Source organism: Arachis ipaensis, chromosome B05 (genome assembly GCF_000816755.2).
Source record: "Arachis ipaensis cultivar K30076 chromosome B05, Araip1.1, whole genome shotgun sequence".
In the NCBI taxonomy this organism is placed as follows: Eukaryota; Viridiplantae; Streptophyta; class Magnoliopsida; order Fabales; family Fabaceae; genus Arachis; species Arachis ipaensis.
Window position 1 is genome coordinate 4217374 of NC_029789.2, and position 71298 is coordinate 4288671.

The following is a 71298-nucleotide window of genomic DNA, read 5'->3' on the forward strand; positions in this document are numbered from 1 at the left end:
TTCTTTTTATAATAGAAAAAATTCACTTAAAAAAAAATCATGAACAATGCTCATATTTTCTACAAATTTAGTAACAATATTCGTTCATAAAAAAAAAATCCAAATCTAAATTATATACTAATAAACAAGTTTCTGAATTCTCATCCATTCATTCATTCAAATATATGAAAAAGGTGTTCATGAGTTCCATTACTATTTATAGATAAATTTGCATTTTCCTGTTATGAACAATGACAAATGAACCATACAGATGTCAGGATCCTCAAAGATATTCTCTCTCACTCACTCACTCCACTTCAATCAGTGTGTCTTTAACAAACATAGAATTCTTTTGAAGGGTAAGAAACAACCTGAACAAGAAAGTGAAAAATGCATGCAGAGACATGTCATTAACCACTAGCACTAATATACCATTTTCTGCTCTCATAGTACATCTATATTTATATATGAATGAAGGAAATCAAATGATAAAAATCTCAGAACACCTATAGTTTAGTGCCTATATATATAAAGATTTCCTTTTTAAGTTTGAGGATATATTGGTAATCAGATTCTCATCATAACAGCTATGAAGATGCTTTTTCCTTTATAGACATTGGATATTGTTATTAGGTCTGGTTTTTCACATTAGTCTTGTTTAGGCTCAACTTTACATTAATCTTAATTACATCTTAAGATCAATTATTATTGGACAGAGAGAATATATCAGCTTCCAAAAGAAAATGGAAAGATAACCTCCAGAAATGGTTAAACTAAGAACTAAGAAGGTTTAACAATGATAGATATGTAGAAAGATATATGTTTATATATATATACGCTCTGCATGTTTTGTATTCTTGTTAACATGGTGTTAAATAAGAAAGGCATTATGGTGAGTGACCCTGCAGTTTTACATTATTCAAATAGTGCTTTCTGTTTTCTCACATGCCTACGACATAGTATGAACAATGCATTAATAATCAAACCTCAAAAATTAAAGTAGAAGAAATCTAACATCAGAAAGCTCAAAATCTCTCTCTCTCTCTCTCTCTCTCTCAGGTGTATATCACTAGCTAGGCATGTTCATAAAGAGACCACTTTCTTATATCAATTATGGTAATGTGGGCATAGACATTAATAGGTGCATTGCTGCTACCACTAATTTTTATTGTCAGATCAGGTAGTACTAGCATTCTCTTTTTATAGGTTTCAAATCAAATCTTACATGCCATATTAAATCTATCTATCTATCTGTATTGCATAAAATACAAAACAAAAATCATATGATGCTGTTTTACCATTTCCTTTCTTCTTGTCTACTTGTGCCATTTCTAGTCTTTGTTTTCTTTGTACCTTGAATTTTGAACCTACCCTTTTGGATTTTAAAATATAAGTGGAAGTGGAGGTTGGTTTTAATTTGCATCAAATTACTGTTTATATTATTTGGTCTGCATGTAATAACATTATTGTAATAAGCATTATGGTTATTAGCATTCTAATTTTAATGTCTATGAGTTGCATATGTCAATTTTAAACAGTCTTACTAAAAAAGTAGCAGATGATTAAGAGAAAACAGTGATGTCACCATTAAAGTTAAGATCTCACAAACCTAAATGTAGTGTTAATAAAAAAAAAAAAAGCAGAATTTCTAGAGGTTTTGGGGTGAGAGCTTGGTCATGATAAAGAATAATGTGAGGTAAATAAATAAATAAAGGTGGGATTCCACAATCCAAAGGAAGGCCTAAAATACTGTATTTGAACACAGTGAAGATCCTAAGCCTGTGCTATATATTTATGTGCTTTCTTTCTCCTCACATAACACATTGACAAGAAGTTAAAAGGAACTTCTTAACTTCTCTCAAAACCCCTCCATTATATTTCATCATTCACCACCATAAATCTCTATCATATCATCACCTTCTTTTATATTCTTTAACCATCATTAGCCATGCCACAAAACTGCATAGCACCAAAACCAGAATACAACACTAGTAGTAGTAGTCACTCTATGGAAGCAGCCTTAGAGAATAATAATACCAATGAACAACAATCCATACAAAAACTCACTATGTTCCCCATAACTTTGAAGGTAACACACTAATATAAATACTAGTTATTGTTACTCATTCATGGCATGTATATCAGTGTTGCAAAGTTACTTTGTGTTTTTTGGTTGATTTTTCAGTTTGAGGAATTGGTGTACAAAGTGAAACTAGAACAGAAAGGAGGATGTTGGGGAAGCAACAAATGGAGCTGCAAAGAGAAAACAATTCTGAATGGAATCAGTGGTTGTGTTTGCCCTGGTGAGATTCTTGCCATGCTTGGCCCTTCAGGGAGTGGCAAAACCACACTCCTTACAGCTCTCGGAGGCCGTCTCACCGGAAAACTCTCCTGGCAAGATAACATACAACAACAATCCATTCTCAGGTTCAATCAAGAGAAGAACAGGTTTTGTAGCACAAGATGATGTTCTATATCCTCACCTAACTGTTACTGAAACACTATTCTTCACTGCACTTCTAAGGCTTCCAAAGACTTTAACAAGAGATGAGAAGGTTCATCATGTTGAGAGAGTGATCAGTGAATTGGGATTAACAAGGTGTAGGAGCAGCATGATTGGAGGACCTTTGTTCAGAGGAATTTCCGGTGGAGAAAAGCAGAGAGTTAGTATTGGACAAGAAATGCTTATTAATCCTAGCTTGTTGCTTCTTGATGAGCCTACTTCTGGTTTGGATTCCACAACTGCTCAGAGGATCTTGAACACTATTAAGAGACTCGCCGGCGGCGGAAGAACCGTTATAACCACCATTCACCAGCCATCTAGCAGGCTATACTACATGTTTGACAAGGTTGTGTTGCTCTCTGAAGGCTCTCCTATTTACTATGGTCCTGCTTCCACTGCTTTGGACTATTTCTCTTCACTTGGATTCTCTACTTCTGTCACTGTTAATCCTTCTGATCTCTTGCTTGATCTTGCCAATGGTAATTAATCAATATTTTCATATATATATATACTAAGTTTAAGAATAACAATAATGTGATGATAACAATGGAAAACTTTGATTCAGGGATTGCTCCAGATTCAAAGCATGCAAGTGAACAAAGTGAGGGATTAGAACAAGAAAGGAAGCAAGTTAGAGAAGCACTAATATCAGCTTATGATAAGAACATAGCAACAAAGCTGAAAGCTGAGCTGTGCAGTGTTGAGGTGAACAACTACAACAACATGATGATCAAAGATGCTTGTGCAAGTAGGTCTTTCTATTCCAACTACCCTTTTTTAGTTTTCAGTGAAAAAGATATTGCTCATCAATGGTCTTAATCCTTCTTTCTGTTGATGAAAATTTGATGCAGGGAATCAGATAAATCAGGAGCAATGGTGCACAAGTTGGTGGCATCAGTTTAAAGTACTATTGCAGAGGGGAGTGAGGGAGAGAAGGTTTGAAGCATTCAATAGGCTGAGAATATTCCAAGTCATAAGTGTTGCTTTTCTTGGTGGACTCTTGTGGTGGCATACCCCAGAATCACACATTGAAGATCGGGTAAGAAAATTTTTGCATTCAGTTATCAAGTTTATCTTCTTTTCTACTTTTGTTATATCTGATAATAACATCATTTAACTTTAAACAGAAAAAAAGGTTATGGAATGTAATTGACCTTTAAAATATGAATGAAATTTATTTTCTTTTCCTTTTCAATTTCCCTTGTCAAACATCACATCTTGAAATATCTAAAATTCTGAAACTAATCAAGATTAGTATTGATTGATTGAACCACATTTACTTTGTTATCTCAAAATTGATATTTGAACGCTTTAAAAGTTGTTAATCTAGTTTTATACTTTTCAAAAGGTATCAACTTTGTAAATCAAAGTTATAAACTAGAAGTAAGTTATTAGGTGTAGACAACCATAGTAAAAAGTACTTAAATTTCTATGCAGTTTCTGTGATATGGATTAGAAACAGTCCAAGAAATCTAAAGTTTGAAACTTTGACTATGTTGTTTTAAAGCCCTTAAGAGGGGATAACATGGGGTTATTGTGTGGTGAAAATGCAGGTAGCATTGCTGTTTTTCTTCTCAGTTTTCTGGGGATTCTACCCTCTATACAATGCAGTATTCACATTCCCACAAGAGAGGAGAATGCTGATAAAGGAAAGATCTTCAGGAATGTACAGGCTCTCTTCCTACTTCTTAGCAAGAACAATAGGAGACTTGCCATTGGAGCTTGCACTTCTGACTGCATTTGTGTTCATAATCTATTGGATGGGAGGACTCAAACCTGATCCTGTTACATTCATCCTTTCTCTTCTTGTTGTTCTCTACAGTGTCCTTGTTTCTCAAAGCTTAGGCTTAGCATTTGGTGCTATATTAATGGAGATCAAACAAGCAACCACTCTAGCTTCTGTCACAACCCTTGTGTTCCTCATTGCTGGTGGATACTATGTTCAACAGATTCCACCTTTTATAGTGTGGCTAAAGTACTTGAGCTATAGCTACTACTGTTACAAGCTTCTTCTTGGTGTTCAATACACTCAAGATGATTACTATGAATGCTCAAAGAGTGTGATGTGCAAGGTTGCTGATTTTCCACCAATCAAATCAATGGGATTGAATCATCTTTGGGTTGATGTTTGCATTATGGCACTTATGTTGGTTGGTTATAGACTAATTGCTTATTTAGCACTCAATAGAGTAAGGTAGATTCATACACATAGCAAGGAGAAGAAGAATTTCAAGAAAGGTTTTTGTACTAATTCAAACTGAGCAATAATATTACTACTAATAATAACTAGAATTATATTAGGCTTTTCATGTTACTTCATGTAATCAAATCAAATATAAATATATATGTATCAAAATCTCCCTCAAGGATTGAGAGATAAGTAGCAAGATTTTTCTATAATACTACCAAGGTGTTGTTACTTTAGAATGAGTTTCATTCATGTGCCTAAACATAAGGGATATGCCACTTGATAAGAAGTAATGATAATAATATCACACACAAAATCTAATATGTAAGAGAGAAAGAAAAAAGGTCAAATATATCAGCAAGATGTTAAGTCTCTCAAGAGTGTCTTCATCTGAAAAAATAACTCTCCTGTGGACCATTTTTGAGGCCTTAAAAGCCATAATTTACTCGTTTCATGTTTTCCTGCATAATTTGTGACTAGAGAGATTACATTTGTGGCTCGGTAAGAAGATGTTTAGTTGGGAGGACAGAGGGAATTGGCTTTGGTTTTAGCATTAACATGTCTCGGAAAAACACAAATTCTTGGCCTGGCTATGTCTTCGGGAGACTTTTTCTACTGCTGCATTTCGTTTTAGGCGGGGCATTTCGCACATGGATAGCTATCCATGATGTTTTTCAGGTCAGGAATCGGTTTTACATTGCATTCAGAATTGTCCAAAAGTCCAGTTAGTTTGGCAAGCTTTGGAGATCTCAGATCAACCTGATTTGATGAGTTGGTTCTTACATAATAGCAAATAGCGATATTATATGTGAGACAGACTGTGTGGAGGCCTTTATTATTGTTAATAATTTACAAAATTGATCTGGTTTTATTGATTCTTTAGTGTTGAAAATCCGAAATATCATATCTTAAAAATGACGTGCTAATTTTCGGTTGGTCTTGAGAGATACAAATACAGTAGCAGATATCATGACAAAAACTGCAATGAAGACCCTTTCTCGCCAAGTGAAACTTTCTATTGCCTTGGAAACAGTTTTTTGTTTATTTTTTCTTTTTTAGTTGTTGTTTGTTTTCTTTTCTGTCACAAAAAAAATTGAATTCTCCAAAAGACATGAGTAATGTTATAACAAGAAGTTTTTAATATTAGCAAGGTTCTGAATATCAAACCGATCAATGAATTGGTGAAATTATACATTCAAAGGTTTAACCAAAATTAAATTAAATATAACAAAATAATATATTTATGTATAAAGTATATACTTTTAAAAAAAAATTAATGTCTTTTGTAATTTACTATTTTAAATCGGTTTGAGTGATTAATTCGTTTTTTGACTGATTTTTTTTATTTTTTAACTAATTTGTTGCCAAGAGGTTTTTATCTTGAACCAAATCGATTAGTGACCGATTTAGTTGACTGGGTCAAACCAGTAAATTGATATGGTTCTCAGAACCATGATATTTGGTTATCCGATTGACTGAAGAATATCATCACAAACTTTGGTTGAATTTTCACTTATGATATTTTAATTAGAATGGGCATTATTAACACTTGAAGCAACCAAGTCACATCCATCATCAAATAATGCCAAGATGATGGCAGTTGGAATAAGCTAAGCTTAATTAACCCAAAAATAATGAAGAAATAGCACTAAAATAATTGGTGATAGAAAGTGGTGGGTGGATATAGCAATGTGTTTTCTGTGTACCCTTTTAAGACCAATGAAATCATAATGTTGATAATTGATGTAAAATAAGAAATGACATATAAAAGATCCGTGTCACACTCTACTTCAGCATAGTGCTTTATCCACTCTAAATCACTTTGAATTTGAGAGAAAAGGACTATAACCACAGTAACATTTCAAACAGGGAACATTATCAATATCAGAGTAAAATAAAGATGAAAATTTCAAACATGTAGTATATGGTTTACTCTTATGAGATCAATAAGGAAGTAGTAAAGAATCATTACTACAGAAAAGTAGTTAAAAAGAAGAGTGACTTCATAAATTAAAACATGATTATGAACTTGACATTGCTCATTTTTCTACTATCTTTATGCAAACTTATTATCAAACTATTACTCTTTTCAAATTATTTACCTATGTGTCATTGTTTTTATAATGGTGGCATTTGAAAAAAAAAAAATTTGCATCACACAAGTGTCATTAGATGAAAAAAGCGCATTTAACTTAGAAGGTACTGAAGCATTTGGCAATTTCAGTATAATAATGCTAAAATAAAAAAAAAAAAAAATTACTGGATGGTTAAGTACCTTCTGAGTCAAATGTATTTTTTCATTTAACAACTCCTGCGAAACAAGAAAAAAAAAAAAGTGCATTACCCTTGGCATGCTCCTTTGCATTACGGAAATGATTGTATAATTAATTAATTAAAAATGACATTTGTTTTTTAGATGTTAAAGATATAACACATTTATATGTCTCATCATATTTGTTTAAGTTTTTGAGAGAAGTGGTTCTGTGACATTAGAATTATTATATATTATAGTTACTATTCATAAACTCAAATATTAGAAGTGTAAAACCGTTAAAATTATTTCAAAAAGCGATAATTTTTTATAGATAAAATGGTAAAATGTCCTTTAGATACAAAAATACTCTAAATATTAAATATTAAGAAAACGATTGGTTCAAATCAAACGCTTTTTAATTTTCATATTGAGAAAATAGTGGTATTATCCACTGTTATTGGAATTTTGTGTGTTATTCAGGAGTGTGGAAGAACACACAATACCTAGGGTTCGATTTTCGATTTGTCCGGATTTGAATTCACCAAGCCCCAAATCGAACCCTATGTTTTCTCTCCTCCATAATTCTGAGCCTCCGATTTGTGAATTGTTATTTAAAAAAAAATGTCTCCATATCCATTAAAATCACGACAACAATTCATAATAGTGAAAAACATCCCATTACTAAAAAAAATAGCCTCAAATCGATGTTTCATAACAGAAAAGGAACATTCCCTTGTTTTGAATATCATCCATTAGAGGCCTAAAGTTTATTGTACAAACCCCACGTTGAGATGTCCAAACAACCAAATGAATCTTATACTCTTAGGAAGATTAGGTCCTAGAACAATGCATGCCACTGACCTTAGCATACATATTTGACCAAAAATATGAAAAATAAAAAGAAAAAGGGTCATGATGGCAGTAAAATATGCTGTATGTTTCCCAACATTATAACTACAAAGAATAAACTAATTTGAGGAATCTTAACTTATGAAAGAAATGAATCATATCCTTAACAGATGTTGTTTATTAGCATTTAGTTAACCATGAATCCATGATATAGTTCATTGATACTAACACAAGAAATTTTTGTCAAAGTTGATAACAAAAGGATTCCAAAATATTTTTCATAGGAACTAGATACCACTAGGAGAGTTCAACATTTGTAGGCTTTTCTAGATTGATGAAATAAAATCCAGTGGGAAAAACCATGGAATTGAATTTGAAACATTGTAACATGTGAGTGGAATTTTGAGTGGTATGGACTTGTCCATGGCAGTGATGCTATATTCCCAGCACATTGCAAATGTCCAAAGTGCTGCTAGCATAGCATCATTGAATTTCATTCATTCAAAATAAAAGGCCAACATAAAAGTCTTGCTTGCTTCTCCATAAAGAATAAAAGAGAAAAAAAAATCAAGAAAGTCAAATGACATGTACCTAATTTCTACACACCAAACTAACAATATTCTTAATTGTAACTAAACTAACAATATTGACATTCTCTGCTGCTTGTGATAGTTGCCTACTTGGTTTATGAGTTTTGACAATAATTGAAGTTCATAATGAAAGTTTTATTATGTAACAATTGATCTTTGTTTTCCTCTAAATGAAATAATACCCTATTTCCATTACCAAGTATGCTCAAGTAAATTGTTAGTTGTGATTAAATGAGACACCAGGTCTATAATAAAAATAATAGTAAAATTTCATAGTAGTTCACAATAAGAGTGAAATTTACTTGAGGTATAGTCCAAAGTTAAATTGAGAATTTGATATCTAAATTCAGAACTTTTTTTTTTCTTTACAAGTATTGCTTCTCAAATCATGCTCACCAAAACTTAAATTAAATGCAAAGTTGGCCAAAAAATCTGCAACACCATTGCAATGAGTAGGAGAAAAATCTTGGTCTACATGACCACATGTAATATTGTTAGATATCTCCTATTCTTTTGTTTAGTTGTAATTAGTGTATACACATTTGTTACGATGGGTAACCGGAGATTAATGGGTTGGATGGCGTTGGTTGGCCCAAACGTACGAAGGAGGTGGCTTTCGAATGGATCTGCAACTCGGTGCCCTCCGTCCGACTTGTGCGTGTGTAAGAATGGGGGGTGGTACCTGCAAAGACACTCCGATGCCTAAGTTAGCAAGAGCGTGAGCAGGTCTAGAGAGTATTAGGACTTAGAGATACCTGAGTGGTGTCAGTGTATTTATAGTGGTGAACCAATAACCACCGCTGAAGTAGTGCCACCATTTTAGGTGGATAACCGCTCCCATATCTTAGGGAGGTTAAGATATGGCTCTAGGAAGTGGTTAGAGAGATTCTAGGGGCAGTTACTCATTCGAATGAGTGTTATCTGCCAGCTAACCCTCGTATCCGACTTCTTTGGAGCAGGTCGTGTTGAGTACCGACTTCCTAGGATGAAGGTTGGTACTGGGTGAAGGCCAACCCTTTGGGTTGGGCTTCTTTTGCTTGGATCTGGGCCTTTATTATTGGGCCAGGGTATGAACAGTGCCCCTACTCGAGCCCATTTTCTTTTTAAGATTTGGGTTCGAGTATTCTACTCGGGGTCGTAGCCGATTTGTAGGAGGACCGACGTGATGGTTGAAAATCGATGTGACTTTTCGTGACCTTTTGGTTCTGACAGTTACGTCTAATCAAGCGTCGTAGCGCCTTCATTAATGACTGCCCCATTTTTACCATTATGCCCCTAACGTTCTTATAAATACTTTCCCTCTCTTTCATTGTTTCGTTTCTGCGATCTTTCAAATTTTCCTTGCATTTGTTCGTACTGCACTCTTTGCGCTTTCGAAGGCTTTGCTCCCAACCCTCATTTCCAGATAAAGGTTAGTTTTTTAACATGCCTTTGTAGATAAGTTTGATTTGTAGACTTTAGTTTCGCGTCTCCCTCCCTTTAGAGACCGTGTTAGTGATTTTTCTTTTTCCCTTGTAGGTTTTTGTCACCCCTTTTTTTAAAAAAAAGAAATAGCTTCTGTAGATGCTCTCTCTCAATGGGTTGATGTCACGGTCCTAGGGGAGGAACCCTCAGTCGATTCTGAGTTTATCACCCATCTTCGTACTCGCCACAGAATTTGTTCTTCTGAGGAGGATGAGCCGAAGTATGAGTTGGTGGCCCCGGGTCCAGAAGACCGGGTTTGCTTTGGGAGGGCTAGTGAGGCGGCCTCCCATTTTTTCTTTATGTATGAGTGTATGATCACCCGTTTGGGTGTTTTTCTTCCTTTTTCAGACTTTGAGATGTCTGTTTTACGTCATTGCCGAGTCGCTCCTACCCAGCTTCATCCCAACTCTTGGGGTTTTTTGAAAATTTATCAATTCATCAGCCAGGCTTTAGAGTTCCCGACCTCTTTAAAGATTTTTTTCCATCTTTTTCATATGACAAAGCCCTTCAGTGGGCTAAACAATAAACAACAGTGGGTGTCGTTCCGAGCCATACAAGGTCGGAGAATTTTCACCCTTTTTGACGAATCCTTCCACGACTTCAAAAACTATTTTTTCAAAGTGCAAGCTGTAGAGGGTCACCACCCCTTTTTCGTGGATGGTAACTCTTCCCCCCGCTTTCCTTTATACTGGTTGGAGGCCTCCCCTTGTGAAAAGTATGACGACCTGGATGATGTGGAGGCAGCCATTGTAGGGTTCCTCCGAGAAGTTTGGGGGAGGTCTCCATACTTGGACACGAAAAAGTTTCTCCAGTGGTCTCCGAGTTTTGTCCAGGCGCAACTAGGTAGCTTTCATTTGTTTACTTAGTTTTTCTGACTTGTCTGACTAATTCTTCCGACTTGTCTAATCCATCAATTGTTGCTTTTTTCAGAGATGGCAAAAATAAATGCCCAGGAGTCCTTTCAAAGGGTCCAGGAGGCCAAAGCAAGGTCTCGCGCCAGGTCCGGTGGTGCTAGGGCGGTTGCTTCTCCTCCTCCTCCTCCTCGGAATGTTGGGACTCCCTCCCAACCTATGGTGATTTCTTCTTCTGTTTCTTCTTTGCCACCCCCTCCGCTCGACCCACTCCTGAACCGGAGAAGAAGAAGCGCAAGACTTTAGAGTCTGGTGCTTCTGGTGAGGCGGACGCTCTTGCGTTCGTCCGAAAGAACATCTTTCCCCATGCTCGTATAAGCATGGATGATGTTTCTGTTCGGCATTACCTCACTACTGTGGTTGAGGAGAGTCTCAAGACAGCGGGGGTTTGTGGCAAACTCTTGGATATATTTGAGAAGACTCCTCTCAACTCTTTAGGGATGACCTCGAAGGTCGAAGAGCTGGAAGGTAGGCTTCGCATATATCAGGAGCACGAGAGGGAGTTGAAGGGGGAAGTCACCAAGCTGAAGGAGGAGAGGGATAGCCTCCGGGAGAAGGAGAAGAAGTTGCAAGCCCAATGCAACATGGAGGTGGATTTGAGGAAGGCAGCACAAGCCAGCTACAACAGTTTATTTGATGATCTTGTGTCTGTGAAGAATGACTTGCTGAATGCTCGGAAGGCCTATACCGAGTTGGAGGACTCTATTGCTGATGGTGCTGATGAAGCTTGGAGGATCTTTAAGGAGCAGGTCGGAGTCATCGCTCCTGACTTGGACCTTTTTCCTTTGGATCCTGATAAAATTGTCATTGATGGTGCCATCGTGGATCCTCCTGTCCCCGTGGTGGAGTCCGAGTCAGATTTGAAGACTCGGGGGCAGAGGATCATAGAGTCCCCTCCTCGCTCTAAGGACGCTCCGAGTTCTTCTACCATTCCTCCGACTTCCTCTCCAGCTCCTGCTCCTGGCGTTCCTCCTGACTCTGCTGGTGGTGATCCTCCTACTTCTCTTGCTAAAAAGTGACTTTGGCTATTGGGGCCCGACCTGTAGGCCCCTCTTTTTTAAACTCTTTATATTTATTTGATGTTGAAACAATTTTTTGGCCTTTTAAGGCCGTAAACAAAACAATTTATGATACCCTTTTTGATAAGGGTTTAATTTAGCGATTAAATAAATGCCCTTTTTTGGATAAGGGTTTTGAGTTACTTTATGCGCGCATGCTTTTCTGTTTGTAACTCTTTTGAATTTTGATCTTTTCTGAAAAAACTTTTCTTTGGGCTTGTCTGTTTTTCTGAGTCTTTTCGATCTTCAGGACAGCCTTATATCCCTTAGTTTTTCCTATCTCTTTTTGTTATTCCTAGTACTCAATTTTGTTTCATTGAGCCTTTCGGGTCTTAGGCTATTTTTGCGATTCATTTTGGTTTTACTCGGTTTTGCATTCCGATTTATGAGTCGGACTGCTTCCGAGTTCATCATGATCAACTTCTATAGCCTCTTTACACCGACTTGTACCTCGTCGTTTTATCCTGACGACCATCTAGGTCGATTCATGGGATTTTCACATTTTGTCGAGCTTAAGTCGGCGCGTTTCGTAGAAAGAAAGTAAAAAAGGGGAATCTAAAAGAGATATTAAGATGAAAAAGATCTTTATTAATTGAGGAGGTACCTTATTGCTACTAAGGGCTTTTGACAATCTATTTTCCCTTAGCCCCTACTATGATGCCTCGTTAAAAACCCTTCTCCAGAAAAAACCCTTTAATTTTGGGAAAAAATCATGGAGTTGGGAAAAGAGTACATCAGGGAGTAGAGTTCGCTTTTAGCTGTAGTACCTTTTCATATTACAAGCATGCCATGATCTCGGTAACTCGGTGCCGTCAAAGTTGGTCACCCTATAATAGCCCTTTCCTAAGACCTCGTTGATCTTGTATGGTCCTTTCCAATTAGCAGCGAGCTTTCCTTCCCCAGATTTGTTGACTCCAACGTCGTTTCTGATCAAGACCAAGTCGTCTGGGGTAAAACTCCTTCGAATGACTTTTTTGTTGTATCTTGTAGTCATCCTTTGCTTCAACGCTGCCTCTCTTATTTGGGCTTCTTCTCGGACTTCGGGGAGCAAGTCGAGCTCCTCTTTATGCCCCTGTATATTCCCGATCTCGTCATGAAAAATCACTCTTGGGCTTTGCTCATTGACCTCTATTGGGATCATGGCTTCTACGCCATAAACTAGTCGGAAAGGTGTTTCTCCAGTGGCGGTTTGGGGGGTTGTTCTGTACGCCCATAGTACTTGCGGGAGCTCTTCAGCCCAAGCTCCTTTTGCATCTTGTAATCTTTTCTTCAGCCCTGCCAGTATGACTTTGTTGGCTGCCTCGGCTTGCCCATTGGCTTGTGGGTGTTCCACCGAGGTGAACTGGTGTTTGATGTTCATACTGGCTACTAGGCTTCTAAAGGTGGAGTCGGTGAACTGGGTTTCAATATCTGTGGTAATGGAATAAGGTATCCCATACCTTGTGATGATATTTTTGTAGAGGAACCTCCGACTTCTTTGTGCAGTGATGGTGGCCAGTGGTTCTGCTTCTATCCACTTTGTGAAATAATCTATTCCCACTATTAGGTACCTGACTTGTCCTGGCGCCTGAGGAAATGGACCTAACAAATCCATTCCCCACTTTGCAAAGGGCCATGGAGAAGTGATACTAATGAGCTCCTCTGGGGGAGCCACGTGGAAATTTGCATGCATTTGATATGGTTGGCATTTTTTCACAAAGTTTGTGGCATCTTTTTGCAAGGTTGGCCAGTAGAATCCAGCTCGGATCACTTTCCTGGCTAGTGACCTTGCTCCGAGATGGTTCCCGCAGATTCCACTATGTACTTCCTCTAATACCTCGGTGGTTCTGGAGGTCGGTACACATTTTAATAATGGTGTTGATATCCCCCTTCTATAGAGGATATTTCTTACCAAGGTGTAGTGTTGTGCTTCCCTTCGGATTTTCTTGGCCTCTTTTTCCTCCTTGGGGAGGATGTCGAATTTCAGGTATTCGACTAAGGGGTTCATCCATCCGAGGTTTAATCCGACCACTTCGAAGACTTCTTGTTTGTCTTCTGTTTTTGCCACTGAAGGTTCCTGTAGAGTTTCTTGAATCAGGCTTCTGTTATTTCCTCCTGGCTTGGTACTTGCTAACTTGGATAGGGCATCTGCTCTGCTGTTTAGATCCCGAGTTATGTGTTTTACCTCGGTTTCCGTAAAGCGCCCAAGGTGCTCCAAAGTTTTTTCCAAGTACCTCTTCATGTTTGGGTCCTTTGCCTGATATTCTCCACTTATTTGGGAGGTCACCACTTGGGAGTCGCTGTATATCATCACCTTTGTAGCACCGACTTCCTCCGCTAGCTTTAATCCAGCGATTAAGGCTTCATATTCTGCCTGATTATTAGAAGCTGGAAATTCAAACTTGAGAGAAACCTCTATCTGGGTTCCTCTTTCATCTACCAGTATTATGCCTGCACCGCTTCCTGTTTTGTTGGAGGATCCATCTACATAAAGTTCCCATGTAGTTGGTTTTTCCTCTTGATCTCCTGCGTATTCTGCAACGAAGTCGGTGAGGCACTGGGCTTTAATCGCCGTCCGAGTTTCATATCTCAAGTCGAACTCGGAGAGCTCTATTGCCCATTGAACCATTCTCCCTGCAACATCCGTCTTTTGGAGGATTTGCTTCATGGGCTGGTTCGTACGGACTTTTATTGTGTGAGCTTGAAAATAAGGCCGTAGCCTTCGTGAGGCTACCACTAAGGAGTAGGTAAACTTCTCTAGTTTGTGGTACCTTAGCTCAGGGCCCTGTAGAACTTTACTGATGAAATAGACTGGGTGTTGGCCGTTCTCGTCTTCTCTTATCAAAGCTGCTGAAACAGCCTTGTCTGCCACTGATAGATAAAGGACGAGGTCTTCTCCGGCTACCGGTCGGGTCAAAATAGGAGGTTGGCTCAAAAACTTTTTGAACTCCTGGAACGCCTCCTCGCATTCAGGAGTCCATTCAAAGTGGCGTCCCTTTCTCAATAGGGAGAACAGTGGAAGGGATCTTAGTGCTGATCCTGCCAAAAACCTGGAGAGAGCTGCAAGTCGGCTGTTGAGCTGCTGGACCTCTCTCAAACAAGTCGGGCTTTTCATCTCCAGGATAGCTCTACACTTATCGGGATTGGCTTCGATCCCTCTTCGTGTTAGCATAAATCCCAGAAATTTCCCTGCCTCCACCGCGAAGGCGCATTTTGCGGGATTTAGTCTCATCCCATGCAGCCTTATGGTGTCAAAGACTTGTGAGAGGTTTGACAGGAGGTCGACTTCTTTCTTGGTCTTTACTAGCATGTCGTCGACGTATACTTCCATTAGATTCCCGAGGTGGGAGGCGAACACCTTATTCATCAACCTCTGGTATGTGGCTCCTGCATTTTTTAATCCAAATGGCATGACCACGTAGCAAAAGTTGGCTCTGGGCGTGATGAATGATGTCTTCTCTTGGTCCGGCTCGTACATCGGGATTTGGTTATATCCCGAGTAGGCGTCCATGAACGACAAGTACTGATACCCCGAGCTGGAATCTACTAGGGTATCAATGCTTGGGAGCGGATAAGGGTCCTTGGGACATGCCTTATTTAAGTCGGTGTAGTCGACGCACATTCTCCATTTGCCATTGGGTTTTTTGACTAGCACTACATTGGTTAGCCATGTTGGGTATTTGACTTCTCTGATGAAGCCAGCTTCCAGGAGCGCCTGTACTTGCTCTTTCACTACTAGGGCTCGCTCTGGGCCGAGCTTGCGTCTTTTTTGCTGTACAGGTCGGGACCCCGGGTAGACTGAGAACTTGTGGCACATGAGCTCGGGATCTATCCCAGGCATGTCGGAGGCCTTCCAGGCGAAGAGATCGGAGTTATCTCTTAGGAGCTTAGTCAACCCTTGTCTTAGGGTTTCCCCTAGGTTGGCTCCTATGTGAGTGTTTTTTCCTTCCTCTTCGCCGACCTGAACCTCCTCGGTTTTTCCACCGGGCTGTGGTCTCAGCTCTTCTTTAACTCTGGCCCCACCGAGCTCTATTGTGTGGACTTCTTTGCTCTTCCCTCTCAGGTTTAGGCTTTCATTGTAGCATTTTCTTGCCAACTTCTGATCTCCCCTCACCGTTGCTATCCCCGCCGAGGTCGGGAATTTCATGCAGAGGTGAGGAGTGGATACCACCGCTCCGAGCCGATTAAGGGTAGCTCTGCCGATTAGGGCATTATACGCTGACCCTACGTCGATGACTATAAAGTCTATGCTCAGAGTCTTTGATTTTTCCCCTTTTCCAAAGGTGGTGTGGAGGGGCAAAAATCCTAGTGGTTTTATTGGTGTGTCGCCTAATCCGTACAAGGTGTCGGGGTAGGCTCTCAACTCTTTCTCATCCAACCCTAGTTTGTCGAAAGCGGGCTTAAAGAGGATGTCCGCTGAACTTCCTTGTTCTACTAGGGTTCTGTGGAGATGGGCGTTTGCCAGGATCATAGTAATTACCACTGGGTCATCATGCCCAGGGATTATTCTTGCCCATCCTCTTTGGTGAATGAAATGGTAGGGAGGTCGGATGACTCCTCTCCGACCTGGTAAACTCTCTTGAGATGTCTTTTACGAGATGATTTGGTGAGTCCCCCTCCCGCAAACCCTCCTGAGATCATATGGATATGTCTCTCCGGAGTTGGTGGTGGGTCTCTTTTATCCATGTCATCTCGCTTTCTTTTTCCATGAATGTCCGACCTTTCTATGAGATATCTGTCAAGCCGACCTTCTCTAGACAGTTTTTCTATCACATTTTTAAGGTCGTAACAGTCGTTTGTGGAGTGCCCGTATATCTTATGGTACTCGCAGTAATCGCCGCGGCTCCCCCCTTTTTTATTTTTAATGGGCCTGGGAGGTGGCAGCCTTTCAGTATTGCAAATCTCTCTGTATACATCCACTACAGGAACTTTTAGAGGAGTATAAGAGTGATATTTTCTTGGTCTGTCGAGACCGAGTTCTTCCTTCTTCTTGGCTTCCCTCTCCCTCTCTTTTGTTGAGGGGGGGTGACCAGGTCGCCAACTCAGGTCTCTTAGCTTGGCATTTTCTTCCATATTGATGTACTTCTCAGCTCTTTCCTGTACATCACTTAAAGAGACGGGGTGTCTTTTTGATATGGACTGTGAGAAGGGACATTCTCTAAGACCATTGACTAGCCCCATGATGACTGCCTCGGTGGGCAGGTCTTGGATCTCCAAACATGCTTTGTTGAACCTTTCCATATAGGCTCGCAAGGACTCCCCGACCTCCTGTTTTATTCCCAGGAGACTCGGCGCATGTTTTACTTTGTCTTTCTGGATGGAGAACCTCATCAAGAACTTCCTTGAGAGGTCTTCGAAACTGGTAATCGACCTCGGAGGGAGGCTGTCGAACCACTTCATCGCTGCTTTCGATAGAGTGGTCGGGAAGGCTTTGCATCGCGTAGCGTCGGAAGCATCTGCTAGATACATCCGACTTTTAAAGTTGCTTAGGTGATGCTTCGGATCCGTGGTTCCATCATAGAGGTCCATATCGGGGCTTTTGAAGTTCCTTGGAACTTTCGCCCTCATTATGTCCTCACTAAAAGGATCCTCGCCTCCTAGGGGTGGCTCTTCTCTCTCATCGTGGGGGTTCCGACCTTTGAGGGAGGATTCCAACTTTAAGAGTTTTATTTCTAACTCTTTTCGTCGTTCCATCTCCTCTTTTAGGTTCCTTTCGGTCTCCTTTTGTCGTTCCCGCTCTTGTTCTAGCTGCTCGAGGAGGCTGTGGACTAATCCCATGAGCTCAGCCGCATGGGACGGTCCTTCTTTCTCTGATTCGCGTCCTTCCGAAGAATTCACCTTCGGATTCTTTACTCCGGAGGTGCCTTCCCTGTGTTGATCAGCGACTTCTTGGTGAAGGGTTAAGTCCGCATTGTGGTTTCCAGTGTCCAGATTCTCTTGTTTAGAATCTGACCCTATGTGACCATCTTCAGGGGATCTATCCGCCATTACTGGTTGATCTCTCGGGTCCCTGGCAACGGCGCCAATGTTACGATGGGTAACCGGAGATTAATGGGCTGGATGGCGTTGGTTGGCCCAAACGTATGAAGGAGGTGGCTTTCGAGTGGATCTGCGACTCGGTGCCCTCCGTCCGACTTGTGCGTGTGAAAGAATGGGGGGTGGTACCTGCAAAGACACTTCGATGCCTAAGTTAGCAAGAGCGTGAGCAGGTCTAGAGTGTATTGGGACTTAGAGATACCTGAGTGGTGTCAGTGTATTTATAGTGGTGAACCAATAACCACCGCTGAAGTAGTGCCACCTTTTTAGGTGGATAACCGCTCCCATATCTTAGGGAGGTTAAGATATGGCTCTAGGAAGTGGTTAGAGAGATTCTAGGGGCAGTTACTCATTCGAATGAGTGTTATCTGCCAGCTAACCCTCGTATCCGACTTCTTTGGAGCAGGTCGTGTTGAGTACCGACTTCCTGGGATGAAGGTTGGTACTGAGTGAAGGCCAACCCTTTGGGTTGGGCTTCTTTTGCTTGGATCTGGGCCTTTATTATTGGGCCAGGGTATGAACAGTATCTATTGGCAATAGAAAAGACACAACCATTGGTATACGTAACTAATCATAATTGCTACGTGCAATATGTATAAATAAGTCCTTGTCCACTATTTCAAAAATACAAGTACTAAGTGCACATGTTAATCAACTATTAAGAGATTTTCTTTGTTTAAGAGAGTTGAGAATTTCTTACTATTGCTAATTAAGAAATTCTTAGGTTTCATTGTATCTTGGGAGAGTATTGTCATCAACCCTATAGCAACTAAGTGTGGGGACAAATATCTCTCTAAAGAAAGCGATCTAATCGTACCTTGAAACCACTACAAAAATATAAGATTTTACCATCTTCATATACCCAACAATTTTAGAGAGATATTTCTTGAAGATGGCACAAGATCAAAACACCACGTTCAAGGTTATGAATCAAGAGTTTGTCAAGTTAGATCGCTTTGATGGAACAAACTTCAACCGTTGGAAGGACAAGATGATGTTCCTTCTTTCGGTTCTCAATCTTGCATATGTGATTGACCCAAAGACTACACCAATTGCCGATGCCGCTGAAAATGTCACACCGGAAAAGAAAGAAAAGATCGTTCAATTGAAGAAGAAACGTGATGAAGATACTTTCGCATGTCGAGGTCATATTCTCAACACTTTATCCGACCGACTCTATGATCTCTACATGTCAATTCAATCACCATTGGAGATTTGGAAATCTTTGGAAGAAAAGTACAATACCGAACGATAAGGAACAGATAAGTTTATTATGATGAAATATTTTGAATTTATTATGAATGATACTATGCATGTCATAGATCAAATTCATCAAATTATAAATTCTTGTAAGTAGACTTCGTGATCTACAAGTGATGATCCCTGAATCATTACAAGGTGGATAATATTTTTCTAATGAATTTGATAACTTTTATAAATTACATGGTATTGTGCATGAATTTTTCGCTCCATATACTCCGCAACAAAATGGTTTGGCGGAAAGGAAAAATCGTACCTTAGTGGATATGGTTAATTCAATGTTACCAAATGCAAAAATGTCTTATAATTTATGGGGTGAAGCATTATTGACACATGTCATATCCATAATAGGATACCATCAAGACATAGAAAGGTTTCTCCTTATGAAATTTGGAAAGGAAGGAAACCTAATTTAAATTATCTTAAAGTGTGGGGTGTTTAGCCTTTTATCGTGTTCCTGATCAAAAAAGAACCAAATTGGGGCCAAGAGCCATAAAAGACATTTTTATAGGATATGCTCAAAATTCTAAAACATATAGAATATTAGACTTAGTGTCTAATGTAGTTGTTGAATCAAGAGAGGTAGAATTTATTGAAAATAGATTTATCAATGATTCAACTTCTAATTCAGAATATCCCCAAAATGATACTAATATCTCACAAGAAATAAATAATCAAAACAATAAACGTCTAAGCGACAAAAAGTTGATTGAACCAAAAAAGAGCTTGAGAGTAAGAAAAGAAAAGGACTTGGGTCCAAATTTCATTTCTTCTAAGGCTATCACTTTTTTGGTAGAAGGAACTAGGAATTCTGTAACAAACAAGATTCCTATTGTGATGAACATAGAGGGTGATCCTCAAACGTTCAAAGAGGCTATGGTTTCAAGGGATTCTGCTTTTTGGAAAGAAGCAATAAATGATGAAATGAACTCAATATTATCTAACAATACTTGGGTCTTGGTTGATTTGCTTCCATAATCAAAGCCTATAAGATGTAAGTGGGTATTTAGAAGAAAGTATAACACTGATGGTTCATTACAAACCTTTAAAGCAAGGTTAGTGGCCAAAGGGTTTAGACAATAAGAAGGTCTAGACTATTTCGATACATACGCACCTGTGGCAAGAATGACTTCTATTAGGACTCTTATAGCATTGGTGTCCATTCACAAGCTTTATATACATCAATTGGACATTAAAACAGCCTTTCTAAATAGAGATCTTAATGAAGAAATTTATATGGAGCAACCGGAAGGCTATGTGCTACCTGGAAATGAAAAGAAAGTTTGCAAATTAATTAAGTTCTTGTATGGGCTAAAACAAGTGCCTAAACAATGGCATGAGAAGTTTGATTCAATGGTGTTATCAAATGGCTTCTCACATAATAATGCGGATAAATGTATTTACTCAAAATTTACTAAAAATTATGGAGTAATCATTTGTTTATATGTTGATGATATGTTAATCATCGGAACAAATTTAGAAGGAATTCGTATAACGAAGGAGTATCTAACTTCTAAATTCAAGATGAAGGATTTGAATGAAGTTGATACAATATTAGGCATAAAAGTGCATAAGAATGAAGTTGGCTTTACTTTAAGTCAATCTCATTATATCAAAAAGGTATTGGAAAAGTTTGATCATCTCACAATTAAAGAATCTAATACGTCGTATGATCCTAATCTTAAATTAGAAAGAAACATAAGAAGACCTATAGCACAATTAGAATATGCTAGTGTTATAGGAAGTTTAATGTATGCAATGCATTGTACTAGACCTGATATAGCATTTGCTGTATGCAAATTATCAAGGTTTACAGGAAAGCGTAGCAATCAACATTGGAAAGCTATAACAAGAGTTCTTGGTTATCTCAAGAAAACCATAAACTTGGGATTACATTATAGTGATTATCCCGCAGTTTTAGAAGGTTATTCCGACGCAAGTTGGATTACAAATCTTAGTGACAACAAATCCACTTCAGGATGGATTTTCACCATAGGTGGTGGAGCAATAAGTTGGGCCTCAAAGAAACAAACATGTATTACACATTCTACTATGGAGGCTGAGTTTGTAGCTTTATCAGTCGCAGGTAAAGAAGCGGAATGGTTAAGAAATTTGTTATATGATATAAAGTTGTGGCCACAGCAGACGACAGCTATTTCAATCTTCTGTGATAGTGAATCAACCATGTCTCGAGCATATAATAAGGTTTATAATGGAAAGTCCAGACATATAAGTTTGAGATATGAATTTGTGAGGCAACTAATAGATGATGGTGTAATTACCATCACTTATATAAGATTTCAAGAAAATTTAGCAGACCCTTTGACTAAAGGTTTGTCAAGGGATAAAATCAAAGAGACTACTGTTAAAATGGGATTAAAACATATTATTGTTAAATGATGGGAACCCAACCTTATTCTAGTAGACCACTAGTTTCAAGGTTTAATGGGTAATAACAAGTTATTTAGCAATTGGAGCACTAAGGAGTAGGATTTAGTGCTATTTACAATAAATTAGGAGGGTGAGTTTAAACTCTTAATGGAATGATAATATTATCTATCAAAAGATTTCACCTATATGAATATAAAAGTGGTGCCGCTCTAATCGAGAATTTTAGAGGTTTTATTCTCGTAAATATTCATGAAACCAGGATAAGCACAAGGGCATATAAGTGCTTAAAATTTTAAACTCTTGAATTTGGAGGGTATAAGTAATGTGTGTGATTTTTGGTACTAGCATATGGAGTATAGGTTTAATCGATTAGACACCTATTACTTCGTTAGAACTTTAAAATTTACACTAAAAGAATGTTTAATCTTAGTGACACATTCTTTATGCATATACTTGTATATGCATATACTTGTATGACATTTAAATTTTGTAAATAGTGGGGGATTGAAGGGTATTTACAAATTTGATTAATTAATATTATTAATATTATAATTAATATTAATAAACGGTTACTAACCGTTTAGTACCATTTGGTTGAAGGGACACAACCTTTTAAGGATTGTGTATGTTCAAAACATTGTGTCTATTGACTAAACGACACAACTCTTTAAGAATTGTATATGTTCAAAACATTGTATCTATTGGCAATAGAAAAGACAGAACCATTGGTATACGTAACTAATCATAATTGCTACGTGCAATATGTATAAATAAGTCCTTGTCCACTATTTCAAAAATACAAGTACTAAGTGCACATGTTAATCAACTATTAAGAGATTTTCTTTGTTCAAAAGAGTTGAGAATTTCTTACTATTGCTAATTAAAAAATTCTTAGGTTTCATTGTATACTGGGAGAGTATTGTCATCAACCCTATAGCAATTAAGTGTAGGGACAAATATCTCTCTAAAGAAAATGATCTAATCGTACTTTAAAACCACTACAAAAATATAAGATTTTGTCATCTTCTTATACTAATATGCCCAACAATTAGTCCTTAGAGCAAGTATGTTTTTTAATAGCAGTCAATCTTATTCAAACTTCAAGACTTATTTTCTTTTTGGTGTCTAAAAAGAAATAGTGATAGTTGTCATCATTGTGGTTAATCATATACAGTTTGCTTAGGGAACAAATTTTTTATCTTGATCAATAATCAGTAAATAGACAATGATTAAAATTTAAGAGAGAAAAAATTAAAAATTAATTAATTATTAGTTGAAAAACAGTTTGTTTTATAATTTTCTTTACCACATATTAATTCAAGTTAAATTGAAAAAGAATTAAACAATAAAAATTTATTATTATTATTTTTTTAAATTTGTTTTAAACTTAATTATCCATTATTATTCACCAAAAATAATAGAAACAATCAGAAGAAAGAAACGACGCCCGTTCCGCCGAATCAGCTCGTTATTCAATAATCTTGCTCGGAGAGAGAGAGAAGATGGATGGAGAAGAAGGAGGAGGCATAAGGCTGAGCAAGAGGTTCAACGACAACGGCGGCGCCGGCGCCGGCGGCGAGGTCGACTACAAGACCAAATCTGGAACCGCGTGGAGCCACTCTTACCTGAACCAGAAGCCATGGCACCCTCTCTCTTACCCGAACCAGCGCCGCAAGTGGATCGCCGAGCAGACCCACGCCCACCGCCAGCGACGTTCCGAAGAGGTGGCGCGTGAGTACGCTCAGGAGCAAGAGTTCTTCCGCCAGACCAATCTCATCTCCAAGAAAGACAAGGAAAAGGTATAAAGCTCCCTCTTTTATACCTACCCGCTTCCTTTTTCCGTATTTCCTTGATTGGATCGCAATTTTCTCTTCAATTTTGCTAATGGGGTCAATTGGGTTTAGGTGGAGTTGATGCAAGCTGTTAGCTTTATGTATGTTCGTCCTCCTGGTTACAACGCTGAGGCTGCCAAAGCTGCCGAGTTAGCTGATGAGAAGAGAAAAGAGGAATTGAGTAATGGTGCTGGAGGACCCTCATCCTCTTCACTGTAATTCTATTTGTCTACTACTTCTGAATTATTGTTGTTTTTTTTAGTGAATGGGAGGTTAAAAGTTGGATTTTTTTTTTCAGTTATTTGGTGGCTTGATTTGTTTGTTAATTCGTTCCATTGATTTGCTATGCAGGCCACCGAGTTCTTTGCCCGACAAGGATCATTTAGGTGAAGAGAAGAAGAAGAAACCAAGGCCTAAAGATGTTTTTGGTCGCCCTCTGCCAACCGAAGAAGAATTTGAGATTCTGAAAAATGCACCAAAGTATGTATATCCATTAGGTTTATTTATTTTCTGTGTTGTTTTGTCATTAAATATGATTTTGGGAGCTGTGTTAAGTCAACATTCAGATGTTGAAAGTGGTTGAAATCTGTAGTAACAAGTGCTGCCGAGATTAGATTACTTTGTTAGGGGATTGTAAATTTCTGTGTCATTTTCATACATTGCTTTTTACCACACAATTCAGTGTGTTTCATGGTTAAATTGTTTTGCTTCCATGAGTACTGGTACAACATGAATTGTTATTGATTTATTTAGTTGTAATCTTAGTAACTGAATGTTTTTTAGGCTGGAAACAGGAGTTGCTGGTAGGGTGAAACCTTTTGGAGTTGAGGTTCGCAATGTAAAATGTTTAAGATGTGGGAACTACGGCCATCAAAGTGGTGATCGTGAATGTCCCTTGAAGGATGTTATAATGCCTAATGAAGAGAGCAGATTGAAAAGAGATGACCCCTTGAATGCTATCCTTGCGCACACAGACCCTACTGAGGTCAGTTACTCACGTTTAGTATACTATTGTTTTGAGAATTTCACAATTTAGTCTTGACAATGTCAACTGTTTCACTTATGCATCATTTGAGTTTGGCTTATTTAAAATGTTATAAGTTAATTTTTTGACAAATTTGAAATTTGTTTGCATATGAATGTTACTTGCTTTTCTTTTACTTTTTTTTCATCCTTCCATTAAGTAATACATTGTTCAACTCAATCACACCATGATACCACTAAACTGCAATATGTTTGTTACAGCCTTACCAAAAAATAAAAAATAAAAAATAAAAGAAGAAAGAAAGAAAGAAAAAGAAAACAAGCTTATATTGCATTGTGTAAGCGTATATCTGATTTCGAATTGATATTCACATTTGCTGAGAATTGCATTAAGAAAAATGTCAATTGTGCCTGTCCTAAATCTCTAATCCAATTTCTATTTTCTTTGAGATCTAAGGAGCCTAAATTGCATGTATATGGACTTTGCATATTTTTTCTTCTACATGCGCTGATTCAGACGAAAGTCTTGGAAAAGAAAGATCCTTCCCATGTGGATTAGGAATCTTTAAGTCAGGATCCCACCAAATTCCATAATAGTTACACTGGTTTACTGTTGGTTATTGCATTCTTATGTACTTGTAATGCAAATTATTGTCTAGATGCAGTTAAGATGAATATCACTTTCCCCCCATTTATATAAATATATATCTTAATCTTAATTCTGCTGTTTGGCAATGATTCAGCCTCTAAAATGGGAGCTCAAGCAGAAGCCAGGAATCAGTCCTCCTCGAGGAGGGTTCAAACCGGATGATCCCAACCAGCAGATTGTTGCTGAGGAAATATTTGACGAGTATGGAGGTAACTGCTTGCTGCCCTTATTTAATAAAATATTTGGTACACCTTGGAGTCTTGGATGGATAGTATCCCTGATTTTTCCAAGTCCACCATGACCACCATTTTACAGGTTTTCTTGGTATGGATAGTATCCCTGATTTGTTGACCAACTTCTCTAAGAAACCAAAGAAGTCCAAAAAGAGCAAGAGTAAGAATCAGCAACTAAATTCTGGAAGTGAGGGATCTCTAGATGATGGAGAGAAGAGATCAAAGAAGGTAAAGCTAAACAAAAAGAAGAAAAATCATGTGTCAAGTTCGGCAGACACTTCAGATTATGAAAAGGATCGAAGAAAGAGCAGACGCAAGAGTTCTTATTCTTTAGAAGATTCTGACAGGGACAAGTTTGACCATAGCAAAAGGACTAAACATGAGATGCCCAAAGGTTCTTCTCGTCATAGTCATAAGAGTAAACATGACAGACAAAGGCATTCTTATTCAAGTGAAGATTATGACAGTGACAGGGATGACCAAAGTAGAAAGAATATACAAAATCATAATAGGAAACATGGTAGAAAAAGACATTATTATTCATCTGAGGATTCGAAAAATAGTGAGAAGCATTGTTCATCTGATGATTCGGACAGCGACAGAGATGATAAAAGGAGAAAGATTATACAAAAGCATAAGAGAAAACATAGCAGAAAAAGGCATTCTAATTCATCGGAGGACTCTGGTCCTGACGATCATCATGGAAATGACAAGAGTAGGGACAAGAATTCAAACTCCTCGGATGATTCTAATCATAGAAAGTGCAACCATAGGAAGTCTTCAGCAGCCGATCGAGATTCCCAAAAGCACAACAGAAATGATGATTTTGATCCCTACTGCGGAAAACAGAAGAACATATCTAGGAATTCATATTCATCTGAAGATTCAGATGTTGACACAGTTGATCGGAGTAGAAAGATCGAACAAAAGGATCGCTATATACCCGAGGGTTCTGAACATCCTAGGCGCGATGTGAGTAGGGAGAGAAGAAAAAAGGATTACTATTCATCTAAGGATTCTGGTGCTGACAGGTATCACAGATATGAACATTCTTATTCATCTGAATCTGATAGTTATCATCATCAGAGGCATTTGAGAAGGCAAGGTCATAAGCACCGGTAAGATCATTCTGATTCTCAAAAGCATCACAGATTGGTTAAAGTAGATCAGGGATTGGGATGCCAAAATAGTGAAGACGTCTTTATCATCACTATGATGAACGTATTCATTTGTTTGATCCATGTTTAGATGTTCCTTTCCTTTCTTCTCCGATCCTCTTATAACATTTGTGATTTGTGTGCTAGGCCAATGTATATTGTTACTTATAGTTGCCTGCTTTAGTTACGCACGTGAATGCTGAATTCAAGCCTGTTTAACATTTAATCACCTCTTTTTGGAGGGTCTTTAACATATATCTTCTTTTTCACGTCGTGGAGAAAGCTAGCGTTATATGAAATTATGAATGTCCACTAGTGTCGACCAAAATATTAAGCCGAAAGTCCAAAAAGGATAGAACTGAAAAAGTGTGCATGAAACAAACTCGTAAAGCATTCAATATTTCAATGTGGTTCTCCAAATGGTGCTGTGTTTATTGTCCAATGTCCACAGTGCCTCAGTCACATATACACATAGTTTCTTATTTTCCAATGCCTTAGAGTAACTCATAATTTACAAATAACTGGTCACTAGATTTCTTAGAAATCATTATGCATGACGAAGTGTGACACTATGAGGGGTGAATCAACACCTATCCCAAACTGGGAAGTTGAAGAATAAGTCTTAGGAAATTGTGATCTTGCAACTAAACATAATATGAAACATAGGTTACTCAATTTGACGTACTACCACCATTTTGATGCCATGGAGGACATTCTAGGTAACCCAAAGTTAAAAAAGGGAGAAATATTATTTCTTGCACAAAGAACCAAAATCATAGTTCTGTAACCCAAATTGGCCGAACCTATTGCATGCATACATTAATTGATATTCAAATGAATTTGAGATAAAAGGGATATTAGAAGAAACCTGACTGAACAACCATCCTTAAAATAGCATCACGGACCAAAAGGTGACGAAAACACATGGCTTGGAAAATAAAAAGCACATATATGCATAATCTTAAACAATGCGATAGCAAACGTGAAACAAAAGAACATCACGTTGGAAACCCAATTGTCTGAAATTACAAAATCCAAGTTTCTTTAGTGGTTGGTCACAAACCATGCACAAAAAAAAGACATACTTAATGTACTAAAAATCAAGTTACCATCATCATCATCATCATCATCATCAACAACAACAGTCCAACAAAGGTTGAATATCACTAGCCTGATTTTACAAAATGGGTAGCTAGCAATCTTGCAATCTCTGTGAACCCGACCTTGTCTTTCCCATCAAAAATAGTCTTCAACTTGTCATCACAAAAGATCTCCTTCTTATTACTAGGATTCTGCAAAAGAACACAGCCCTGTTATGCCATTGCAGAGACCAGCCAGCAGCCAAAAAGACAGAAAAATGCCACACAACAAGAGAATAGGCTTCCAATCTAAGACTTCTTGAAACAAAAGTTTCCACCAAATCCGTTAGGCCAGCATAAACAGAATAAACAAAATCCGAACAATTATTTCAAGCTTGCAACACTAACACCACAACCGAACCAAAGAATAAACTGTCTCAAAGCTAAGGATCAAACATCAAAACCAAAATCTTGGCACAAAGAAGGCCATCACTATTTGCCTAACAAGCTAAAGTTTTCAATACTGAAGAATCACATTGCAAAAAACATCATAGCTAAGCCTAAGAGTTATTATGCATTTACACAAACCCTAAAATCAAACCAGAACTAACACAAATAAACGTAATTACAACAAAAATGGTAATAAAATCAAACAAAAGCCGTAACTTTAAGCGAGGAAATGAAAGAATCAGTGAACAAAATGGCTGAAAAGCACGAAAAACACAAAGATCACAAATGAAAACACCCTTATTGAACCACAAAAAAAAAAGGAGACGTGAAGGTTCTGCAGCTTGATGTACTCCCACACTCTCTTCACAGCGTGAGTTCGGGACACCTCCGAAGCACCGAGGAAGCTTCCGAGCTCGGAAGACACCGGCACTACCTTCTGTATCCCCACGTCCCACGTCGGCCTGCTCGGCGCCTTCTTCGCCGCCTTAGTCGCGGTGTTGTTGGAATAAAAGTGAAAAACCCTAACAGGGAGTAGTGGTAGAACTAGTGTAGAGTGAACACAATAAACGAGACTACGAGAGTGTGGGTTTTGGGTTCGCTCTTCCTCTTCTAGCTTGCTACATACACGGCCGGAACTTTTCAATGCTTCGTACAAGTGACTCAAATTAGGGATGACGTGGCATGTTTTCAATGGAAGTTGGCCGTGCGGGCCTTGGGTAGACGTTGATGGGCTCCCAAGTTTCTCTGTTTCCCGCTTTTTTTTTTTTTATTGTGTGAATATGAATATTTTTCTTCACAATATATGGGAATGTTTTCGGTGAAGAGTGAAGATTGTAGTTTTTTTATTAGAAAAGTGTGCATTGTACGTTATGTCTATATTTTTTTTCTTCTTTTTTCTATTGTAAAAACTATAATCTCCCCTCTTCACCATAACATTACCCTCTATATATATAAACACGTGTGTGTTAAAAACGGGTTAAGCTTGTGCGGAGTTAGCTAGAAAAGGATTCAGGGAACCTTTTATAGATTTCGACGTTTAAGTCAATGGTAGTCTAAACAGTATGAAAATATTGGAATGACATCCTCTAAAATCAATGTTGTACGAATGAATATTTTTATTGAGATAAAAGATGGAATAAATCTCAGAAACTGTGAGTGCAATTTGGCAAATGAATAGTTTAGTTCAAAAGATAATTGCTAGAGAGCATTATCATTTTGTTATTTGATCTATGCTATTTATTTTTAGTTTTTTACAAACCGTTATTGCTAACTTTTTTTTTTCCTTCATAAAATCCCAAGTGATAGTATTTTCAAACTTCTTTTTTGGTTGTATTGAAGAAGCTAGAAGTCGAGACCTCTCGAGGGGAGGGGGACAATAATGCCACTTCAAGGAAAACTCATTGACTTATTACATTCAAACTTGCAATGATGGACTATTGCATGAAAGATCAAGACCATCAAACTTAATTTTGTGGTGCAACAATGCTATCAGCCCAGTGCAAAAAAGAAAGAAAGAATAGGGACTCTTGGGGTAGGAAGCAGGAACTAGGAACGAAATCAGAAACTAGCGCAATTTCGATAAAACCACGAAATTTTATCCATGATACATAAGTGATAAGACATTGAAGTTTATAATTGCGTTCTCTCACAACCCCAAACCAAACCAGTCAACAAACCAGTAGAGTAGATTCAATAATTTAACTGGAGTTGAACTGTGATTAAATTGATTTAACTAAATATAAAATAAAATTATTAAAAATTTAATATATAATTTTAAATATTTAAATTTAAAAATTTTTAAATTAATAAAAATTAAAATTTTACAATTTTACATAATAACTTATCTATAATTTATTATTAAAAATTTACAAACAAGTTCAAACATCACAGTTTATAACTAAAAAAAAAATCAGAGGATACAAAAATGATAAACACATGTTCCATCGCAAAAAAAAAAAAAATAATAAGTTTTAACTAAACAAAACATACTACTCATCACAATTCATAATCCTCATTAAGTGTTCCAAATTACATGCCAATAACAACACAAATTACATTTTAATTAGATTTTAGATATACTTTGGTTGCATCAACAAATTTGCAGGATGAGGATTAGCAACATCAGTTAGCATGCAACTGATTTTTTTTATATAATAATAACTAATTCACATAAATTTAGGGTAATTGGATTGTTAAAAGAGAGAGAAAAACTCCGTTCTTTTAAAAAAAATATAACGGTGTCGTTTTAAAAAGATTAACACCAAACCAAAACCCCTAAAAAACTGAACCGGTTCACATGATTTACCAGTTAATCGTCAGTTCGACTAGTTCTTTCACTGATTTTTTGCTTTTTCATATCAACCGAATTGGCTAGAAGACCGATTCCCGGTTAATCCAGTGAAATTAGCCGGTCCAGTTTGATTTTCAGAACCATGCTCACAACTATAGGATCGTAATCAAATATTTGTGTCGCTATCATACTAGAATATAAATATATCCAATGTATGAATTATGTCTAAGCAAGAGACCATCTCTTTCAGGCTTAAGACTAATGAACGTACCAAAAGAGCAGCATGAAAGACACAATATTATTTCGAAGGACAAGACTCTTAATAGTAAAACTAGTTTTCTCATATAGAACAACCAAACTAGTTTCAATAGTTAAAACTCTAGTTTTGTCATTGGATTTCTCTAATTATGATAGTGATGCAAACTAAGAAACCACAACTCTTAATATCTAACTTGGGGTCTAAGAGGACAGAAAAACGATATGCGAAAACCTACTTCTTTGATGATTTTCCTTTCTTTTTTGAACCCTTCCCCTTTGTGTTGTCCGTGTGAGAATCCATGTTACTGTCCTTGGTGCTGATTCCACCCTGCTGGCCAAATTCTGGAGACAGAATTCTAGCAACCTCAGGAAAACCAATACTAGCTTTGCCACGTAACAACGTATTCAAATTCTTCTCCCAAATATCATCTTTCTTAATACCAGGACTCTGCAGCGCAACCCATATCATTATAAAGTCACTGGCATAACAACAATAAAATCCAAATGAAGATATAAATGATGGAAAAGAAACAAATGTAAGTCATTACACCAATTTCAACAAAAATCTCATGATAGAATTCTTAAAGATGTCAATCTTAAGATTAATTTTTCAACTAGCAAATGGCCTAGCTATGCTTTACTGCATCCAAAATTGTCTACATTACTACAGAAATCACAAGGATATGCAAAATGCAATCCATTATCTAAGTTCTCCCTCTGAAAGACCGCCTCAAAAGTAGTATCAACAGATCAAACCGACCAAGAACCAGGGTTCAATAACATATAAAAAACACTATATAGAATCTCATAATCATCATAGACTAATCATGGCTCACCAAAAACACCGTTTTCCTTTATCGACATTGGATATTATTATTAGGTTTGGTTTTTCACATTAATCTTGTTTAGGCTCAACTTTACATTAATCTTAATTATAACTTAAGATCAATTATATGCCGGTCATAAGTCTCTTGTTTTTCAATCTTGTTTGTGTCTAAATATATTCCAAAAATGAGAATTATTATTGGAAAGATAGAATATAACAGCTTCCAAAAGAAAATGGAAAGATAACCTCCAGAAATGGTTAAAATAAGAACTAAGAAGGTTAAACAATGATAGATATGTAGAAAGATATATATACACTCTGCATGTTTTGTATTCTTGTTAACATGGTGTTAAAGAAAGGCATTATGGTGAGTGACCCTGCAGTTTTTTTTTTACATTATTCAAATAGTGCTTTCATTTTTTTTTCACATGCCTACAACATAGTGAACAATGCATTAATAATCAAACCTCAAAAATTAAAGTAGAAGATATCACGTAATACTAGCATTCTCTTTTTATAGGTTTCAAATCAAATCTTACATGACATATTAAATCTATCTATCTATCTATCTGTATTGCATAAAATACAAAACAAAAATCATATGATGCTGTTTTACTATTTCCTTTCTTCTTGTCTACTTGTGCCATTACTAGTCTTTGTTTTCTTTGTTCCTTGATTTTGATCTGCCTTGAATTTTGAACCTACCCGTTTGGATTTTAACATATAAGTGGAGGTTGGTTTTAATTTGCATCAAATTACTGTTTATATTATTGGTCTGCATGTAATAACATTATTGCTAGCCACTATTATTGTCTAAAATAGTGTTATTATTTATTTCTATAACTGAAGCATTATGGTTATTAGCATTCCAATTTTAATGTCTATGAGTTGCATATGTCAATTTTAAACAGTTTTACTAACAAAGTAGCAGATGATTAAGAGAAAACAGTGATGTCATCATTGAAGTTAAGATCTCACAAACCTAAATGTAGTGTTAATTAAAAAAAAAAAAAAAACAGTGGCTCAGAATTTCTAGAGGTTTTAGGGTGAGAGCTTGGTCATGATAAAGAATAATGTGAGGTAAATAAATAAATAAAGGTGGGATTCCAAATCCAAAAGACGGCCTAAAATACTGTATTCCAACACAGTGAAGATCCTAAGCCTGTGCTATATATTTATGTGCTTTCTTTCTTTCAACACCATAAATCTCTATCATATCATCACTTTCTTTTATATTCTTTAGCCATCATTAGCCATGCCACAAAACTGCATAGCACCAAAACCAGAATACAACACTAATACTCATCATCACTCTATGGAAGCAGCCTTAGAGAATAATAATACCAATGAACAACAATCCATACAAAAACTCACTATGTTCCTCATAACTTTGAAGGTAACACACTAATATAAATACTAGTTACAGTTACTCATTCACGGCATGTATATTAGTGTTGCAAAGTTAATTTGTGTTTTTCGGTGATTTTTCAGTTTGAGGAATTGGTGTACAAAGTGAAACTAGAAGACGCATATAAAAAACACTATATAGAATCTCATAATCATCATAGACTAAATCATGGCTGACCAAATTAAAGGTTGCAGTATTGCATAATCTAGATCGAGTTAAAAAGTTCAAGATCACAATTAACAAAGCAAATAGCAATGTGTAATAAATTAAGGTATCTTTGAGTGAGAACATTTATCAAACAGTTGGTATGCAGGTCCCAAATAACGAAACAGAGAGCCAAAACGCTGCAATAATAACACGATAATAAATATGAATAGGTTTGAAGATGGAAACCCTGGCATTGTAGAGCTTCATGAACTTAGAGAGGGTCAACGCCATCTCTGAACGAGACTGATGAGGGATGCCGAGGTAGTTGCAGAGTTCGCTCGTAGCTTTGCGATTTTTGCCCTTCTTCCCTTCAATTATTTCTTTCGCTTTTGACACCGTCGACATGTTCCTCCGCCATACTCCTCCCTTTTCCGCCGCCGCAGCCACGGCGGCAGAGGAGATACGGAACCCCACGCGCATCCGATTCATCTTGCAACTTCTACTGCGATTACACCATAGGCCACACTCCCCTAAATTACCGAATTGGGTTTGGATTTAAAAATGGCCCAATTTTAATTGGGCTGAGTTTGAATCAGAGGCCCGTCAACACCCCAAACTTTTATCTCCTCTTCTGATATTATTAGTTAGGATTAAATGTTTTGAATCTAACTCTAGATTGTACCTGATGTAGTTGCATATTTTGTTTTGGTGTACTAAACGGGGCAAGAGCCCAATGTAATTGCATGTTTTTTGGTGTAATGTAGTTGCATATTTGTTGGCATTTCATAATGTTGTTGTGGGTGGGGTTGCCCGGCCCATGAAACTGTCCAAAAAAAATTAAAAAAAGGAAGATCTAAATAAGATTTAGATTTAGATTTAGATTTAGATGATCTGATTTAGATCTTATTTGACCAAAAAAAATAAAAGAAAGATCTAAATCCGAATATGCTAGAGAACCGGACAAAACCCGATTTGCTTTCAAACCGGTAGGGTTAACCCGAAACGCATCCAACCGTTCATTCCGTTTCTCATCTTTCTCCATCTTCATCAAATCCTTCCTCTCTTTATTTCACCTAACCCCCATATTCCGGCCACCGGAGCTAATTTCTCCCGGTTTTCCGACCGGTGACCCGTCTTTCATTCATATTCTCTCCGGTTTCCGTTCCATCTCTCATCGATTCCCTTTTACTTGTGTTTCCGTGACGCCATGACTATTTCCGAAGACAAGGACGAAACCTTAGCTCACTTTCTCGAATCGGAGGTTCTCTCCGAAACCTCTGACCAGGTATTCACTATGTTCGTAAAATTGTTCCCTTTTTGTGTGGTAATTTGTGATATTATCATATCAGATGATCGATTAGGGTTTTGAATTGGGATTTAGGTGAAAGCTTGGGTATTTAGCAGATTTTGTTCGAATTCTAAGGTGTGGAGGATTAAATTGAGTTACTTTGTTGCAGGAGGAGGAGAATCCGGAGGAGCCTGAACCAAAGAGAAAGAGGGTAGATGAGGCGGAGAGTTCTAAGGAAGGTGCCAAACAAAGTTTAAGTTCAAATTCATTGTTGGAGCCGAAGAATTACAGTGTGAATAATGTAGTGGTGCCGAAGAGGATTGAGACCGGTTCTTTCAGCAAAGTCCCACCTGAGCTCTTTCACCATATCCTTAAATTCCTGTCCTCAGAGGTTGCCTCTTTATATATTTTTGTGAAAAAAATAATAATAAGATGAAGGAGAGAAAACCCTTGAATTTTAGGGTCTCTACGTATATAGATTGTTTAGGGTTTATTGGCTAACTACTGTTGTTTTTTGATGGGTGCAGGACCTTATTTCTTGTTCCTTGGTCTGTAGGTTTCTAAATTATGCAGCATCCGATGAAGCATTGTGGCATTGATTGTAAGTAAATGACATCATGTCAAAGTTTTCAGCCTTGCTATTGTTGTTGATAGTTGTTAAATATTTAGCATCTGACGACATGAGCTGACTAATTTGGATTACATGCTCTTAATCCATGATATCTCCTCATTTTGCATCGTCCTTGTAGTTGATGCTGAAGTGATATGAGACCTTGAACTGCCATTTGAAGTGGTGGCTCTCACCTCCTATCTCAACTCCTATCAGATTGGGTTTTAGGAGTGGGTTCTCCTTTACTTCAATAGTTCATGTTGATTATGATTCCTTGTTTCATATGATTTGTGATATTAGGTTTTCATGAATCATGTTTATGTCCATTGTCATGATAAAAATTATTCAGGTACTGTATGCAATGGGGTCTTCTTCCCCCTACAAGAAAGTTAAGGGAATGTCCATGGAAAAAGTTATATATTCAGGTAATTGCTTATTTTGCCCATTTTGTTTGATATCTATTCTTTCAACATTTGTTTTTTATGTATTTATAATAATCATATTTCATCATTTCTCTCATAGAAGCTTGAGTTGAGTTATTCATACATTTTGTTTGTGCATGCATGTTTGTGGATCTTTTCATTTGTCTTATCATTGTGCTGCGTGATGAAGAGGATATGGTTGAACTTGTCAGAAACTGCCAAAATGAGTTTAAGGAGTATTACATTCAAATGCAAGCAGCTAAGCGGAGTCAAGCCCCTCATCCTTCGCAGGTAATGGGAGCCTCCATTAATGTGGAAATATCTACTGATATATTGAGAATGATCTTAGGGAGATAAATAGTTATGGTCCTTGTACCGTTGTTCGTGCTCCCCTGCTGTCCAAGCTATTTGATGAAGGGGAAAGCTGAACTTTATATTGTAATGCCCGTTTGATTTTGCTCTGTGTGTATATAAAACTTAACAGGGATTTGGGATTTCATAACATTATGCAAATGCTAGGCTGCAAAGTGATTTTGTTGTTAATACTTAATACTATAATGTGTTTTGATGTGAATGCTTCTTGCCTCCATAAAAGATGTGCCTCTTAACTGTTTATGACCTCCCCTAATTGTATTCGTTTAACATGTGAAGGTGAAGGACGACAGAATAATCCTTGACAAAACATTAGCTGATCAAGTGTCATCATGGAAAAGCAGCAAGGGACTCAGCGATGCAGTGGTAACTGATCATGCTTGTTCTGGGGAAACATGCTCTTACTATGAAATCGGAGATGTATTTATTTGTGAGAAGACCGGGCAAGTTCATGGTATGAAACCTGTTTTATGGACAATGCTACAGTGTATTTTTACATTGCATAAGTTTAAATCCTTTAGTTTAGACTAAATCTAACAATTCAATGTTTCTTTTTCTTTTTCTAGTTTGTGATGAGACTTGTAGAGAAGTAATCATGGATCCCACCAATGAGCTTTTGGTCTGTACAATATCAGGGCACTGTTTCGATAGATTTCTGTCACCGTCCGAGATGGAGCCGGATACTGTAGGTCAAAGTCTACTTAATATAGCATAAAATTAATTATCAATAGCATCTATTATAATACTGATACATAACCATGTACACAGTATAGCTTGTCCTCGTAACGCTTTCTGTTCTTTCGAAACTTCAGGAACAGCAGCAAGGTGGTGCAACTGATGAGGCAGAACCATTTATGGGGTCGGGCCGTTTTGGTAAACTCATCTCTCCCTGTCTCTGGCTTCTGTTCTTTGTTCATTTTTCGGATCAAATCAAATCTTGCACATCCATCTCATTATGTTGCTACTCTGTAATCTTTAAACAGCAAGAGCTTATTCGCTGGGATACAATTGTGCTGATGAGAAGGAGCTGGCAGCAACTTTAAGGTTTTGCTGATTCCTCACTTTGTTCTCTTCTCGGTGGATGCTCCAATGTCACATTTAGATCCTATTAAAATATTTCAGGTGTTAGATTATAAAACCCATTTTAAATTTCGTGTAATAGTCTTATCAATTATCATATGCCTTAACTATTTGCATTTCGTGTGACAGTCCTATGCGGTAGTGTATAGTTGAATATCATTTGAGGCATTTTTTCATTCTCTCTCTCGTTATTGCAATAATTGTTCATTTATGTTTTTGAAAATTTCTTGGTACTTTTGGAAGAAATAATAAAGGAATTAGATATAAGTAACGTACGAAGAAAGAGAAATGATAGAATAATGATTAGTTTCAATTTTTAGTTTAGCATTAACCAAATGCAATTTGTCAAGGACGTGTTACCTCATCCAGTCCATCAAAATAAAAAATGTGTGGTTGAGTTAGGTGTTGGATCGAAGAAACTGAAGCAATCACTATTTTAATCTTCTTGATTGGTGTTCTAAAACTTTTTTTTGTTAAAAAGAATGTAAAAGAAAAAACGTAATATCGAACAATGCTCACAACGGAGAGTTTATTATTGTTAATCATATTAACAACAAAGTAGCTTTAGTTGTTAATGATAGATGGTTAGTAGTTATGTAAAACATAATAATGTCACTTTTTCACCGATATTGGTCCATTTTTTCAATGGGATTGAAACCAATTGAGGATTGCCATTAGCATACCGGTATAACTCCGTTTTATGTTCTGGACAGTTATATTCGTTAATCAAAAAATATATCGAACTAATTTTTAGTTAGTTAATATTAACTAATATCTTTTTAATGTCTTTTCGAAAAAGAAATTTCTTTGATGTCTATAGAATTTTTGTCTAATTTACCTAAAAGTAGTGCGATAATAAAGTGAGACATTTGTTTTAGTTTTTGAATCCAATAAGTAAAATTTAAGCATCATAATACAAAATTACGTCTTATTTAACAGATAATAGACATGTCACCGTATTTATATCTTGATTTTTGATGGATATGAACAGAACAGAGCAAGGAACACATCTTAGGATCTTACTATTACATCGTGTCTATCAAGTTGCCAATACTTGCCATACTTATTCTCGTAATAATATTCCAGCTAGAATCAGATTCACCTAGGGGTGGTAATATGTACCCTATCCGCAGGTACCCAATCCGACCCCACCCGATCGGGTAGGGTTGCCAACCCGATCCGCAGCGGGTAGGGTAGGGTGCGGGTAGGGTTCTCGTGCGGGTCGGGTAGGGTGCGGGTTAAGTCTTAACCCTACCCGACCAACCCGCACTCTATATATGCTTATGTTATATACTTATAATAAAAATATGTTTTAAGTGGAAGTTGAATCAAAGACCTCTCACTAAATGCAAAAGATCCTTAACTACTAAAAGAAAATCATTAATTGATAATTTAATTTTTTTTTTTACATAAAAATCAGTTCTATTTTAAATTATCATCAAGTTATATAATAATGTTATATATTTTTTTAACCCGCGGGTTAAGAGCGGGTAGGGTTAGGGTTGGGATATTCTCAACCTGCCGGTAGGATATAGTTGAGTTTATATAAAAATCTCAACCCGCGGGTAGGGTAGATTCACCACAACACAAGTTGGGGAGCAAAGAAAAATTGCTCCAGATTCTTTGATCGCAATCATTGCATTAGCTTTGAAAGAAGTTCCTTGTTTAGATGCAATTCTAATTAACTAAGAATTCCTCTTAGAATAATTCAATGAGCATCATAAGTTGGAACTGTCGCGGGTTAGCGGCTCCTGCGACAGTTTCGGAACTACATAGTCTATGTAAACAGATTAAGCCGACAATAATCTTTTAATTGAAACAAGAGCAAAAGAAAAGACTGTAAGTAGAATTAAGAAGAGACTTCATTTTGAAAATGTCTTTTGTGTAGAACCCTGGAGTCTGTCCGGCGGTCTATGTTTGTTTTGGAATGCAATATATAAGGTTGATATTTATTTTTGGTGTGATAACTATATTAAAGCTCGAATTGTGGATAAAGAAGGAAATATGTGGTTATGCAATTTTGTATATGGTAATCCTAATTTTAAAAAAAGACAAGAGCAATGGAGGGAGATCACGGTCAGTTGCAGAAGTGAAGGTGAACCTCAGCTCTTCATAGGAGACTTTAACGACATTTTGAGTCAAGAGGAGAAGGTGGGACTGCATCCGAAGCCGCAAAATCAGGTCAGAGACTTCAGAAATTTTGTAGATTCAAATGCTCTCATAGATTTGGAATTGAAAGGAGGAGGGTTCACATGGTTTAGCAATCCAAGAAATGGATTTGTGACAAGGGAAAGAATAGATAGGGCTTTGGGCAACTGGGAGTGGAGGATGATGTATCCACATGCCTATCTTTCGTCAATGCCTGCTATTAGTTCAGATCATAGTCCTCTAATTTTAGATTTGAACCCTATGCATAATGTTAGAAGGAGTTTTAAGTTCGAAGCTTTTTGGGCAGACCATGAAGATTGTGAGAATGTAGTGAGAAGGGGCTGGAGTAAACGAGAACCTAATGGCTGCGAATGGGGGAGATTAACTAATAAAATCAAGAGTTGTAAGGATGAGTTAAGAAAATGGAGTAAAACTACCTTCAAACGGGCAGACAAAGAGATTCATTATTTGAAGGAGGAACTTAAAAAATTACAAGCCTCTGATTTTTCAGAAGAAAAACAAGAGCAGATGCAGAATATAAAGGAGAAATTGGTTAATTTGTTGAGCTAAGAGGAGAAGTATTGGGGACAAAGAGCAAGGGTAAAATGGCTAAGGCTAGGGGACAAAAACACCTCTTTCTTCCATGCAACCACCATTCAGAGAAGAGATAGAAATAGAATTCAAAAATTGAAGGATGCCTCAGGACAATGGTTGAATAGCAAGGAAGAAATAATGGAACATATTGTTAATCATTTCACGAATTTGTTCACTTCAACAAGAAGACAGAATTTTGATAGCACCATTAGAAAAATCCCTAAGAGGGTTACAGAAGAGATGAATAACGAGCTGTTGATGGAAGTTTCAGATGAAGAAGTTAAAAAAGCAGCATTCAGTATGGGAAGTCTCAAAGCACCCGGGCCTGATGGTTTGAATGGATTGTTTTATCATAAGTACTGGGATGTCATTAGCAAGGAAGTGTGTGAAGCAGTGAGAAGTTTCTTCAAAAATGGATACATACCGGAGTGTATTAGGGAAACTACAGTTGTATTAATACCCAAAATCAAGAACCCCGAAAGTCTTAACCAACTAAGACCCATTAGTTGTTGTAATTTTATTTACAAAATATTGGCAAGGGTCATAGTGTTAAGACTTAAGGGAATAATGGAGAAAATAATATCACCAATACAGAGTGCATTCGTGGGAGGGCGTCTCATTCAAGATAATTTAGTCATTGTGCAGGAAATATATCATAGCCTCAACAAAAAAGGTAGAAATGGATCTCAAGATATGGCGGTTAAATTAGATATGAACAAAGCATATGATAGAGTGGAGTGGGACTTCTTGGAACGGGTCATCACAGCTTTCGGATTTCATGAACGGTGGGTAAGATTAGTGATGGAGTGTGTTAAAAGTGCCAACTACCAGTTCAAAATCAATGGGGACTTGTCAAGGAAAGTGAAACCACAAAGAGGATTACGACAAGGAGATCCGCTTTCGCCCTATCTTTTTATTCTTGCAGTGGAAGTGTTTACTATATTAATGGAGGAAGCACAAAAAGAAGATAGAATTTCAGGCCTAAGAATTGCCCCAACAGCCCCAACAATTACGCATCTTTTATTTGCAGATGATTGCATTATTTTTGCCAAAGCAAAAGAAGAAGAGGCTTATCAGATAATAACAGTCCTTAATGAATATACAGAGGCCTCGGGGCAAAGAATAAATTTAGATAAATCTGGTATTACCTTTGGACATCAAGTCTCAATGCAAATAAGAGTATGCATTGAAGAGATACTAAATATGTCATCGTGGGAATCCCCAGGAAAATATTTAGGACTACCTGCAATTTGGGGAAGATCTTTAAATCGGGCTTTGTCGTGGATAGAAGAGAGAATTTTGAACAAGCTTGAAGGATGGAAAGAGAGGTTACTGAACCAAGCTGGCAAGGAAATTCTGATTAAAGCAGTTGTACAAGCCATACCAGCTTACGCTATGAATGTGATAAAATTTCCCAAGCAGTTTTGCAAGAGAATCAATTCAAGAGTAGCGCGATTTTGGTGGGCGACATCCGGAAAGGATAGAGGTATTCATTGGAAGAATTGGAATATAATAACAAAGAGCAAGATCGAAGGGGAATTGGGCTTCAATGACTTAGAAATGCAGAATATAGCGCATCTTGCAAAACAAGCATGGAGAGCTTTGAAGAATCCTGATGCAATTTGGGTAAAAATTCTACAAGCTGTCTATTACCCAAAGGGCAATTTCTGGGAGGCACAGGTTGGGAAGAATTCTTCGTGGATATGGAAAAGCATTCTGCATGGACGAGAATTGCTAAGGATGAAAGGAAAGTGGAGTGTTGGAAATGGGTCAAAAATTAATATATGGAGGGATAATTGGATAGCTGAAGTAGATAAGGTGCTGGGGAATGGTAGACAAGATAATCAGAAAGTTGAAGAGCTCATTGAAGAGGGAAGGGGTTGGAATGAGAGAAAAATCAGAAGCATGTTTTCGCCAAAAATTTGTGATGCTATTATTAGAACCCCAATTAGTTTTGTGAATAAGGAGGATGATTTATACTGGCCTGCAAGAGATGATGGTATATATACCATAAAGACAGGTTATTTCGCAGCAAAAGGAGAATTTCAATCTCGAGATCATGGGAGCCCATCCACAAGTGATGCTAGGAGGGAGTTATGGAAAGAAATTTGGAAAATGGAAGTTCCCTCTAAAATCAAATCATTTTTGTGGAAGGCAGCCCATGATATCGTGCCGGTAAATTTAAATTTGTTCAAGAAGAGAATTGCTGGGAGTCCTATATGCCAGATTTGTACTAAAGAGGTGGAGACAACAGAGCATGCGTTATTGCTATGTGAGTGGACAAGGGCTGCATGGTTCGGAGCTGATTGTCAGTGTATTCCAACAACAGAAACAGTTACTGAGTTTGGAGACTGGTTTATGACTATCATACAAAAAATCAAATTAGTAGGGGGGAGGAGGAAAATAAAAGAATTAGTAAAATAGGATTTCTGGTGTGGGAGATATGGAAGACTAGAAATCAGAAAGTGTACCAGCAGCAAGAAATTAATTCTTGCTGGACTATAAAGAGGGCTAAACTAATGGAAAATCTGTTTTGGAGAATAGCGAAAAAGAAGATAAATTTAAAAGAAAGACAGGTTCAAAAAGGAACGAGAGAGGTTCGTTGGAGGCCACCCCTGCGGATTGGATCAAAGCAAATGTGGATGCTTCTTTCAAAAAGAATACAGGCAAAGGAGCTATAGCAGTGGTGTATAGAGATAATAAAGGAAAGATTTTATTAGGTTTCACAGGATTAATTCAAGCAAACTCAGTCACAGTAGCAGAAGCTTTAGCAATCAGACAAGCTCTAATCATTGCAAATAATTTGTTCATGGAAAAAGTTCTCATTGAATCAGATAATCTAAAAATCATACAAGCAATTAAATCCAAGAGTCCAAGTGGTGAAGCATGGGCAATTATTCAGGACATTCAGTTGTTATTGGAACAATTACCTGGTAGGGGCATAACTTGGACTCCCAGAGAAGGAAATCTTCTTGCACATAAAGTGGCCAGAGAAGCAGAATTAGGGAACCTTCATTTAAATTGGAGCATGCAACCACCATTAGAAATTCTGCGTATTATGCACAATGAAAGTAAGAATCAATAGAAAGAGTAAGATATGTGAAGAGACGAGCTATATAGAAAACATCACCTGTTCTCATATTTCATCGATAATATAAAAAAGAAATGTCTCTTAGCCAGATCATATGTGATCTGAGGCAAAAGCTCTAAATGTTACCCAGAGTGACTCGGTCCAAGAACAGGATGGCCCATGTTATTATGTCCATGGATGAGAGCTGTATGGTTTGGAGCTCAAATTCAATGGAGCCCCAATACACAAACAGTCTCCTCACTAGGATATTGGATGCTAGAACTTATCAACAGAATGAAAGTGTATGGGAAAGGATTACATATACTACATTAGTAAAGCAGGATTTCTCATGTGGGAGGTGTGGAAAGCAAGAAATCAAATAATTCACCAGAAAATAGAATTAAACCCAAACATGGACATATTCAAGGCTAGATTACTAGAGCATGAGCATGCAGAGAGAGCTGCTGAGAAATTAAATGCAACAACACATACTACAAGAAGAGGAGAAAGAAAAGTTACCTGGCATCCACCACCCAATGATTAGATAAAATGCAGCATTGATACACAGGCAATAGTTTTACATGGATTACAGAAGAAGGACATCGATCAGCTTCACAATCCAATGAATCCTCATAGTTGGTGCTGCATCATTTGAGGGGAAAAAGATATGAAAATGTGTGTGCGCTTCAAAATAGATTGAATGAATTAGGATATTTAGGTTGGGCTGGGATTGGGCTGTGTTGTTCTGTTGGGTAGCTCGGACCTTAATGGCCCATGTCCAAAAAAAAAAACTAGTTTAAATTATATAATTCTTTTTTTTTTTTTGGTTACTAAAAGAAGAATTTAATTCTCATATACGATATAAATAAATTTTTTATACATCCAATTACATATATCACATTAAAAAAACTTCTTTTCAATTATTGCAGTAATAGTCATTAAAAAAATATTTTATATCCTTGATACATCAAAATTACACTCTTAGAAAAACAAAGTTATGTAATTTTTCATTTGACATTTCTCCTTCTAAAAAAATGTTAGAGTGAAAAAGATAAATAAATCATTAATCTCTTAACTCAAAAATAAATAAAATATTAATTAATTAAAATATAAAAATATTTCTTACTTCTTAAGTATGAAAATAAATAAAATCTTTAAAAAAATTTAAAAATCTTGTATTTAAAAAATAAAAAATATATTTCATATTTTTAATTAATTAAAATTTTATGTATTTTTAAGTTAAAAAGTCAGAAAAAATTTTTTTTTGTACTACAAAGATGAAAATCCACAAGAAAGTTGCTTAGATTATAAGTTAGTAGTTAGTGAGGAAGCCAATAAGATTCTGTGCCTAAAATCGAGGAGGGGCAACAATTTCGGAATATCCACGTGTCAACGTGTGAGAGCAGCAAACGCGTACGACGTGCATATCTTATTTCGCGCTCATAACAAATCTAATCAAATTCACTCAATAAATACTTCTTCCTCTATTTCTAAAGATCCTCCAATACCCACTTCTTTCAAAATCCCTAATTCGGTAAGCTCCTTTAATCCCCTTTTTATTTCATTTTGTAAAATTTTCATCCTTGTTTTGGAACTTCTTGTTCACAAAAATTTGATATTGCTATTGGCTTTTGCATGCAACACTAACATTAAGGTATTGTTTGTTTGGACTGAAAATCAAGGGAAAGAAAATAAAAGGAAGAAAGTGAGAGGAAAAACGTTTATTTTTCCCTGTTTGTTTGGAATGAAATTTTGAGTGAAAAACTAAAACAGTTCAAAATTAAGAGTGGGTCCCAATTAAAATTTTTCCTTCCAACTATGGACGGAAAACTGAGGAAAGAGAAACCCAAAAATATTATTCCATATTTGTCCTTTCATAAATCATATACATAAAATTTACCTGACAGGTGTGGTGCACTTGGTTATCTGATTTTGGCAGAAAATGGTCTGTTCTGAGTACCCTCAAGGAACACTTTGAAAGCTGGACAGGTGCTACAGGTAGAAAGGAGGAACATAAGGTGTGGTTTATAAGTTTCTTTGTCATTGTATGGAACGTCTGGCTGGAAAGGAACAGGAGGTTGTTTCAGAATAAAAGTAAAAGTGTCGAAGACATCATCAACATGACGCGATTTAACTACAAGGAGTGGAGGTGTGAAAATCCTTTTTGTTGTTGATGGCAATACTGGAGATAACATTGGGATGCATATATATTCGCTCTGACAAGTTACTAGGTGGATATAACAGACGTTATTTTATTTTATTTTTATTTTGTTATTGTCACTACTTTGTGCTCCATGTTTGTGTTGAGCTTCTTTGTTTCAAAAAAAAAAAACAAAAAGTACCAAACCAGTGATAATATAATAACACTAGTAAAACCACATATTTAATTCATTACTTAATAAATAAGTCAAAAAAATAAAAAAGTTTCATCATCTCTATACTTTAACATGTGGTGATTTCAATGAGTCAATTACAGCAGCGTCAAATAATTCTTGTGGTAGCTTTGGTGGATTGATTATGGCAAAACAGAGGAATTTACAATTTTCTATGTTAAAAGATGATGAATCATTATTTTGCATTTGAAAAAACCAAAATAATGCGTAGAGTTTGGGCTTTTTATATAAATAAACATTGGAAAAACATTAATTCTCGAAATACGCATGGCTTAAATTAATGACTGAAATACGCATGGCTAATTCAACATCGCCGGCCACGAAATGGAGTTCCACACCAAATCGCAAGTGGCGCCCACGAAATGCAGGGAAGAGCAGCAGGCTTTTTCATTTTGTGGCTGGCAGAAAGGAGATGGGGCTTCTTCAAATCTTGCAACGATGTTTGTGGTGGAATTATTATCCACAATGGATCGTCGCAAACGAATGTAATACCTTCTGCTGTATGAGAAATTTCTCCATTAGGATATATAATCATGTAAACATTCTCTGCAGCCATACAAATAGCAGACCAATATTACTACCTGGAAATTTTAAAGAAAGAATGAGGGTGCAGAGGTTGAGGGTTAGTTTGGAGTGTGAGAAGAGAGTAATAATGGTTCCTTTCGCCGTTGATCCACGAGCATTTATATAGGAAAATTACGGTACCAATTCGTGGCCGGTACACCTGAGGTGCACCAATTCGTGCCCGCCCCCCTTAGAATACCCATTTCGTGGGTGCCAGCCACAAAATGGCTGCTCCCCTATTTCGTGCCCGACACAGCTGATATGGCCCCTACTTCACTCTCTTCCATTTCGTGGGCGCCACTTGCGATTTGGTATGGAACTCCATTTCGTGGCCGGCGAGGTTGAGTTGGCCATGCGTATTTCAGTCATTAATTTAAGCCATGCGTATTCCTGGAATTAATTTTTTTTCCATGTTTATTTATATAAAAAAGCCCGTAGAGTTTTAAGAAAAAGGAAGGGGTATGAAAAAAAAAAAAGAAAATTGATAATACTAAATAATGTGAACAATGAACATATCAGATATTTAATTCAATAGGTATACAGATAATTATGTTCATTATTTTTACTGGGATGTTTTTTTTTATTCGATTTACTTATATACAATTAATAATAGCTTGATGTTCAATTCACTAAGTGTATAAATAGTTATTCTCATGTTAAAGTTTAAGAAATAATTTAAAAGGTAGAGTATTTTTTTATTTTGTTAGGTCAACTCTAAAATTTATTATTTAAATTATTTATAAAAATTATTGTTTACCTAAAAAAAATGATCAGAGCAACAAACGCTATAAAAAAATTTAACAAGTGTATGTCAATTTTATCGAATTACCAGGATAATTAAACTTCTATTCATTTCTCATTAGGAACTATATTTTTTATTTTACTGCAAGAATTTGAGTTATATTATTAAAATAATTCGATTAAATGTATGATCCAATTTGACTATAATTCTGTGAGGAAAAAAAAATTCATGTTTCTATTGTGGGAATTGCAATGGTAAAACCTGGAACCAAAGATATTTAGACATATAACAATTTACCAACAATTTATTGTGGCCTTACTAATTTGAGAGATGTCAGCATCAATTTCATTGAGAACTAGTGAAGTTGCACGGGTATGATAAGTATAATGAAAAAAAAATTAAAATATTGTTAGATTAGGTGCTTAATATGGAACTTTTATATTAAATTGAATCATAAAAATAAGAATATATAATTTTACTTTTTAAAAAAATGAAAAATTTTATTAAAAAATTAAAAATATCGTTTAATTATAATAAACACATTATAATATAATTGTATAATAAAATTGTGAACAAAACAATTTAATATTAAGGGGTAAGTACGATTATGGTCCCTTAAGTTTAGTGTCAGAATCGAATTCATCCCTCTTATTATTTTACCATTAAAATCGTCCTTAATGTTTCATTTGTATTTAATTTCGTCATTTGTAATTAAAATTTTTTTAATGACAATTCTACCCTTTTTTTATTTCGCGGGAAATGCTTGATTTCTTTCCTTGGACAAGAAACCCTTAACGTTTCTTATTCATAACGCTTGGTTTCTTATTCACAAGGCTTGGTAAAGGAAATCCAATACGTTGTGCCCTAACCCATGATCGGAGAGGACCGGAGATGTTGATGGACTGAAACCGAAGAGTGGAGGCGAGGACGAGGAAGTGGAAGAAAGGGACGTGAGGATTCGCTGGAGCATTACCGATAGGGTTTGAGTAGGTATGTTTTTGTTCCTTCTTTTCAGTTTGGTAGCTGTCGCTGCAGTGGGTATTCTCGGGTTAGATTACTTAGGGTTTGGGGGTGTGTTTATCGTTGGAATGAGGCCATGTGTGTGGAGAGTAGGGAGTAGGTAGTTCCGTCTGTTTCATGTTCTATGTTAATGTGTATGTGTTGTTGTACTCTATTTCACGATCTAGGGAAAATTCGGTTTCACGATCTATGCTAGGGTTTCACTCAGTATCTTGTTTTTAGTGGATTTAGGTCTGAGAATTGCTCCGCTCTTGCTAATGCTCAACTGTTTGATGATGATGTTGATGTGTTGCGCTTTTACATGCTGCTGTGTTGTTAATTTTAAAGTTTCTCACTGTTTGGTGCTGATTTGAGTTGTCTTATTTTGCTCAATGTTGCCTGAACCATATTGATTGGCTGCTTGTTTTACCTGTTTGATGTATTTTGGATTCATATGAGTTATTTTACTGCTGATTGCTACAGCTCAATCCTGAATTCTAATTCGTTTTTTTCTATTGTGTAGTTCTAGTTTGGAAAATTCGGTTTCACGATCTATGCTAGGGTTTCACTCAGTATCTTGTTTTTAGTGGATTTAGGTTGCTCCGCTCTTGCTAATGCTCAACTGTTTGATGATGATGTTGATGTGTTGCGCTTTTACATGCTGCTGTGTTGTTAATTTTGAAGTTTCTCACTGTAGCAAAGGATTGAGAAATTACAATGAAAAAGTATATCAAAGTATGATTGTTTTGTTGACAATGAACTCGAGACATTAACTTGGGTTTAATGGAATGTACAAAAATGAAAAATTTCAAACAAATTGATTGTAGTAGCTGTTACCGAAAGTCCAAAAGGTTTCACTTTACCAACTACTTTCGATGATTCTCATTGAAGCCTAGGTTCTTTAACACACATATAGCAATATGGTCCACCCAAATTGAAGACTAAAGACACTTGCCTCCTCAACTTTCTCACACACTCTCTTAATCTTCTTACAAGCTTGCACATGCAGCATAATAAATGTTGCGTTTGTTTACGGGAACATGATATTGAGATAGAGACATTGAGATATAAAATTATATTTAATAGATGAGATATTAATAGAGATATTGTATTCAAAGATACTAAATTAATATATGTTGTATCTATTTTAATAAGAAGAACATAGAAACACTTATTTTTTATTTTTTTATTATTTTTGTTAATTTTTTATAATTATATTTTTATTATTATATTTTTTTTCTCAATTTTTTTAATGAAAAAAATAGAATAAATTAGATTTTTATAATTTATTTTATTTTATTACCAAACAGAATACAAAAATACTAAATTTAATGTCTCTGTCTTTTATATCTTATTTTCAGTGTCTTGTCTTATCGTATCCTCGTAAACAAACATAGCCAAATGATTGTTGGGGACCTTGGATAACCCTAGTTAAAATTCTATATGTCAAGAAATTAAAACAAGCGGTTTAGTTTTATTGTTTATACAATTATTTAATCATATTGGTGTTTTTTTTATGACCATTCACGCATATGGTTATTTTTGTGGACATAACATTACATAATTAGAAACACATATTTAAATTTATTTTATGCTAATAATGTATTAAAATAAAATTATTAAATATTTGTTTGGTTTGTGTTCATTTGTTTTTTTTTTTTTTGGAATTACAAAAAGACAAAGAATTAAAATTTAATTTTTCCTAATTTTCTATAAAAGAATCTAAGCACAAAAAATATTAAAAATAAAAATAAAAAAATTGAGTAAAGTATATTTTTGTTTTTGAAATTTATTAAAAATATCCGTAAGTTTGATTTTATTTTAATTTTGTTACAAAATTTTCGATTTGTATCAAATATACACTTAACAGTTAAATTTTTAAAAAATTTAGGACCAATTCAATAATAATACATGACAACTATGTCTGATTTACTTATGTTAAAAATTAATTTTATAAAATTATTATTGAATTGGTTCTAAATTTTTTGAAAAATAACCACTAACAATATATTAAGGATTTAATTTCAATATCCTTAGTGCTGCTTTGATGAAGTCATTGGTACCTTTTTATAGTTCTTATTTTAAATGAATGGCCAAGAAAGCATTAACACAGCAAAGTTATGCACTTTTGGTATTATTAATACTATTATTTATTATTTGGGAGAGCATTTTGAGTGTCTTTTGATTAGGGCTTAAAGGCACTGAAATTGTCTCATTAGATGTTAGATAGGAAAGTGCCCCAATTCGTGGATGCTCCCCCTGTATTGGGCATTTCGCTGGCGCCAGACCTGAGATGCCCCCCTCCCCATTTCGTGTACGTCGACCATGATATGCCACCTGCTGCTGTGAGGTCCATTTCGCGACTGCCGAACCTAAGTTAAAGTGAAACTCCATTTCGTGGACGTTGGATCTGATATGACCCTGCGCATTTTCGGAATATTTTTTACTGGTGCGTATTTTGGTAAATAATATATTTTTAATATTTATTTATATAAAAAAGCCGTATAATTGTATGTTTCCACAAGTTTATGCGCGATTCTGACTACCTTGTCTAAAACTATTAAAAAGAATTATAAAAAAATCTAAAAAAAAAAGAAACATCTGAAACATGAAAAAAAAAACTCAAGAATATATAGAGCTGAAATCTTTGGAGACGAAAACTAAAATTTTACTAATATTTCTTTCTTAAATTACCCTCTATCAAAATTTAAAAATTCAACTCTACCCTTTGATGAAAATTACTTAGGACATTCTCCTACATTCTTTCTCTGTACAGTCACTCTCCTTAAAGCATGACATCATCGTCGCCACCAGGACCAACTCGTCATCGTCATCGGAATCACTGTGACTTCCTTCTTTCTCTCTTTTCCTTCTTCTCTTCCTCATCCTTGCACCGCTAGTGTTTAGTCGCCTCTCAAATCCTTCTTTGTCCTCTTCTTTCCGTATCTTGTCTTAGCTGCCTTGGCTTTATCGTACCTCGTCTGTCTCTGTCTTGTGCTCGTCTGCCTACTTCTTTCATTTTGTCATTGGGTCGAGTCCTCTACAAGATCTGCTCTGCTCTCTATTGTCGATGGCTTGCTCTTTAATGGCGCAACCCGACCCTTACTCGTCACTATGCCGTCGCCGTCGCTCGTCCCTATGCCATTTTTCATCTTTTTCTATGAGTCACTAATTCCTTTGTTAAGGGGATTAGGAGTTTTGTTTTTATTTTCATGGATTATTAATCTAAGTTTTATTTTATTTTGAGGTTATGCATTGATCTATTTTTAAGGTTGAGTTTTCATTCTTCATTCTTTAAAGGATTAGTAATATTGGTAAATATGCTAATTCTGTTTTAAATTCTGTTTATTATTTTAAAAAATTTAATATCGGAATTACAGTTTGAATATTCTTTCTCATTACTTTTTGATTTGACTAGGAATAATATTTTAAAAAGTGTGCGACGTTATTTTTCTTTTAACTCTCAATTGTTTATGACTAGTTTAAATATGTGACACATACAATACTTTTTTATAAAACACCATCTGATATATATATATATATAAAGGCTGTAAAATTAAAATTAAAGTAAAAAAACGACAACATTTAACCCTAAAATTTTCATTTTTTACAAACACAATTACACAACCTCATTAAAGATATTGCAAGAAGAGAAGATTTTTTTTCAAGCTAGCGTTGGTTCAAATAAAATTATCATACTACAAGTTTATAAGAAAAATAATAAGTGACCTACTAAACTTTACAAGAATAATACTTCTTATTCTTTTATGTATAATACTTTTTCTTATTTATTAGTACTAAACTACAATATGTAAATCACTTATTCATATAATCCGCATGCTTTACATTTTTCTTCCTAATTTTGTGCTATGATTGAAAACATGCTTCTTTGCCCTTAAATTTGCTATGTTTAATCATCTCTCATTACCATTCGATACCTTGATATGTGTGTTAAGTGATTTCAGAGATTAATAGGGTAAAGTTGAATTTCGTGGATATTGTTCTGCAGAAGTGGAGAGAGTGAGTTATGGAGTGTGTTAGCACAACTTCTATGTCGGTGTTGATAAATGGGTTGCCAATAAAGCCGTTCAAGATGGAAAGAGATTTGCGACAAGGTGATCCTCTATCTCCATTCTTGTTTGTTCTTGTTGTGGATGTCCTACATAGAATGATTGGAGTGGCAGTCAGGAACGGTCGGATAGCTCCATTACTTGTTGGGAGAGACAATATAGAACTGTCACATCTCCAGTTTGCTGATGATACTGTATTATTCTGTCCACCAGAGGAGGAGACTATTAAAAATTACAAGAGGCTGCTTCGTAGTTTTGAGGTGATGTTGGGGCTAAGTATCAACTTTGACAAATCCAACTTGATCCCAGTCAACTGTGAACAACAGTGGGTTCAAAGTATGTGCAGCTTGTTGGGGGTGCAAAGAGGCTACTCTCCCGGTCAGGTACCTTCGAATCCCCTTAGGAGCTAACCCAAGGTTAGTCAAGACTTGGAAGTCAATTATAGACAAAGTGAAAGAGAAGCTCAGCTTATGGAAATCAAAGACACTCAACAAAGCGGGGAAGCTTGTGCTCATCAAAGCAGTTCTGAATAGCCTCCCGGTATATTATTTAAGTTTATATAAGATGCCGAAGGGTGTTCAGGAGAAACTTATTTCATTACAGCGAAGGTTCTTGTGGAGTAAGGAGGATGGCAAGAAGGGGATGACTTTGGTTAACTGGAAATTGGTCTAAGCTCCAAAAAAGTTAGGTGGGCTAGGAGTTGGTAATGCGATGCTTCGTAACACAGCTCTCCTGTTTAAGTGGTGGTGGTGGTTCTCAAAAGAGGAGGGTCCGTTGTGGAAGAAGGTGGTTTGCTCATGTAATAGTCTCTCTCCTACTAAATTATTATCTTCCCAGACTTTACCTACTAGAGGGGGCCCGTGGAAGGATATCTGTCAGTTACAGATCAGGGAGCAACATATAAGAGACAAGATGATAAATGGCTTGTCTATGGATATTGGCAATGGCAAGAAACTCTTTTTTGGGAAGATGTGTGGCTAAGTGGTGGTCCTCTAAAGGAAAGGTTTCCAAGGCTTTTCTCAGTTTCAGATCAAAAAGAATCTGTCATAGGGAACTATGGTTTCTGGGATGGGTTAGAGTGGATTTGGAACTTCCAGTGGAGGCGTGAGCTTTTCCAATGGGAGTTGGAATTGGTGAATCAACTACATGATGCTTTGAGACCGATTAAACTAGCTTTTGATAGAGAGGATAGAGTTGTCTGGAAGTTTGACAAGCAAGGCATTTTTTCTACTAACTCATTTGTGCAGGTCTTGCAGGTGGAAACATTACTGGAAGAGATAACAAGCTATAGCTTCACGAAGACTATTTGAAAAGGCTTAGTCCCCCCAAGAGTGGAGTTGCTTTCCTGGTTCGCTTTAATAGGCAGGGTGAACACAAAGGAAAGGTTGTGTCGTCTCGAAATTGTTAATCAGGATGAGAATGTGTGCGTATTATGTAATCATGATGTGGAATATATTCACCACTTGTTTCTTGGCTGTAAATTTACCTGACAAGTGTGGTGCACTTGGCTATCTGATTTTGGCAGAAAATGGTCTGTTCCGAGTACCCTCAAGGAACACTTTGAAAGCTGGACAGGTGCTACAGGTAGAAAGGAGGAACATAAGGTGTGGTTTATAAGTTTCTTTGTCGAAGATATTGCAAAAAGAGAAGATTTTTTTTCAAGCTAGCGTTGGTTCAAATAAAATTATCATACTACAAGATTATAAGAAAAATAATAAGTGACTTACTAAACTTTACAAGAATAATACTTCTTATTCTTTTATGTATAATACTTTTTCTTATTTATTAGTACTAAACTACAATATGTAAATCACTTATTCATATAATCCGCATACTTTACATTTTCCTTCCTAATTTTGTGCTATGATTGAAAACATGCTTCTTTGCCCTTAAATTTGCTATGTTTAATCATCTCTCATTACCATTCGATGCCTTGATATGTGTTTTAAGTGATTTCAGAGATTAATAGGGTAAAGTTGAATTTCGTGGATATTGTTCTGCAGAAGTGGAGAGAGTGGGTTATGGAGTGTGTTAGCACAACTTCTATGTCGGTGTTGATAAATGGGTCGCCAATAAAGCCGTTCAAGATGGAAAGAGATTTGCGACAAGGTGATCCTCTATCTCCATTCTTGTTTGTTCTTGTTGGTTTTATTTTATTTTTATTTTGTTATTGTCACTACTTTGTGCTCCATGTTTGTGTTGAGCTTCTTTGTTTCAAAAAAAAAAAAACAAAAAGTACCAAACCAGTGATAATATAATAACACTAGTAAAACCACATATCTAATTCATTACTTAATAAATAAGTCAAAAAAATAAAAAAATTTCATCATCTCTATACTTTAACATGTGGTGATTTCAATGAGTCATTTACAGCAGCGTCAAATAATTCTTGTGGTAGCTTTGGTGGATTGATTATGGCAAAACAGAGGAATTTACAATTTTCTATGTTAAAAGATGATGAATCATTATTTTGCATTTGAAAAAACCAAAATAATGCGTAGATTTGAGGTGATGTTGGGGCTAAGTATCAACTTTGACAAATCCAACTTGATCCCAGTCAACTGTGAACAATAGTGGGTTCAAAGTATGTGCAGCTTGTTGGGGTGCAAAGAGGCTACTCTCCCGATCAGGTACCTTGGAATCCCTTAGGAGCTAACCCAAGGTTAGTCAAGACTTGGAAGTCAATTATAGACAAAGTGAAAGAGAAGCTCAGCTTATGGAAATCAAAGACACTCAACAAAGCGGGGAAGCTTGTGCTCATCAAAGCAGTTCTGAATAGCCTCCCGGTATATTATTTAAGTTTATATAAGATGCCGAAGGGTGTTCAGGAGAAACTTATTTCATTACAGCGAAGGTTCTTGTGGAGTAAGGAGGATGGCAAGAAGGGGATGACTTTGGTTAACTGGTTGAAAAAACCAAAATAATGCGTAGAGTTTGGGCTTTTTATATAAATAAACATTGGAAAAACATTAATTCTCGGAATACGCATGGCTTAAATTAATGACTGAAATACGCATGGTCAATTCAACCTCGCCGGCCACGAAATGGAGTTCCACACCAAATCGCAAGTGGCGCCCACGAAATGCAGGGAAGAGCAGCAGGCTTTTTCATTTTGTGGCTGGCAGAAAGGAGATGGGGCTTCTTCAAATCTTGCAACGATGTTTGTGGTGGAATCATTATCCACAATGGATCGTCGTAAACGAATGTAATACCTTCTGCTGTATGAGAAATTTCTCTATTAGGATATATAATCATGTAAACATTCTCCGCAGCCATACAAATAGCAGACCAATATTACTACCTGGAAATTTTAAAGAAAGAATGAGGGTGCAGAGGTTGAGGGCTAGTTTGGAGTGTGAGAAGAGAGTGATAATGGTTCCTTTCGCCGTTGATCCACGAGCGTTTATATAGAAAAATTACGGTACCAATTCGTGGCCGGTACACCTGAGGTGCACCAATTCGTGCCCGCCCCCCTTGGAATACCCATTTCGTGGGTGCCAGCCACAAAATGGCTGCTCCCCCATTTCGTGCCCGACACAGCTGATATGGTCCCTACTTCACTCTCTTCCATTTCGTGGGCGCCACTTGCGATTTGGTATGGAACTCCATTTCGTGGCCGGCGAGGTTGAGTTGGCCATGCGTATTTCAGTCATTAATTTAAGCCATGCGTATTCCTGGAATTAATGTTTTTTCCATGTTTATTTATATAAAAAAGCCCGTAGAGTTTTAAGAAAAAGGAAGGGGTATGAAAAAAAAAAAGAAAATTGATAATACTAAATAATGTGAACAATGGACATATCAGATATTTAATTCAATAGGTATACAGATAATTATGTTCATTATTTTTACTGGGATGCTTTTTTTTTATTCGATTTACTTATATACAATTAATAATAGCTTGATGTTCAATTCACTAAGTGTATAAATAGTTATTCTCATGTTAAAGTTTAAGAAATGTACAAGATGTCTCTGGTACGGGTTGAGAGATGGATCGAAAACCTGCGGGTCGAGGCGGATGCCGGATCACTTGACTGGAGCGATGGGGGGAGGTACCTGCAAAGACACTCCGATGCTCAAGTCAGAACGGATCTGAGAGGTATAAGGTGTGTGGAATGAATGATTACCTGAAGGGACCTGGGCCCTTTATTTATAGGTGATGATGAATATCTTATCTTATCTTATTTGGCTAAGATAAGGGAGACGTTTGAATTCGAAAGTCGGTTAGGAATCTGAGAGTGCCGTTTTCGGGCCTTCTAGAAGAGGGGAGCGGGTCGGACCCGGGGAACCGGTGTTGGGTTCGGTCTTGGATCCGGAACGGTGGGCCGGATCCGTAACAGTTGCCCCCGCAGCGGGAGAGCGAACAAGGTCGGTCTGTCGTTGAAAGGCGCGATGCTTGACCGTGGGCTTCAGTTTGTCTCGGGAGTTCGTTTGGTTTTTTGGAGGGAGATCGGTGTCTCGGCTCCGATTTCGCTGAAGGCTCGTCTGACCGTTTTTTGGTTTGACGTGACTCCTCCGATTTTGCCGCGTCTGTTGCGTTCTTCGAGGCTTTATTAGCTTCTTTTTTCGAGGGAGGGTCATTAAATGTGAAGGGACGCTTTTCTTCTTCTGTCCCTACTAGCTTTAACTACGCCTAGGGGCAATTGTGTCTTTTCACCCCTCTCTTTGAAACCGTTTTGGGTTTTTATTTCAGTTCCCTCGCTCGTTTTACTTTCTTTTTTCTTTTTCCATTCTCTTCTGAAGAATTTCTATCTGAACAGAAAGTCTCCTCCTTTCTCTATGGTTTTTTGTTTTTTGGTTTTTGCTTGCTACTTCTGCTTTTCGAGCTTTCTCAAGTGTTCCTTCTGCATTACCAGGTTAGCACGTTTTGCTTATTCTTTCCTGTTATTTTGTGAATGCTGCTCTGTCTTTTGCCATGCATTGCTCTGCCTGTTTTTAGTTTTGCGTTGAACTAGTTTCTTTGGGGGGGGGGTAGTTTTTGAGTTTTTGGAGGGGCTGAGCACCGCCGTGTTCATTCGGTGATGGCGGTGTACCGCCGTGTTGGTTTGGTAGTGGTGTGTAGGTTTCTGTCTTGCTTCTGTCTAGGGTTAGCAGGCTAATGGTGGTGCTCCTCCCTGTTTTAGGTATGCAACGGCGGAGAAATGAGGGTGTGGGAGCTCCAGTAGCCCCTTCCAGGGGCGTTCCCAATCGTTATGGTTGGGTGACTAGTGATGTATGGGGCGTTCCGTCGCGGATGACGGAGGACGACCTTCAGCGGCTCCGTGATCAGGGGGCCATCTGTGGTGGTGGTGATGAGGAGGGGCGGTATGAGCTCGTCCTCCCGGATGCCGACGAGCGTGTTTGTTACTTGAATCTGCATTCCCCCACCGTTCCGGATTGGATGTGGGTTTATGAGTCGATGTTCACTCGGCTCGGCGTGCGACTCCCCTTCTCGCCGTTTGTTCAGGATCTGTTGAGTCGGTGCTCCGTGGCGCCGTCTCAACTTCACCCGAATAGTTGGGCTGCTGTGCGGTCGTTTGAGTTGGTGTGCCGGTATCTCGACCTTCCGGCTTCCGTTCCTATTTTTCTTTTTCTTTTCTTATGCACTCTCCCGACTAAGGAGGGGAAGCATAAGAAGGGGTATATGTCTTTCCGTTCTCAGCCTCATCGCCGTATTTTTGGCTTATTTGAGGATTCTTTTCATGGTTTTAAATGGGAGTATTTCAAGGTGCATCCTGTCCAGGGGCACCATCCATTCTGGCTGTCGCCGGAGGGCGTACGTCGGTTTCTGACATACTGGAATTTCCGAGCTGGCCCGTCGATTCTAACTAAATTCACCTACGATGGTTTGTCCCAGGAGGATAAGGACGTTGCCAACGTTTTGTGGCATTTGTTTGGTGAGCGTCCGTTGAATCCTCGGGACGTTATGGGGGATCCCGAGGCTTGTCGGGCGTATATTGGTGTGTGCCTTGTCTTCTTTTCCCGATTTTATATGTTCTATTTTTCCCGTTTTTGTAACTATGTTTGTTGTTTTTGGTTTCTTTCAGTTGAGATGGCTGGTGGGCTGACTTCTCTGGCTAGGTTGAAGGCGGCGATGGGCCGTGAGGAGGGATCTTCGTCTCCTTCTACCCCTGTCTCCAATCCTGCCGTGGAATCTCAACCGGTTTCTCAGGAGGTGATTTCCTTGGCTGCGCGAGCCGAGGTTCAAGTTTCCCCTGGCCCTGCGGACTCTCCTGAGGTTGTGGTGGTGACGGCTGCTGAGGCTTCTCGGAAGAGAAGGAGGCCTGAGGACCCGAGCAGCGAGACTTTTGAGGAGGAGGGTTTGGTGCCTAGTGTGATGGATCGTCGTTTTGATGCCCCGGGTTTCATTGATCAGCACTTGATGCCCGGTACGGAGCCTTATTTTGATGGCTGTGATGTCTCGTTCTAGGCCAAGTCAGTGTATCGTGCTCTCCTCCGCTCTGCTATTGTTGTTCGGAAGGCTGAGCCGGTGATGGCTCAGGTTGGTTTATTGGACAAGAAACTTCGCCAATCTCAGGCTGAGGTGGCTAAGTTGAAGGAGGAACTCGAGGCTGCCGAGATTGCGAGGGAGAAGGCGGTGAAGTCTTCTGAGGAAGCCGGGGCGGAGATTCTCCGGCTTTCCGAGGTTGAGACTTCACTTCTTTCTCAGCTAGGTGAGGAGCGGCGCAAGGCTTCCGATGCGGGTTCCCGGGCTGCCGTACTTCTTGGTGAGACGGAGGCTCTGAATACCGAGGTTGCTGCATTGAAGAGGGAGAAAACGGAACTGCTGGCCGATGCTAAGGATGCGATTGCTGCTACCGAGGAGACGATGAAGGCGCAGGCCCTGGTGCTTGCTCCGGGAGTGGATGTGTCCATAATGGGAGCATTCAAGACCGTTCGTGATGGCCGGATAGTCGACCTCGAGTAGCTTTATCTTTTGTAATTTTGTTCTTCCGCTCTTTTAGACTTGGTTTGTTTTTTGGATACTTTTGGTTTGGCCGTGGGCCGTGTAACCGTGACTCCGTAGCTTTTTGGGTTTTGTTTTAATGACTTTTTCAGCCGTTCGGGCTCTTTTCGTATGTTCCATTTTAAAGCTATTCCGTTTGGTTAATTTCCCATATTTGGGATGAGTGGACCGTCGTGTGGTCGGGTTTATATGGATATCCGTGGGTTGGGCTCGGAGGGTGATCGGTCCTCCAGTTGTAGCCGTGATTTTGTTCCGTATTTGGGACATTGTGTAAAAAAAATAAAGAATTTAGGGATAGCTTTGTAATGGAATTTTATTGATGGGTGGGCCTCGTTAAAACCCTCCGTTGTTGGCGGAAGGGGGGGTGGCGACCTAGGGGGGTTGGGGGACCGATGTCGGGACTTAGGAGTAGTATCGCCGTAAGTTGGTGGCGTTCCACGTTCTCGGGACTTCGTTACCGTTAAGCCGTTCGAGCTTGTACGCTCCTTTCCCGATTGCAGCTTTGATTCTGTATGGTCCCTCCCAGTTGGGGGCGAGTTTCCCTTCTCCCGGGGTTGGGGGACCGATGTCGTTTCGTCGTAGGACGAGGTCGTCTGTTGTGAATTCTCGCCGAATGACTCCGTGGTTGTATCTTAGGCTGATTCTTTGTTTTAGGGCTAGTTCTCTGAGATGGGCTACGCTTCTTATTTCATCAGTGAGGTCTCGTTCTGCTTCTTCGTCGTTGCCTCCGATTGTTCTTCGCGGACTTGGGTCGCCGATTTCAACTGGGATAACAGCTTCCGTGCCGTAGGTTAATCGAAAGGGGGTTTCCCCGGTAGCTGTCTGGGGGGTCGTGCGGTACGACCATAAGACCGATCCGAGTTCGTCCGCCCATAGCCCTTTGGCTTCGTCGAGTCGTTTCTTGAGGACTTTGACTATTATTTTGTTTGCTGATTCCACCTGCCCGTTTGTTTGGGGGTGTTCTACCGAGCTAAAGCGGTGGGATATGCGTAGTCCGCTTAGGAATTCCTTGAATTTTGTGTCGGCGAACTGGGTTCCGTTGTCCGAGATGACGATCTCGGGGATCCCGAACCGGGTGATGATTTGTCGCCAGAGGAATTTTCGACATTGGGTCGCGGTGATAGAGGCTAGTGGCTCGGCCTCGATCCATTTGGTGAAATAGTCTATGGCAACGATGAGATATCGGAGTTGGCCTGGTGCCGTGGGAAAAGGTCCGACAAGGTCGATCCCCCAGGTACCGAATGGCCGTTCTGCCGATATAATGCTGAGCTGGTGCGGGGCGGCTTGGTGGATGTTGGCGTGCCTTTGGCATTTGTCGCAGTTTTTCACTAGTTGCATGGAGTCCCGGATGATCGTGGGCCAGAAGTAGCCGGCGCGGATGACTTTTTGGGCAAGGGTTTTACCTCCGATGTGGTGGCCGCAACAGCCTTCATGGATTTCGCGGAGTATGTATTCCGTGTTCCCGGGCTCGACGCATTTGAGCAGGGGTTGCGAGAGTCCACGTTTGTATAGTTGTCCCGCGACGACCGTATAGCCGGCGGCCTCCCTTTTTATTCGTTTTTCCTCTTTGGGGTCTTCGGGCAGTGTTCTATTGAGGAGGTACTGTAGGATGGGGTAGGTCCATGACTTGTGGTGGGAGTGTGTTAGGTGGGTGTCGGCTGTTAGGGATACAGACGGCGTTTTGACGACCTCCTGAATTAGCGATTTGTTGCCGTGTCCTGGTTTGGTGCTGGCAAGTTTTGAGAGGAGGTCGGCTCTGGCGTTTCTTTCCCTGGGGATGTGCTGTATGGTTACCTGGTCAAATTCTTCTTTTAGTTTGTTGACCTTGGCGAGGTATTGTTGTAACAAGGGATCTCGCGTTTGGTAGTCTCCGTTGATTTGGGAATTGACTACTTGCGAATCCGTGTTGATTTCCAGGACCTTTGCCCCGACTTCGCTGGCTAGGGTTAGGCCTGCCAGGAGGGCCTCGTATTCTGCTTGGTTGTTTGAGACCGGGAAATCGTATCGGACTAATTGTTCGATCACGACGCCGTTTTGGCTTTCCAGAATGACTCCGGCGCCTCCGGAAGTGACGTTTGAGGAGCCGTCGACGTGTAGTTTCCATGACTCGGGAGGGGTGTTTCCCGGTGTCATCTCGGCGATGAAGTCGGCCATGGCCTGTGCTTTGATTGCGTATCGGGGTTCGAACTTGATGTCGAATTGGGATAGTTCGACGGACCATGCTAGCATTCTACCTGCTAGGTCGGGCTTCTGTAGTACCTGTTTAACTGCTTGGTCGGTTCGAACCGTTACGGGGTGGGCTTGGAAATATTGCCGCAGGCGTCGGGACGCCGTGAGGAGGGCGAAGGCTAGTTTTTCTAGGCGCGAGTAGCGGGTCTCTGCGTCTTGTAGGACTTTGCTTGTGAAATATATAGGTTTTTGCTCCTTTTTCTTGTTTTCTCGGATGAGCGCCGCCGCGAGTGCTTCTTCCGTTATGGAGAGGTACAAGTACAGGGTTTCCCCTGTTTGGAGTTTGGCGAGAATTGGTGGTTCTGCCAGGGTTTTCTTGAAGTGTTGGAATGCCGCTTCGCACTCTTCTTTCCACATGAAGGGGGCTCCTTTCTTCATTAGTTTGAAGAAAGGGATTGCTTTTTGGGCTGATGCTCCGAGAAAGCGAGATAGGGCTGTTAGTCGGCCGGTGAGCTTCTGAACGTCGCGTAGGTTTTTTGGGCTCGTCATCTCGAGGATGGCGCGACATTTCTCTGGGTTGGCTTCAACTCCGCGTTCTGTGATCATGAAGCCGAGGAAATTCCCTGCCTCCATTCCGAAGGCGCATTTTGTTGGGTTGAGCCGCATTTGGTGCCTTCTTAGGGTGTCCATTATGACCTTGAGGTCGCTGATGAGTTGTTCGCCGGAGTCAGTTTTGGCGAGCATGTCGTCTATGTAGACTTCTAGTTTTGTTCCGGATAGGTTCTGGAATATTTTGTTGACGAGCCGTTGGTACGTTGCTCCGGCGTTTTTCAAGCCGAAGGGCATGACTGTGTAGCAGTACGTGCCGTCGGGGGTGATGAACGCCGTTTTTTCCTCGTCGGGTCGGTGCATGGGTATCTGATTGTAGCCGGAGTATGCGTCCATAAAGCTGAGGTATCGATGTTCGGATGCGGCGTCCACTAGTCCGTCGATGTTCGGCAAGGGAAAGGCGTCTTTTGGGCAGGCTTTGTTGAGGTCCGTATAGTCGACACACATTCGCCATTTCCCGTTGGATTTCTTTACAAGTACAACGTTTGCTAACCAGGTTGTGTAGGGGAGTTCTCGGATGAAGTTTGCTTCGAGCAGGGCTTGTACTTGTCTCTTGACTTCGGCCGCTCGGTCTGCTGACATTTTTCTCCTTCTTTGTGCTATGGGTTTGGCTTTGGGGTTTACGGCTAGCCGGTGGGACATTAAGTCGGGGTCTATCCCCGGCATGTCGGCTGGCGTGAAAGCGAACAGGTCTTGGTTTTGTTTTAAAAATTGGGAAAGGTCTTCTTTTAGGTCATAGGGGAGGTTCCTGTTGATGAAGGTGTACTCGTCCTTGGTTTGTCCTATTTGCAGTTTCTCCATGTCGCCTTCCGGTTCTGGTCTAGGTTGGCCGTCTTGTCGGGCGTCTAGGTCGGCTAGGAATATCCCTGCAGCGTCGCGGGATTTTTTCCGTAAAGCCAGGCTGGTGTTGTCGCATTCTGCCGCGACTTCCCGATCTCCATGGATGGTCCCAATGGAGTCGTCCTCCGCTACGAACTTCATAAGGAGGTACTTGGTAAAGATGATGGCCGAGAAGTCATTGATTGTCTTTCTTCCGAGGATGACGTTGTAGGCAGTGGAGTCTTTTAGGACCACGAATTCGACTAGGATTGTCCTCCTCTTTGTTGCCGGTTCCTATGGTGAGGGGGAGTGTGATGGAGCCTTCCGGTTTGAGGAAGTTGTCCCCGAGTCCCGTGACACCGTTGCGGTGCGTCTGGAGATTTTCGTCGCGGAGCCCAAGCTTGTCGAAGGCCCCTCGAAAGAGGATGTTGGAATCTGCGCCGGTGTCTACTAGTATTCTTCGGACTAGTCCGGTTCCAATTCTTGCCGAGATTACGAAGGGTGCGTCTTCGGCTGCGGTGCCGTGCTGGCAGTCCTCGGGCAGGAAGGTTATTGCTTTGTTGGTCACGGGAGTTGGGGCTTGGTTTCTGACGGCCATTACCTTGAGGTCTTTTTTTATCGTGGATTTTGACTTGCATGGTGCATCTTTGCCCGTGATGACGTTTACTATGATGGTCGGGTCTTCCTCTGGACTTTCTCTAGGGGGTTGCTTTTGGGTTCTCGGGTTACGTCCTTCTCTCTCCGGTGACCTGTCTCTCTCCGCGCATCTCGGTTCTCTGATGATTTTGGCAAATTCTGGGAGTTTGCCGTCTCGTATGGCTTGTTCAAGGGCGTCTTTAAGGTCGAAACAATCTTGTGTTTTGTGACCGTAACCTCGGTGGTATTCGTAGTAGAGGGTTTTGTTGCCTCCTGTCCTTTCCTTGAGTTGTCGGACTTTCGGAATGATGCCTCGATCTGCTATTTGGTGGTATATCTCGGTAATTGGTGCAGTTAGGGGCGTGTAATTAGAGAATTTGCCTATTCTCGGTAGCCGGCTGGTCGGCCTCGGGTGGTCCCGTTGATTCTCTTTGGGTGTTGGGTTATGGTGAGAAGCCGAATTGCCGCGTTGGGTGTTGCCGTGCTACCGCTTGTTGGCCCCGACGACCTGGCTGACTTCTTCGTCGTCGATGTAGTCTTTGGTGACGTTCTGGATCTCATGCATGGTCCATACCGGTCTGGTGGTGAGGTGTTTGCGAAAATCTTCGTTCATTAGCCCATTGGTCAGGCAAAGGCTTGCGACGGAATCCGTGAGTCCGTCGACCGTTAGGCATTCGTCGTTGAAGCGGTCGAGGTATTTTCTTGTGGATTCGTCTTGTTTTTGTGTGACCCCAAGCAAGCTGATGGGGTGTTTGGCTTTAGTGATCCTAGTAGTGAACTGGGCCATGAATTTTCGTGTAATATCGTGGAAACTGGCTATGGATTCGTTTGGGAGGGCGTTGAACCATTTGATCGCTGGCCCGGTGAGGGTTACCGGGAAGGCTCTGCATCGGACCGCGTCGGCCGCTCCTTCTAGGTTCATTCTGGCTTCAAAGGCCGTTAGGTGTTCCTGGGGATCCTTAGTTCCATCGTACTTCATATCGGTAGGTTTGTCGAAGCCTTTGGGGAGTTTTGCTCTTAGGATTCTTTCTGTAAAGGGTGTAGCGCCCATTATTATATGGTCGTTTCTCGTTCGTTTTGTGTCTCGGTGTCGCCGCTCTTCATCTGAGTCACGCTGGTGGCTTAGGTCTCGGGAAGCGCTACGGTTGTGCCTTTTGCTGTATTGCCGTTCTGGCGATTTCTCCCGTCTGTGGTCGCGCGAGGTGCTGCGACCGTTCCTCGTATCATGTCGCCGAGTCGGCGACCTGCCGTGACGAGATTTTGACCGGGAAGTCGCATGGCTTCCGTGTTCGTTATGGAATCTGTTTTTGGTGGTCAATTTGCCTTCGAGCTCTTGGACCCGGAGGTAGAGATCTTGGATGATTTGAGCTGCTTTGTCTCCCGTGTTCTCGGGGTGTCGCGGTTCCGTAAATATACGGTCGTTTGTGTGGTGGATAGCGCTCATTATCCTAGCTTGGTTTGTGACCTCTTGATGTTCTGGGGTCGGATTTCTTGGTCGAGAGTCCTCCCGACTTGAGGAGGCTTCTTCCGGTATGTCCCCCATTCCGATTTAGTCGGCGCAGGTCCCCACAGACGGCGCCAATGTACAAGATGTCTCTGGTACGGGTTGAGAGATGGATCGGGAACCTGCGGGTCGAGGCGGATGCCGGATCACTTGACTGGAGCGATGGGGGGAGGTACCTGCAAAGACACTCCGATGCTCAAGTCAGAACGGATCTGAGAGGTATAAGGTGTGTGGAATGAATGATTACTTAAAGGGACCTGGGCCCTTTATTTATAGGTGATGATGAATGTCTTATCTTATCTTATTTGGCTAAGATAAGGGAGACGTTTGAATTCGAAAGTCGGTTAGGAATCTGAGAGTGCCGTTTTCGGGCCTTCTAGAAGAGGGGAGCGGGTCGGACCCGGGGAACCGGTGTTGGGTTCGGTCTTGGATCCGGAACGGTGGGCCGGATCCGTAACAAGAAATAATTTAAAAGGTAGAGTATTTTTTTATTTTGTTAGATTAACTCTAAAATTTATTATTTAAATTATTTATAAAAATTATTGTTTACCTAAAAAAAATGATCAGAGCAACAAACGCTATAAAAAAATTTAACAAGTGTATGTCAATTTTATCGAATTACCAGGATAATTAAACTTCTATTCATTTCTCATTAGGAACTATATTTTTTATTTTACTACAAGAATTTGAGTTATATTATTAAAATAATTCGATTAAATGTATGATCCAATTTGACTATAATTTTGTGAGGAAAAAAAAATTCATGTTTCTATTGTGGGAATTGCAATGGTAAAACCTGGAACCAAAGATACTTAGACATATAACAATTTACCAACAATTTATTGTGGCCTTACTAATTTGAGAGATGTCAGCATCAATTTCATTGAGAACTAGTGAAGTTGCACGGTATGATAAGTATAATGAAAAAAAAAAAATTAAAATATTGTTAGATTAGGTGCTTAATATGGATCTTTTATATTAAATTGAATCATAAAAATAAGAATATATAATTTTACTTTTTAAAAAAATGAAAAATTTTATTAAAAAATTAAAAATATCGTTTAATTATAATAAACACATTATAATATAATTGTATAATAAAATTGTGAACAAAACAATTTAATATTAAGGGGTAAGCTTTGAGTGTCTTTTGATTAGGGCTTAAAGGCACTGAAATTGTCTCATTAGATGTTAGATAGGAAAGTGCCCCAATTCGTGGATGCTCCCCCTGTATTGGGCATTTCGCTAGCGCCAGACCTGAGATGCCCCCTCCCCATTTCGTGTACGTCGACCATGATATGCCACCTGCTGCTGTGAGGTCCATTTCGCGGCTGCCGAACCTAAGTTAAAGTGAAACTCCATTTCGTGGACGCTGGATCTGATATGGCCTTGCGCATTTTCGGAATATTTTTTACTGGTGCGTATTTTGGTAAATAATATATTTTTAATATTTATTTATATAAAAAAGCCGTATAATTGTATGTTTCCACAAGTTTATGCGCGATTCTGACTACCTTGTCTAAAACTATTAAAAAGAATTATAAAAAAATCTAAAAAAAAAAGAAACATCTGAAACATGAAAAAAAAAACTCAAAATTTATCAAAAAAATAGTTATAAAACACCATCTGATATATATATATATATAAAGGCTGTAAAATTAAAATTAAAGTAAAAAAACGACAACATTTAACCCTAAAATTTTCATTTTTTACAAACACAATTACACAACCTCATTAAAGATATTGCAAGAAGAGAAGATTTTTTTTCAAGCTAGCGTTGGTTCAAATAAAATTATCATACTACAAGATTATAAGAAAAATAATAAGTGACCTACTAAACTTTACAAGAATAATACTTCTTATTCTTTTATGTATAATACTTTTTCTTATTTATTAGTACTAAACTACAATATGTAAATCACTTATTCATATAATCCGCATGCTTTACATTTTCCTTCCTAATTTTGTGCTATGATTGAAAACATGCTTCTTTGCCCTTAAATTTACTATGTTTAATCCTCTCTCATTACCATTCGATGCCTTGATATGTGTTTTAAGTGATTTCAGAGATTAATAGGGTAAAGTTGAATTTCGTGGATATTGTTCTGCAGAAGTGGAGAGAGTGAGTTATGGAGTGTGTTAGCACAACTTCTATGTCGGTGTTGATAAATGGGTTGCCAATAAAGCCGTTCAAGATGGAAAGAGATTTGCGACAAGGTGATCCTCTATCTCCATTCTTGTTTGTTCTTGTTGTGGATGTCCTACATAGAATGATTGGAGTGGCAGTCAGGAACGGTCGGATAGCTCCATTACTTGTTGGGAGAGACAATATAGAACTGTCACATCTCCAGTTTGCTGATGATACTGTGTTATTCTGTCCACCAGAGGAGGAGACTATTAAAAATTACAAGAGGCTGCTTCGTAGTTTTGAGGTGATGTTGGGGCTAAGTATCAACTTTGACAAATCCAACTTGATCCCAGTCAACTGTGAACAACAGTGGGTTCAAAGTATGTGCAGCTTGTTGGGGTGCAAAGAGGCTACTCTCCCGATCAGGTACCTTGGAATCCCCTTAGGAGCTAACCCAAGGTTAGTCAAGACTTGGAAGTCAATTATAGACAAAGTGAAAGAGAAGCTCAGCTTATGAAAATCAAAGACACTCAACAAAGCGGGGAAGCTTGTGCTCATCAAAGCAGTTCTGAATAGCCTCCCGGTATATTATTTAAGTTTATATAAGATGCCGAAGGGTGTTCAGGAGAAACTTATTTCATTACAGCGAAGGTTCTTGTGGAGTAAGGAGGATGGCAAGAAGGGGATGACTTTGGTTAACTGGAAATTGGTCTAAGCTCCAAAAAAGTTAGGTGGGCTAGGAGTTGGTAATGCGATGCTTCGTAACACAGCTCTCCTGTTTAAGTGGTGGTGGTGGTTCTCAAAAGAGGAGGGTCCGTTGTGGAAGAAGGTGGTTTGCTCATGTAATAGTCTCTCTCCTACTAAATTATTATCTTCCCAGACTTTACCTACTAGAGGGGGCCCGTGGAAGGATATCTGTCAGTTACAGATCAGGGAGCAACATATAAGAGACAAGATGATAAATGGCTTGTCTATGGAGATTGGCAATGGCAGGAAACTCTTCTTTGGGAAGATGTGTGGCTAAGTGGTGGTCCTCTAAAGGAAAGGTTTCCAAGGCTTTTCTCAGTTTCAGATCAAAAAGAATCTGTCATAGGGAACTATGGTTTCTGGGATGGGTTAGAGTGGATTTGGAACTTCCAGTGGAGGTGTGAGCTTTTTCAATGGGAGTTGGAATTGGTGAATCAACTACATGATGCTTTGAGACCGATTAAACTAGCTTTTGATAGAGAGGATAGAGTTGTCTGGAAGTTTGACAAGCAAGGCATTTTTTCTACTAACTCATTTGTGCAGGTCTTGCAGGTGGAAACACTACCGGAAGAGATAACAAGCTATAGCTTCACGAAGACTATTTGAAAAGGCTTAGTCCCCCCAAGAGTGGAGTTGCTTGCCTGGTTTGCTTTAATAGGCAGGGTGAACACAAAGGAAAGGTTGTGTCGTCTCGAAATCGTTAATCAGGATGAGAATGTGTGCGTATTATGTAATCATGATGTGGAATATATTCACCACTTGTTTCTTGGCTGTAAATTTACCTGACAGGTGTGGTGCACTTGGCTATCTGATTTTGGCAGAAAATGGTCTGTTCCGAGTACCCTCAAGGAACACTTTGAAAGCTGGACAGATGCTACAGGTAGAAAGGAGGAACATAAGGTGTGGTTTATAAGTTTCTTTGTCATTGTATGGAACGTCTGGCTGGAAAGGAACAGGAGGTTGTTTCAGAATAAAAGTAAAAGTGTCGAAGACATCATCAACATGACGCGATTTAACTACAAGGAGTGGAGGTGTGAAAATCCTTTTTGTTGTTGATGGCAATACTGGAGATGACATTGGGATGCATATATATTCGCTCTGACAAGTTACTAGGTGGATATAACAGACGTTGTTTTATTTTATTTTTATTTTGTTATTGTCACTACTTTGTGCTCCATGTTTGTGTTGAGCTTCTTTGTTTCAAAAACAAAAAAACAAAAAGTACCAAACCAGTGATAATATAATAACACTAGTAAAACCACATATCTAATTCATTACTTAATAAATAAGTCAAAAAAATAAAAAATTTTCATCATCTCTATACTTTAACATGTGGTGATTTCAATGAGTCAATTACAGCAGCGTCAAATAATTCTTGTGGTAGCTTTGGTGGATTGATTATGGCAAAACAGAGGAATTTATAATTTTCTATGTTAAAAGATGATGAATCATTATTTTGCATTTGAAAAAACCAAAATAATGCGTAGAGTTTGGGCTTTTTATATAAATAAACATTGGAAAAACATTAATTCTCGGAATACGCATGGCTTAAATTAATGACCGAAATACGCATGGCCAATTCAACCTCGCTGGCCACGAAATGGAGTTCCACACCAAATCGCAACTGGCGCCCACGAAATGCAGGGAAGAGCAGCAGGCTTTTTCATTTTGTGGCTGGCAGAAAGGAGATGGGGCTTTTTCAAATCTTGCAACGATGTTTGTGGTGGAATCATTATCCACAATGGATCGTCGCAAACGAATGTAATACCTTCTGCTGTATGAGAAATTTCTCCATTAGGATATATAATCATGTAAACATTCTCCGCAGCCATACAAATAGCAGACCAATATTACTACCTGGAAATTTTAAAGAAAGAATGAGGGTGCAGAGGTTGAGGGCTAGTTTGGAGTGTGAGAAGAGAGTGATAATGGTTCCTTTCGCCGTTGATCCACGAGCGTTTATATAGGAAAATTACGGTACCAATTCGTGGCCGGTACACCTGAGGTGCACCAATTCGTGCCCGCCCCCCTTGGAATACCCATTTCGTGGGTGCCAGCCACAAAATGGCTGCTCTTCCATTTCGTGCCCGACACAGCTGATATGGCCCCTACTTCACTCTCTTCCATTTCGTGGGCGCCACTTGCGATTTGGTATGGAACTCCATTTCGTGTCCGGCGAGATTGAGTTGGCCATGCGTATTTCAGTCATTAATTTAAGCCATGCGTATTCCTGGAATTAATGTTTTTTCCATGTTTATTTATATAAAAAAGCCCGTAGAATTTTAAGAAAAAGGAAGGGGTATGAAAAAAAAAAAAAGAAAAAACGAAAATTGATAATACTAAATAATGTGAACAATGGACATATCGGATATTTAATTCAATAGGTATGCAGATAATTATGTTCATTATTTTTACTGGGATATTTTTTTTTATTCGATTTACTTATATACAATTAATAATAGCTGGATGTTCAATTCACTAAGTGTATAAATAGTTATTCTCATGTTAAAGTTTAAGAAATAATTTAAAGGGTAGAGTATTTTTTATTTTGTTAGGTCAACTCTAAAATTTATTATTTAAATTATTTATAAAAATTATTGTTTACCTAAAAAAAATGATCAGAGCAACAAACGCTATAAAAAAATTTAACAGTGTATGTCAATTTTATCGAATTACCAGGATAATTAGACTTCTATTCATTTCTCATTAGGAACTATATTTTTTTTTTACTACAAGAATTTGAGTTATATTATTAAAATAATTCGATTAAATGTATGATCCAATTTGACTATAATTCTGTGAGGAAAAAAAAAATCCATGTTTCTATTGTGGGAATTGCAATGGTAGAACCTGGAACCAAAGATACTTAGACATATAACAATTTACCAACAATTTATTGTGGCCTTACTAATTTGAGAGATGTCAGCATCAATTTCATTGAGAACTAGTGAAGTTGCACGGGGTATGATAAGTATAATGAAAAAAAAATTAAAATATTATTAGATTAGGTGCTTAATATGGATCTTTTATATTAAATTGAATCATAAAAATAAGAATATATAATTTTACATTTTAAAAAAATGCAATATTTTATTAAAAAATTAAAAATACCGTTTAATTATAATAAACACATTATAATATAATTGTATAATAAAATTGTGAACAAAACAATTTAATATTAAAGTCTGGTAAAAAAATTAACTATAAAATTAAAATTTTAATGAACAAATTATTACCTTAATATAACAAAAAATATTTGTTATGCCATTTACTACAAATTACAAAAAATGATGAAATTCTATTAATAAAAAATTATAATACAATGCAGTATAATTATCACCATATTTAGATAATGAACTTTTAAAAGTTTATATTTGAAGATAAATGATATTATTAATGAAACTAAAATCCATATGACTGGCAAGATTCTCTGCCAAACTAAAATCAATCCCACACTAAGCTGTCAATTAATGAGACACTATGTAATAAGCCAAAAAAAAAAAAATATGACCCGTAAATCAAAACGGACCTGCTATACATACAAGCTTACAAGTTGGCCCAGCCCAAATAGAACTCACGCGCATGAAGAGAGATTACATGGAGCGTCACATTCACGCGCTCAACACTCAAACGGTTACGTATGGCAGACTCTTCCACTTCTTCCACTTCTTCCACTTCTCAAAGCGCTTCGAAAACAAGGAAACCCTTCCATTTTCGAGCGAAAATCAAAGTTCAAAATATACAAGTCATTGTTCGAAACCTCCGTCAAAACACCATCAAACTCTCCATCAAGAATCTGAAGAGAAAACAAAGCAACAATACTCAACGTAAGTTCATTAAGATTCCTGTATATTTTCCATACTACAAACTACGTTTTACTTTCCTTCTATGTCGTTGTTCTAGGGTTTACTGTTATTCTTGCTTCTTTGTTACACTGTTCTTCTACGTTGTTGTTCTAAGTTATCCTGTTATTCTTGTTGTTCTAGATCTTCTGGTAACTGATTTTTGGGGGTTTATTCCGTAGATTGGGGGGTGTATACTACTTGACCTTGTAATGTGGCTTGATATTGAAGCATGTTTGAGTGATATCTGACTGATATATATGGATACTATATCTGAATCATATCTATGGGAGTATCTCACTGTTATCAATGGGTGTATCTGATTCTTACATATGGGTGTATCTTACTGTTATCAATGGGTGTATCTGACTCATATATGCGTGTATCTAACTGTTATTAATGGGTGTATCTGACTCATATATATGGGTGTATCTTACTGATATCTTTGGGTGTATTTTTCGTTTCAGAGAAAATGGCAGCAAGAAACCAAACAAAAGACCTTAAGTGTGCCACACATCTCCTAAGTGATAAGTTCAGAAACATGACCGAGGAGAAGAAGGTGATTGTGAGGGATCTAGGATTCGGTGGGTTGATGCACATCCCACCACTGAGGGTGGATCACCAACTGTTAAGGGAGCTGGCAAACAACTTCAAACTTGGGGAGAACAGACTGAAAACAGGATATGGTTCTTTCCAAATAACACCAAAAACAATAGGTCATGCGCTTGGCATCAATGCAACAGGTAACTAGCTTAAAATTATAGGTGTATATTA

At 38.3% G+C, this 71298-nt stretch overlaps 6 protein-coding genes and 1 pseudogene across 6 annotated transcripts; 6 read left to right on the forward strand and 1 right to left on the reverse strand.

Moving 5' to 3' along the window:
* Positions 1646-4884, forward strand: LOC107642555 (ABC transporter G family member 14-like). The gene is given in 6 exon segments (XM_016345951.2): positions 1646-2068; positions 2165-2371; positions 2373-2961; positions 3048-3230; positions 3334-3521; positions 4036-4884. Coding segments are annotated over 6 exon segments (1953 nt in total). The 5' UTR covers positions 1646-1927; the 3' UTR covers positions 4681-4884.
* LOC107642556 (uncharacterized zinc finger CCHC domain-containing protein At4g19190-like) lies at positions 22893-26508 on the forward strand. Its single transcript, XM_016345952.2, has 6 exons — positions 22893-23261; positions 23367-23509; positions 23646-23774; positions 24078-24279; positions 25022-25136; positions 25243-26508. Exons 1-6 carry the CDS (start codon positions 22965-22967, stop codon positions 26280-26282), a joined length of 1926 nt encoding a protein of 641 aa, XP_016201438.1. The 5' UTR covers positions 22893-22964; the 3' UTR covers positions 26283-26508.
* Positions 27269-28381, forward strand: LOC110271884. Its single transcript, XM_021123524.1, has 3 exons — positions 27269-27334; positions 27514-27610; positions 28173-28381. The coding sequence occupies exons 1-3, from the start codon at positions 27269-27271 to the stop codon at positions 28379-28381; spliced, it is 372 nt and encodes a 123-aa protein (XP_020979183.1).
* LOC107642557 lies at positions 30300-33333 on the reverse strand. The gene is made up of 2 exons (XM_016345953.2): positions 33022-33333; positions 30300-30842 (listed from the first exon to the last, which is right to left on the reverse strand). Exons 1-2 carry the CDS (start codon positions 33262-33264, stop codon positions 30627-30629), a joined length of 459 nt encoding a protein of 152 aa, XP_016201439.1. The 5' UTR covers positions 33265-33333; the 3' UTR covers positions 30300-30626.
* On the forward strand, positions 33748-36726 carry LOC107642558 (annotated as a pseudogene).
* LOC107639987 lies at positions 51085-52437 on the forward strand. The gene is made up of 2 exons (XM_016343539.1): positions 51085-51510; positions 51979-52437. Exons 1-2 carry the CDS (start codon positions 51085-51087, stop codon positions 52435-52437), a joined length of 885 nt encoding a protein of 294 aa, XP_016199025.1.
* Positions 65937-67288, forward strand: LOC107639989. Its single transcript, XM_016343540.1, has 3 exons — positions 65937-66394; positions 66720-66777; positions 66929-67288. The coding sequence occupies exons 1-3, from the start codon at positions 65937-65939 to the stop codon at positions 67286-67288; spliced, it is 876 nt and encodes a 291-aa protein (XP_016199026.1).

What these genes read in the sequence shown, in the direction of transcription:
- LOC107639987 (XM_016343539.1), top strand. Translation starts at nt 51,085, where the DNA reads ATGGAGTGTGTTAGCACAACTTCTATGTCGGTGTTGATAAATGGGTTG. An exon ending in GAGGCTACTCTCCCGGTCAG is followed by an intron (nt 51,511 to 51,978) that starts GTACCTTCGAAT and finishes TTTACCTACTAG; the next exon opens with AGGGGGCCCGTGGAAGGATA.
- LOC107639989 (XM_016343540.1), top strand. Translation starts at nt 65,937, where the DNA reads ATGGAGTGTGTTAGCACAACTTCTATGTCGGTGTTGATAAATGGGTTG. An exon ending in CCCTTAGGAGCTAACCCAAG is followed by an intron (nt 66,395 to 66,719) that starts GTTAGTCAAGAC and finishes CTCCTGTTTAAG; the next exon opens with TGGTGGTGGTGGTTCTCAAA. An exon ending in GAAGAAGGTGGTTTGCTCAT is followed by an intron (nt 66,778 to 66,928) that starts GTAATAGTCTCT and finishes TGGCAATGGCAG; the next exon opens with GAAACTCTTCTTTGGGAAGA.
- LOC107642557 (XM_016345953.2), bottom strand. Translation starts at nt 33,264, where the DNA reads ATGAATCGGATGCGCGTGGGGTTCCGTATCTCCTCTGCCGCCGTGGCT. An exon ending in TGAAGCTCTACAATGCCAGG is followed by an intron (nt 30,843 to 33,021) that starts GTTTCCATCTTC and finishes GTTGCGCTGCAG; the next exon opens with AGTCCTGGTATTAAGAAAGA.
- LOC107642556 (XM_016345952.2), top strand. Translation starts at nt 22,965, where the DNA reads ATGGATGGAGAAGAAGGAGGAGGCATAAGGCTGAGCAAGAGGTTCAAC. An exon ending in GGACCCTCATCCTCTTCACT is followed by an intron (nt 23,510 to 23,645) that starts GTAATTCTATTT and finishes TTTGCTATGCAG; the next exon opens with GCCACCGAGTTCTTTGCCCG. An exon ending in AATATTTGACGAGTATGGAG is followed by an intron (nt 25,137 to 25,242) that starts GTAACTGCTTGC and finishes ACCATTTTACAG; the next exon opens with GTTTTCTTGGTATGGATAGT.
- LOC110271884 (XM_021123524.1), top strand. Translation starts at nt 27,269, where the DNA reads ATGCATAATCTTAAACAATGCGATAGCAAACGTGAAACAAAAGAACAT. An exon ending in ATCACGTTGGAAACCCAATT is followed by an intron (nt 27,335 to 27,513) that starts GTCTGAAATTAC and finishes ATGGGTAGCTAG; the next exon opens with CAATCTTGCAATCTCTGTGA. An exon ending in CCTTCTTATTACTAGGATTC is followed by an intron (nt 27,611 to 28,172) that starts TGCAAAAGAACA and finishes AAAAAGGAGACG; the next exon opens with TGAAGGTTCTGCAGCTTGAT.